General features: G+C 43.0%; 2 protein-coding genes and 1 long non-coding RNA gene across 11 annotated transcripts; all 3 read left to right on the forward strand.

The window, feature by feature from the left end:
* The first annotated feature begins 29,747 nt into the window (after positions 1-29,747).
* Positions 29,748-38,757, forward strand: LOC124706013. Of its 9 annotated transcripts, none has more exons than XR_007004222.1 (9): positions 29,748-30,234; positions 30,378-30,481; positions 30,640-30,775; positions 31,390-31,506; positions 35,142-35,669; positions 35,902-35,984; positions 36,064-36,220; positions 37,428-37,484; positions 38,350-38,757. It is a non-coding gene; the product is annotated as an uncharacterized LOC124706013 (long non-coding RNA). The 9 variants fall into 9 exon arrangements; XR_007004219.1 differs by having other exon boundaries at positions 35,142-35,333; positions 35,599-35,669; positions 35,902-36,220; XR_007004216.1 differs by having other exon boundaries at positions 35,142-35,333; positions 35,623-35,669; positions 35,902-36,220.
* A 1,725-nt stretch (positions 38,758-40,482) lies between these two features.
* Positions 40,483-41,687, forward strand: LOC124646758 (GDSL esterase/lipase At1g09390-like). Its single transcript, XM_047186827.1, has 2 exons — positions 40,483-40,714; positions 40,807-41,687. Exons 1-2 carry the CDS (start codon positions 40,483-40,485, stop codon positions 41,685-41,687), a joined length of 1,113 nt encoding a protein of 370 aa, XP_047042783.1.
* Positions 41,688-56,251: 14,564 nt separating this feature from the next.
* On the forward strand, positions 56,252-57,456 carry LOC124646759 (GDSL esterase/lipase At1g09390-like). Its single transcript, XM_047186828.1, has 2 exons — positions 56,252-56,483; positions 56,576-57,456. Exons 1-2 carry the CDS (start codon positions 56,252-56,254, stop codon positions 57,454-57,456), a joined length of 1,113 nt encoding a protein of 370 aa, XP_047042784.1.
* The last annotated feature ends 14,633 nt before the right edge of the window (positions 57,457-72,089 follow it).

The raw sequence follows: 72,089 nt of genomic DNA on the forward strand, positions 1-72,089 counted from the left end.
TGAGGTAGGCGACGTCACGGCGGTCCTTGGGGCATTAATGGCATGGTACGGTGAGGCGTACGACGGTCGGGCGATGGCGTGTACTGGCGCGGATGCGGCGGGATTCCGTCCTTGTCTCCGGCGGCGGCGGGCAAGGGCAGTGGTCGCGCGCGTGTCTGGCGCGTCCGCGGTGGCACGGTGATGCTCAAGGCGTCGAGAGGCGGTACAGGGCGTGACCGAGGTGGTGGCGCGGCGCGTGTCCAGTGGTGCCCGTACGTGCACTGCTGCGACGTCAGCGGCATGTCCTGGCCGTCCTGGGCGCGCGCGTTCCGGGGCGTGTCGGCGTCCTTGCGATCCCCAGCGAGTACCATCGTACTCAGGAGATCCAGGGGGACTTGGAGGACACGGTGGTCGTGGTTGGGGAAGAAGGGAGAGAGGGGAGGCTCGGCAAGGTGGTGACATGGCCGGCATGGCCATGTCCTTGCCTCCTTGGGGTTTCTCCTTGAGTCCTTATACATGCATGGGTTAGAGAGGGAACCAGGGGACAGGGTAGAGTAGCTTGGGACAGTTGGTTTGGCCAAAACATCAATTTAAGTAGAGTTTGCAATTATTCCCTATTTGCCCAAATCCATTTCTTGCAAATTTTGGTTGAGCTCATATGGTTACACAATTTGAAAGTGGTGAGTTTGGTTAAGTGGTAAATGACCAGAGACAATTATGTGTGGTGGTGGAATTTTAAAAATCAAAGAATTGCAAAATTTGACAAAGTGAGATTGTTGCACAAATTAAAAAGTCCTAACTTTACATGAGCCTAGATTTTTATCCAAAGTGAATTTGGCATGGTTGTCCTTACAAAAGTTGTTCAACTTGATGTCCTCTTGGATGACATGCAAAGAAGTGAGAAAGTTTAGTTTGAAAATCTTGAGATTCAAGGGCTCAAAGTAGTGACCAGATTATAAAAGACAGCTTTGACCATTATTCTATGTGTTCACAAATTGAGTTTAAAATTGATTTGATTTGTGTTTCTTTGATTCCAAAAGTTGTAATAAGTGTTTAGTAACATAATACAACTAATGGTGAAGACCAAAATAATCTAGGTCAAAGATTTAGAAAAATGGCATAAACCATATGTAAAGGTTTTGTGATTTTCTAACTTTTATTCTTTTATTTTTCTTTGCTTCATTTTGACAAGAGTGAGGTTTATTTGGTGTTAGAATAAGTTGGGTAAAGGTTTCAAACCATTTTAGGACAATGGGGGTGGCTAGGTCAAGATTTGATAATTTGGCTAAGTGCCACATATGCCTCTATGCATAAGATGGATTTTATTTTGATTCTCACTTAAATTGGTTGGTGAGTACCTGGTTGAGTGTGTTGAGGTATTTCCAATCATCTACACAAGGTAAGCAAACCAAGTTTTAGTTTTTACACAAAGTAGCCATGGGCTTGCATATGCCCCTTTTTCTTATTTAAGATCACCTCTTTTTATTTTGGTTTTTCAAAGATTTGTGACAAGAGAGATGAGGTCTAGGGTTTAGTGGGGTTCACAATGGTTCACCACCATTTAGCAAAAAAAATAATAAAGGTAGGGTTCAAGATTTACCTATTAGGGCTATATGCCTATATATGTCTTTATTTTGGTTTCTCAAAATAGATCCATTGGTATTTTGAGAAAACCAAGGTTTAGGGTTTTTCTTATTTGATTTCTTTCTCTTTTATTTTATTGGGTTTGTGATCTTCACTTGCTAACTTTAGGGTTTTAGGGTTTATCACATAGGCATAATAACACTCATCATGGCAAAAACACAAGTAATAGGTAGGAGCACTAAGCATAGCATCCAAAGTAAAAAAAAAATTGTTGGTTCTCATTTTTGGAAAAAAGGAAATTCATTTTCTCTTTGTTTTGAAATTTGGGGTGTTACAGCAAGAGTATTGGTGGGTACAACTTCATCTATACAAGGACGAAGAAGACGACCACAAGAAGATGGAACATTGGATGTTCACCAATCCTGAACTCCACACGTCCTTCTTCGATTCCGCAAGATGTGTTGCCTGGGCAGCTATCAATGAACTTGGAGAAAGACTCAAGTATAGGCTGCACAACACCCATAGGTACATCAATGGAGTAGAATAGAAACTCGAAACATCCAAAATAGAAATAGAAGAGACCACCATTAGTTATCTTTCATCGTACCAACGATATAGTAATAACACATTGATCATACCAAATTGTGGTATGACCATACTAGTTTGTCTGTGTTTGAACCTTGTTGCTTGATGCTTGTTAGAATTTTGTTTGTAAGATGATCTGGCTTGATCTGCTGTGTTGAGGGTAGGAATCTTCTTTAGAATCTTTCTATCCATTCTCATCTATATCCAGCACAGTCAGTGTCTTGTCGACAAACCGTCATGAGGACAACCTTAGCAAACCAACCCTGATGTTCCTTATCAAGATGAAGAAACAAAGAGTGCGAGATACAGTAAACCCTAGTTAAGGATCGCTAGAAATGTTTTCGAAAACAATTCAATAATGGGGATTGAAACATTGATTCAATTCTCCATGGAATTTTTTTTCAAACTGGTGAGGTTGACCAAGTGTTAGAATACGAGATTCAATAAATCAAATGCGGAGTAATAATCTGGGTGCAGGATGGATTGATCACCATTCCTACTACTCTTATTATTCGCTTTCGTAATATTGACTTTACGAATCTAGAGAGACATGCCTACAAAAGAGAAGTCGGCGAATAAGCCTGGACCTTAGGGTGAAGAAATATTATACCCTTATAGTATGGAAAGTGCTGCCAAGCGTAGGACTGCAACGAGATTGAAGATCCAATCACTAGTTGAAGAATAGAAGAAGATTGTCGAAGACACCAACAAGAAGTAGGATGAGGACTATTGTGAAATCCCCTCATCTTGGTCTCCTAAAAGGCCCAAAAGAGTGACCCCTTTCTATCAAAAGTAGTTCAACCACCAGCCCATATGAAGCCTAACTATGAGAAAACCTACTCAAGTTACCTTGAAGAGTTTTGTTATTCACTATATGTGAATAAACAACCCTATTGGAGGTCAGAAGCCATATATATTTCAAGAGACGACCAAAGTCATACCAAGGATGAACCTAGCACGAACCCAAGACCTAGTCTAGCTACAAAAGTTTCTTTTAAGAGTGGTAGCCCACCTTGACACATGCCAAACCTATTTTCTGTCTAGTCTCTTCAAATCTCGGGGACGAGATTTCTTTTAAGGGTGGTAGTTTGTCACATCCCAAAATTTCTAAATTTTGGAATGTGAAAATAAAATAAAGTAAGTGTTTATTTGTTTGTCATAGTTGGAAATTTCACAAGGATTTAAAACTTTTATGTTTAGTAAAAAGGTATTTCCAAACAAATAAAGTTTTCATAAACCTTGCATTCCAAAAGATTTTCCAACAATACCCTATTTTATTCGGAGGTTTTGAAAATTATAAAAATCATTATTTTGAGAAAACATTTAAACACTAAAAGGCACTATAGCCATATAGACGTGTATGTCAAATTTTGAATTTATAAAGTTTGTATTTTTGTCCCAAATTGGTCTCAATATTAAAGTATTTTTCATAACAAATCCAACGGTATCTCATTTGCATTTTTCTGATTTTGTTTTTCTCCAAAACTTTATTTTTAGTTTCTGGATTTTAAAAAAAAGTGGCCAGGCCGAAAAACCCAGCTCGCCCGGGCTCATTCCCACCCGGCCAAGCCACGGCCAGCCGCGCGCGCGTGCAGCGCCCCGCACGGCACCTCCCCAGCTCGCGCCTACGCCCGCGTAATTGTCGCCCGCGAATTAACTTCCGGCCTGTGCACTGCACCTAGACACTCCTAGCCCTATAAATACCTGCCCAGGCCTCCCCAGACGCACACAACACCACACCCTGCGCCCTCTCCATCTCATGCGCGCAGCACTACCGCTGCTCTCTATATCGCACGCAGCAGCGCTGCTCTCTTTTCTCTCTCTCGCGCTACACACATGCGCAGCAGCACGACGCCGCAGGGCCGATCGACGTCCTTCAGCATTGCCTCCGTGGTAATTCCATCTTCCCCTTCACGTTAAGTCTGAACCTGAAGTGTTAAGTTTTAGAATAGTTGTACGGTGATCCATCTTAGAAAACGTTACCTGCACATCTGCCCTCGATCCATTCGTGTTTAGTAGTTTGATCTATCTTATGAGAAACTTTGAAATTTCACAACTATAGATCTAGAGCTCCGTTTGAAATAATGGTTCTTGCGTTAAGTTTGTAAAATTATTCTCTACAACTTTCGTGTAGGAAATTTCTCCATCCGAACAACTTGTTTGGACAACTTTTCGGACATCATTAAAAACTAACCGCAAACTGTAAAATCAATATCTTTAGTTCTACCTGTCGGTTTTCGACAAACTTTATACCGTTGGAATCAGTAAAATGCGAAGATTATTCTGGACATTTTGCATGTCGGATTTACACACTTTGTTTCTGCGGTATTTTTATGGTCCGCAATATCGTTCTTCGACTGTGATAATAATTTATACACGTTCATGATGTTCCATGATCACATCTCCCCATAACATATTATCCTAGTCCATATTATTGAAATAACAATTGAGTTATTTGAGTAAAGTGTGACATGTCCTATTTTATACTTTTACCTTGGTCTAGTGGGATGAAGATACTTTACCTTAGATCGCATGTGTTGAACCGTTGTTATCCATTATGCTCCACGAACCAAATCTCAATACCATTTATGCATATCCAACCTCATGCCATTCAACTCTTCCACTTAGTTTGAACTATTCAAATTTCAAATGAGTTATTTGAGTAGTTCAAGGTATCTTTAGTTCATACCTAATGCTATGTGTGATCTTGTGCTACCTTGATAAGTGTTTTCACACTATATCAAGTTGCATTTTGACTTGCACTTGCGATGCTTGCGGGAATTTCTAAACACAATCATCATTCTAATTATCCATCCTTGTGTACCAAACAACCCTTAACCATATGCCCTTGTCAATCTTTTCCTTCTAAGCAATTGACTTGGATAATCTTTTCTTTCTAAAATTTTGACTTAGTAAAATTGATCTATACCAAATGTATCATGAGGGATATATTTTCTTTCCAAGTATTTGAACCATCCATTCCAAAGTCATCCCTTGCAATCCAAACCTCACGCCACACCTTAGTACCATAGAGCGTTTTCCAAATTGTTTGTATTATGTTGTTATGAATTGTGTGTTTATGTTGTGCTATCTTTCATCTTATAGTTCGTACGGAGAGCTACGTGTTTTGATTGAGAGAAGTGTATCCTCTTCGACTACCAAAAAGGCAAGTGACACACCCTCACAGTTATCCCAGTTTTTATCAATGCACCGTAGAAATTTTTGTAGTATGTCTAGGGTATGCTTTGCTTTTGTAATCCCAGTAGATAGCTACTTCCACCTGACTATATTTTGTCGCCATTGAATTTAGTTGATGCTTAGCTATGCAATGAAAATGTTTTAGTAGTGGTTATGGAAAAACAACTAAATTCAATGAACTACCTGGGTGGAATGTGGCTTGGATTGGATTATGTTGAGTGGTTACACCGGAGTCATATCTATGGCGGTCGTGTGTATCGCACTTGTGGACGGCCACCCAGGAACAAAGAGATAATAGACAACCTTGCTCATTAGCTTACCGTACAACCACATGCTATATGGGCTCTGGCTTGACGAGTATGTTGTGAGAACCCGGATCCTACGTGACAGATGATGTAGGGGATTGTAGGTTGGTACGGGTCCGTAGAGAAAGGTCTGGGGGATTACTTCGGAAAAGTCTCGTCCTAGTCAACATCTGTCCATTTGAGCAAAATGTGCATCATGGAAGAAGAGCAGACTAGGTCATGTGGGTAAATTGTACAACCTCTGCAGAGTGTTAAACCTAAGTACTTAGCCGTGTCCCCGGTTATGGACAATTTGAGCGAACTGACAAGGCACATATTCGAAAGTCTCCTCATCCCAACTTCTTAAATAAAACTTGATGGGTGAACAGGGAAATGACAATTGGTGTAAGTGACTATCGGCTAGTAGGTCCCGTGCCATGTCTATGGTCTGAGTCTACAGGGGTAGTTCACCCAAACCAAGTTGATCATGGGTAGGAGGATTCACCGGGGATTTACCGGTGGTTTCCAGGTTCATTGATTTCTATCAATAGTACCGCTTAATTAGTATGAAAGAAAAATGATTTGACAAATGATAGGAGAAAACTGGCTTTATGCAAATATGCCTGAGCTCTACCAGCCAAATGTACACTTAAGTGTTAGGTTGCCATTTGAGTCCACCATAGTGTCATCTTGCCAATACATTCAAAGTATTGACCATTCATGGCTGTAACTTTTCATGTTGCAAATGTTTTGAAAGACGAGTGAGTTACGATGGTTAGGGTTACGAGTCTATCCTCGACATGCTCGCCTGTGGCACATGAAGACGAAGGACTCCATGCTGTCTATGTTTATTCGTTGTGAAACTCTGATGATATGCTAGCCTTGTGCTATGCAATTTGTAATCCTTTATGTAAATTCTGGATCATACGATGTAATAAAGACCCTTGTTTCTTGGTATTACATCTTGTACTGTGTGTGCTAGCGATTGATCCAGGGACTAGCACGGATACGCACAGAGATCGGCACCTTGAAAGGTGAGGTCGCTACACCTTAGCTGTGAAGTTGGTACCGTTGTCTGTGACAATGCTATGAGGCACTCCGAACCGAAAAACGAGGCCTTTCACAAACTTTATTGCCGACGCTGCATCTGGTGAATTTATTGGCTTCGCTTCTACCCACTTGGTGAATTTGTCGACAGCAACCAACAGGTACTCATATCCTCCTGGCGAAGCTTTGTGCAACTTGCCCACCATATCAAGTCCCCATTGGGCAAAGGGCCACGACAATGGTATTGGCATCAGCTCTGCCGCCGGAGAGTGAGGTTTTGCGGCGAATCTCTGGCACGCGTCGCAGGTTCGTACTATCTCTTTTGCATCCTCGATTGCTGTCAACCAGTAAAATCCTGCCCGAAAAACCTTGGCTGCAATAGCTCGGCTGCTCGCGTGGTGACCACATATTCCTTCATGCACATCCTTTAGGATTATCCTTCCTTCTTCGGGTGTGACGCATCTTTGCAGGACGCCTGAAATACTTCGCTTGTATAACTCCCCTTTGACCACTGTGAAAGCTTTGGATCGTCGAATAATTCGCCTTGCCACAACTGGATCGTCGGGTATTTCTTTCCTAAGGATATATGATATGTACGCTTGCATCCGAGGAAATTCTACCATCATCACAAGCTCTTGGTCTTCTTCGTCCTCCACGGCCTCTTTGAGGGGCGCCGAAGTTTTTTCTTCCTTTGCTTTTTTCTGCGCCTTCTTCGGCTTTGTGGATCTCTCCGCTATTTCTTCCCAAAATACACCTGGCGGGATTGGAAGGCACTGCGACCCGATGTTTGCGAGAACGTCGGCTTCATCATTGCTCAACCTACTGATGTGATTTACCTCGCATCCATCAAACAGCTTCTCAAGCTCATTGTACACCTCCTTATATGCTATCATGCTATCATTGACTGCATCACATTGGTTCATAACTTGCTGAGCCACCAATTGTGAGTCGCCAAAGATTTTTAGTCGAGTTGCACCGTAAGCTTTCGCCATCTTCATCCCGTGTATGAGGGCTTCGTATTCTGCTTCATTGTTGGATGCGTTTGGGAACGTCATCCGTAGGACATACTTTAACTTGTCGCCTTCGGGTGATATAAGTATTACTCCTGCGCCAGCTCCTTCTACTCTCTTGGATCCATCAAAGTTCATGGTCCAAGTTCTCGACAAATCTGGGGGTCCTGTGTTTTGCAGCTCCATCCACTCTGCAATGAAATCTGGCAAAACTTGCGACTTGGTTGCCTTTCTTTTTTCATACGTGATGTCCCGAGGGGAAAGTTCTATTCCCCAAAGGGATACACGCCCTGTAGCTTCTGGATTGTTCAGTATATTTGAGAGAGGTGCTTCATTGACTACTATTATCGGGTGTGCCGAAAAATAGTGGCGCAAATTTCTTGCCGTTCTAATCACTCCATATGCTAGTTTCTGGTACTGTGGGTACCGCTGTTTGGAAGGCGATAAAACTTCACTAATGAAATATACCGGCCTTTGCACTCCATGGAGTTTTCCTTCTTCTTCTCTTTCGACGACTAGCACCGTGCTAACCACCTGGGGTGTGGCTGCAATGTACAGCAGGAGAGGTTCCTTTTCCTTCGGCGCCACCAAGATTGGTGGTGTCGAGATTGTGCGTTTCAAATCCTCGAAAGCTCTATCGGCTTCTTCGTTCCACTGGAATTTCTCCCCTTGCTTTATTAAAGCGTAGAACGGTAACGCTTTTTCTCCCAGCCTGGCGATGAATCTGCTTAAAGCTGCGACTCGCCCAGTTAATTGCTGTATTTCTTTCAACTTTGTTGGTTTCCTCATTGTTACGATAGCTTGTATTTTGTCGGGATTTGCTTCAATCCCTCTTGCTGAAACTAGAAACCCAAGAAGTTCTCCTGCTGGGACGCCGAAGGAGCACTTCGTCGGGTTCAGCTTGAGGCAGAATTTGTCGAGGTTGTCGAAGGTTTCCTTGAGATCCTCGATCAGCGTCGTCCCCTTTTTTGATGTTATGACGACATCGTCGATGTACACTTGCACATTTTTTCCAATCTGTGTCGCCAAACACTTCTGCATCATCCTCTGATATGTTGCTCCCGCGTTTTTCAAACCAAAGGGCATTGTTCTATAGCAAAACATACCGTAAGGTGTGATGAACGCTGTTTTTTACTTCATCTTCTTCTTTTAACCTGATCTGGTTATAACCAGAATATGCGTCCAAAAAGGAAAGACGTTCACATCCTGCCGTGGAGTTGATAATTTGGTCGATCCTCGGGAGGGGAAAATGATCCTTTGGACAATGTTTATTGAGACACGTAAAGTCGACGCACATGCGAAGGACCTTAGTGTTTTTCTTCGGCACCAACACTGGATTTGCTACCCATGTGGCCTCTGTGTGCAGCTCCTTGATAAAACCAGCTTCTCTTAGTCGATCAATTTCTGACAGCATAGCCTTGCGGTTTGGTTCCGAAAAACGTCGCAAAGGTTGTTTAATTGGTCTCGCTAATGGATCCAAGTTTAGGTGGTGCTCGGCAAGTTCCCTGGGTACTCCTAGCATGTCAGCTGGACACCATGCGAAGATTTTCCAGTTCTCACGGAGGAACTCGACGAGCACACTTTCCTATGCGAGGTCCATGTCATTTGCAATGGACGTCGTCTTTTTCGGGTCTGTCGGGTGAATCTGCACCTCCTTAGAATTTTTCTCAGTATTGAAAGTTGATTCTTTATTTGGCCTTCCAACGTCTGGCAGCACGTCGTAGTCAGTCATGAGCCTTGACGCCAAATACTCAGCTTGCATCTCGAAAGTTTCTGATATTCGATGAAAATCCTTATCACATTTATCGGCTAGGGCGAAGCTTCCTTTGACTGTGATTGGCCCCTTAGGTCCAGGCATCCTCCACAACAGGTACGTGTAATGTGGTACTGCCATAAATCTAGCATATGCTGGTCGTCCCAACAGAGCGTGGTACTGTGACGGGAAATCTACGACTTCAAACTCCAACTTCTCGATCCTATAATTTTCTCGGGTCCCAAACTGAACGTCGAGATTAATCTTCCCCAGCGGATAACTTGGCTTCTCCGGTGTGATACCGTGGAATCTCGTGTCAGTTGGCTTCAGGTTTGCTAGGGATATATTCATCTTCCTTAATGTATCTACGTACATAAGGTTTAAGCTGCTGCCGCCATCTATAAACACGCGAGATACGTCAAATTCTGCGATGACCGCTGGTAGTATGAGTGCTGACTGCCCTGGTCGAGGAACTTGCTGTGGATGATCCGCTATGGTGAAGCCAATGTCTTGCCCTGACCAGTTAAGGTACTCGACTGTTGGTGGAGGCATTTTTTCTGCCATGAACACCTGCCGCGAGATTACTTTCTGAGCTCTATTGGATGGCCTTCCCTTCTGAATCATCGAGACCGCTCCGTTGGAGTTAGGATCAATGTACGGCGGTGGTGCTGGTGCTGCCGCTATTCTGAGATGATGTCGATTGTCGTCCGTAATCGCGGGAGGAGGTGGCAAGTGAATCTCACTCCTAGGTTCTCGAGGATTTCTCTGTGCCGCCTAAGCATTAGCATGCCCTGCATACCTTAGCATTGCCTGGAAATTTCTACAATCCTTCTGCAGATGTCCTGACTGTCTTTTTCCGTTGCTGTCGAGGAAAAAATGCATCTGACACGGCCCGTTCATCATCTCTTCGGGAGACACGAAAGGTCTCTGAAACCTTGGGCCGCTATTTTGCCTATTGTTTCGGGAGTCATCTCTATTGTCGCCTCGTTGCTCATTGCTTCTCTGGTAATCATCTCTGTTGTTTCCTCCGGCGCTTGCTCGGAAGCCAGCCGAGATTTGACCTGGAGCGTCATAGCTCGAGTACTGCCGAGGAAATCGTCGCCTTGGTTGATAATTTCGACCGCGGTCTTTGATACGTCTCCAACGTATCTATAATTTCTGATGTTCCATGCTTGTTTTATGACAATACCAACATGTTTTGTTCACACTTTATGTCATATTTATGCGTTTTCTGGAACTAACCTATTGACGAGATGCCGAAAGGCCAGTTGCTATTTTCTGCTGTTTTTGGTTTCAGAAATCCCAGTAAGGAAATATTTTCGGAATCGGACGAAATCAACGCCGGAGATCTTATAATTTCTGGAAGCTTCCGGAACACGGAAGGAGAGTCGGAGGCGGGCAGCAGGGGGCCCACACCATAAGGCGGCGCGGGTGGCCCCCTGGCCGCGCCAGCCTATGGTGTGGGGGCCCCAGCCGCCTCCTTGCGCCGCCTCTCCGCCTATATATTCGTCCCTGACCTAAAAACATCGACGAGTTCGACGGAAACAGAGAAAACCATCCAGAGCCACCGCCATCGCGAAAGTCCAATTCGGGGGACAGAAGTCGCTGTTCCGGCACCCTGCCGGGACGGGAAATTGCCCCCGGAACCATCTCCACCGCCGTCTTCACCGCCATCTTCACCGCCATCGCTGCCTCCATGATGAGGAGGGAGTAATCCACCCCCGAGGATGAGGGCTCCGCTGTAGCTATGTGGTTCATCTCTCTCCCATGTACCTCAATACAATAATCTCATGAGCTGCTTTACATGATTGAGATTCATATGAGTTTTGTATCACTATTCATCTATGTGCTACTCTAGTGATGTTATTAAAGTAGTTTTATTCCTCCTGCACGGTGTAATGGTGACAGTGTGTGCATCCGTGTTAGTACTTGGCGTATGCTATGATTATGATCTCTTGTAGATTATGAAGTTAACTATTGCTATGATAGTATTGATATTATCTATGCCTCCTTTCTTAGCATGAAGGTGACGAGTGTGCATGCTATGTTAGTACTTGGTTTAGTCGTATTGATCTATCTTACACTCTAAGGTTATTTAAATATGAACATTGAATTGTGGAGCTTGTTAACTCCGGCATTGAGGGTTCGTGTAATCCTACGCAATGGTGTTCATCATCCAACAAAAGAGTGTAGAGTATGCATTTATCTATTCTGTTATGTGATCAATGTTGAGAGTGTCCACTAGTGAAAGTATGATCCCTAGGCCTTGTTCCTAAATACTGCTATCGCTGCTTGTTTACTATTTTACTGTGTTACTACTGCTGCGTTACTACTGCTTGTTTACTGTCCTGGGCAAAGCACTTTTCTAGTGCCGTTGCTACTTATTCATACCACCTGTATTTAACTATCTCTTCGCCGAACTAGTGCACCTATTTGGTGTGTTGGGGACACAAGAGACTTCTTGCTTTGTGGTTGCAGGGTTGCATGAGAGGGATATCTTTGACCTCTTCCTCCCTGAGTTCGATAAACCTTGGGTGATCCACTTAAGGGAAAACTTGCTGCTGTTCTACAAACCTCTGCTCTTGGAGGCCCAACACTGTCTACAAGAAAAGGAGGGGGTGTAGACATCAAGATATTTTCTGGCGCCGTTGCCGGGGAGGAAAGGTAAAAGGCACACATACTCCGGTTCCAGGTAACAGTACTTTTCTGGCGCCATTGTGTTTGTGCTCGAAGCTATTTCCTTTAAATCCTGCAATTGCAACTTTTTGTTTCTTGTTTACACTAGTTAGGCATAATGGAAAACAACAAAAAAATTGGTGAGCTTTTTAATCTTTTTCCTGATTTAGAATTGTTTGATGCGAAAATTAAAAAACCTATGGAACCTTATTTGCATGCTAGTAGCGATGTTATTAGTATGAACGCAATTACTGCTAATGCTATGGATAAGTCTAAGCTTGGGGAAGCTAGTTTATATAAAAATAATCTTTTTTGCTCCTCAGCTTTGGAAGAAATATTTTGCTCTGATAATGCTTTATCTCCCATATGCGATAACTCTAATGATGCTTCTGATATTTTAAATCCACCTGCTGAAAGTATTCCGTATAAAATACCTATGAAAATTATTGAACGTGTTATGGATAACCACTATAAAGGGGATGGAACTGTCCATCCTAAAGATCATTTACTGTTTTTGCATGAATTATGCGGGTTATTCAAGTGTGCAGGTATCTCTATGGATGAAGTGAGGAAGAAGCTATTCTCTCGTTTCATTGTCCGGTAAAGCGGCGCATTGGTATAAATTGTTGGAGAATAGTCATTCTCTTGGTTGGGAGGAAATTGCATCTCTCTTTTATTCTAAATTTTATCCTCCTCATGAAGTGCATATTGATAGGAATTATATTTATAACTTTTATCCTCGTGATGGAGAGAGTATTTCTCAAGCGTGGGGGAGATTGAAGTCACTAATGCTCAAATGTCCCATTCATGAGCTCCCCCGTAATGTTATTGTTAACAATTTTTATGCGAGACTTTCAGGGCAACACAAGGACTATCTGGATGCCTGTTCGGAAGGATCTTTCACAAGCAAGGAGATTGAAGCTAGATGGGATCTTCTTGATCGGATTGAGGACAACGCTGAAGGATGGGAGAACAATGAAGGTAAAGAGTCAGGTATAAATTATGATTATGAATGCATTGAAGCTTTTATGGATACCGATAAATTTCGAAATATGAGTGCTACTTATGGTCTTGACTCTCAAGTTGCTGTAAATCTTTATAAAGCCTTTGCTTCTCATTTTGAATTGCCTAAAAAGAATTTTGATAAGTATCATGAACCTTTTAAAGAGGCTTGCATGAAGAATGAAATTGTTGTTAATTATTGCAATAAGCATGCTCAAACTCCTAAGAATGCTATTTCCTATAAGCATGTTAATTTTTGTGGAATGCATAGACCTTGTGGAATTAATCAAGTCAAAGATGAATATTGCATCCATCATATTAATGAAAAAACTAGAAAGTGGCTTAGGGCTCTAGATGATCTTGGTAAAAAAGTCTGTGCCCTCTATCCTTTTATTTGTGAAGTTTACCATGAAGTGGGTCATTTTAATTTTCAATGCTCCTCCAATGATAATTTGAACCCAATGAGTGCTGCAAATTTGTATTGTGATGATGAAATTACTCCTAATCAGCATGATGAACTTACCTTATTTTTGGGGTGTGAAGAACTGTCGAGAAAAATCTCTTTGTTACATATGAGTGATCTTGATATTGATGATGTCCTGCATGGGTGTTTTTCTTATTGCATTGATAATAGCCATACAAATACTTACATACAAAATATTTTAGAAGATGACACCTTGCCAAAATATGATAGGACCGCCATGTGTTTTGAACTAATTAATGAAAAGGAGGAATCCTCCCAAGTTTCTTCTATTGTTTCTAAAAGTAAATCAGGTTATGCGGACAAGCCACCCTTCAAGCCTCTTCCTCCTAAAGAAGGAAATGAGGAGAAGGAAGAGAAGAAGAAGAAGAAGAAGAAGAAGAAGGGAGCGAAGAAGAAGAAGAGGAAGAAGAAGGAGAATAAAAAGAAAGAGGTAACGGCGTATCCCCGCGTGAATGAGATAACGCTAAGTAACCGTAAGTATGTTGCTCCTAATGATTATTGTGATAATGAATCTAAATATGATGATCTTCCTATGCCCTTTACATACATTAGAGATCATGATTTGAATGAGCACACTACTTTTGATATTGCAAATCTCTGGGAAACTAATTCCGAAAATGATGATGATAATAATTGCCATAGTGTCGAGTGCTATCCATGCTTCCTCCCATAATGATATAGAAAGCTCTAAGCTTGGGGAAGAGGTGTTTGAAAATCCTTTTGCTACTGATCATTATGTGTTTGATACATCTCCTTCTAATAACAACGATGGTATGGTCATAGATAAACCGAATGTGAAAGATAACTATTCTATTTCTTATGATGATACTGTGCCTCCGATCTTTGATGATTATTATAAAGAATGCTATGATATAGGTTATAACCACCCTTATGAAACTTGTCATAGTCATGCTTGGATTACCAAAAACAATTCTTTTAATATGCAACTTGTTTACCATGTTCAAATTCTTGATAATAATCTTGCTCCAATTACTATTAATGAGAATAACTCTTCTTATGCCAAAATTAATGATACTTCTATGCATATGAACCATGATAAGAATGTTTTAAGTGATGGGTATATTGTGGATTTCATCAATGATGCTACTGAAAGTTATTATGAGAGAGGGAAATATGGTTGTATGCATCTTAATAATATTAAATTTCCCCTCTTTATGTTGAGAATCTTGAAGTTACTCGTGTTTTATCCTCTTATGCTTGTCACTTTGTTCTTCATGAATTCATTTGTGTATAAGATTCCTCTTCACAGGAAGCATGCTAGACTTAAATTTGTTTTGAATTTGCCTCTTGAAGCTTTCTTTTGCTTCGAATACTATTTCTTGTGAGTGGATCATTAAAACTGCTGAGCCCATCTTAATGGCTATAAAGAAAGAACTTCTTGGGAGATAACCCATGTGTTATTTTGCTACAGTATTTTGTTTTATATTTGTGTCTTGGAAGTTGTTTACTACTGTAGCAACCTATTCTTATCTTAGTTTTGTGTTTTGTTGTGCCAAGTGAAGCCTCTAATCGAAGGTTGGTACTAGATTTGGATTTCTGCGCAGAAACAGATTTCTATCTGTCACGAATCTGGGCTGTTTTATCTGTAAAAAAATCAGAAAAATATGCCAATTTACGTGCGTGTTCCTCAGATATGTACGCAACTTTCATTAGTTTTGAGTTTTCTGATCTGAGCAACGGAAGTATTTATTAAAAATTCGTCTTTACAGACTGTTCTGTTTTGACAGATTCTGCCTTTTATTTCGCATTGCTTCTTTCGCTGTGTTGGGTGGATTTCTTTGTTCCATTACCTTCCAGTAGCTTTGAGCAATGTCCAGAAGTGTTAAGAATGATTGTGTCACCTCTGAACATGTGAGTTTTTGATTATGTACTAACCCCTCTAATGAAGTTTATGAGAAGTTTGGTGTGAAGGAAGTTTTCAAGGGTCAAGAGAGGAGGATGATATACTACGATCAAGAAGAGTGAAAATTCTAAGCTTGGGGATGCCCCGGTGGTTCATCCCTGCATATTTCAAGAAGACTCAAGCGTCTAAGCTTGGGGATGCCCAAGGCATCCCCTTCTTCATCGACAAATTATCAGGTTCCTTCTCTTGAAACTATATTTTTATTCGGTCACATCTTATGCACTTTACTTGGAGCGTCTGTATGTTTCTTGTTTTTGTTTTTGTTTGAATAAATGATTGTGTGGGAGAGAGACACGCTCCGCTGGTTCATATGAACACATGTGTTCTTAGTTTTTAATTTTCATGGCGAAGGTTGAAACTGCTTCGTTAATTGTTATATGGTTGGAAACGGAAAATGCTACATGTAGAAATTGGTGTGATGTCTTGAATAATGTGATACTTGGCAATTGTTGTGCTCATGTTTAAGCTCTTGCATCATATACCTTGCACCTATTAGTGAAGAAATACATAGAGCTTGTTAAAATTTGGTTTGCATGAGTGGTTTCTCTAGAGTCTAGATATTTTCTAGTGAGGTGTCTGAACAACAAGGAAGACGATGTATAGTCTTATAATGTTTACAATATGTCTTTTATGTGAGTTTTGCTGCACCGGTTCATCCTTGTGTTTGTTTCAAATAACCTTGCTAGCCTAAACCTTGTATCGAGAGGGAATACTTCTCATGCATCCAAATCCTTGAGCCAAACAACACTATGCCATTTGTGTCCACCATACCTACCTACTACATGGTATTTCCTGCCATTCCAAAGTAAATTGCTTGAGTGCTACCTTTAAACAATTCAAAATTTATCACCTCTGATTTGTGTCAATGTTTTATAGCTCATGAGGAAGTATGTGGTGTTTATCTTTCAATCTTGTTGGGCAACTTTCACCAATGGACTAGTGGCTTCATCCGCTTATCCAATAATTTTGCAAAAAGAGCTGGCAATGGGATTCCCAGTCCCGAATTAATTAACAAAAATAGACACTCCTCCATGGTATGTGATTGTTGGACGGCACCCGAAGGATTCGGTTAGCCATGGCTTGTGTAAGCAAAGGTTGGGAGGAGTGTCATCATAATAAAACTAAAATAAAAAGGCACTCCTTCATGGTATGAGATTGTTGGCAGGCACCCGAGGATTCGGTTAGCCATGGTTTGTGAAAGAAAAGTTGGAAGGAGTGCCACCCAAAAATAAATAAAATGGGAGCCGCTCTTTGAAGGTTTGCCTGGCAAGGGGGTTAGAGTACCCGCTACCATTCGTTGACAATAACATACACCTCTCAAAACTTTATTTTTATGCTCTCTTTATGTTTTCAAAATAAAAGTTCTAGCACAAATATAGCAATCGATGCTTTCCTCTTTGAAGGACCATTCTTTTACTTTTTATGTTGAGTCAGTTCACCTATTTCTCTCCATCTCAAGAAGCGAACACTTGTGTGAACTGTGCATTGATTCCTACATATTTGCATATTGCATTTGTTATGTTGCTTTGCATTGACAATTATCCATGAGATATACATGTTACAAGTTGAAAGCAACAGCTGGAACTTAATCTTCCATTGTGTTGCTTCAATACCTTTACTAAGAATTTATTGCTTTATGAGTAACTCTTATGCAAGACTTATTGATGCTTGTCTTGAAAGAACTATTCATGAAAAGTCTTTGCTATATGATTCAATTGTTTACTCATTACATTTACATTGTTTCGAATCGCTGCATTCATCTCATATGCTTTACAATGGTATGATTATGTTGGTAGCATGTCACCTCAGAAATTATCTTTTATCATTTACCTACTCGAGGACGAGTAGGAACTAAGCTTGGGGATGCTGATATGTCTCCAACGTATCTATAATTTCTGATGTTCCATGCTTGTTTTATGACAATACCAACATGTTTTGTTCACACTTTATGTCATATTTATGCGTTTTCCGGAACTAACCTATTGACGAGATGCCAAAAGGCCAGTTGCTGTTTTCTGCTGTTTTTGGTTTCAGAAATCCTAGTAAGGAAATATTTTCGGAATCGGACGAAATCAACGCCGGAGATCTTATAATTTCGGGAAGCTTCCGGAACACCGAAGGAGAGTCGGAGGCGGGCAGCAGGGGGCCCACACCATAAGGCGGCGCGGGTGGCCCCCTGGCCGCGCCAGCCTATGGTGTGGGGGCCCCAGCCGCCTCCTTGCGCCGCCTCTCCGCCTATATATTCGTCCCTGACCTAAAAACATCGACGAGTTCGACGGAAACAGAGAAAACCATCCAGAGCCGCCGCCATCGTGAAAGTCCAATTCGGGGGACAGAAGTCGCTGTTCCGGCACCCTGCCGGGACGGGGAATTGCCCCCGGAACCATCTCCACCGCCATCTTCACCGCCATCGCTGCCTCCATGATGAGGAGGGAGTAATCCACCCCCGAGGCTGAGGGCTCCGCTGTAGCTATGTGGTTCATCTCTCTCCCATGTACCTCAATACAATAATCTCATGAGCTGCTTTACATGATTGAGATTCATATGAGTTTTGTATCACTATTCATCTATGTGCTACTCTAGTGATGTTATTAAAGTAGTTTTATTCCTCCCGCACGGTGTAATGGTGACGAGTGTGTGCATCCGTGTTAGTACTTGGCGTATGCTATGATTATGATCTCTTGTAGATTATGAAGTTAACTATTGCTATGATAGTATTGATATTATCTATGCCTCCTTTCTTAGCATGAAGGTGACAGTGTGCATGCTATGTTAGTACTTGGTTTAGTCGTATTGATCTATCTTACACTCTAAGGTTATTTAAATATGAACATTGAATTGTGGAGCTTGTTAACTCCGGCATTGAGGGTTCGTGTAATCCTACGCAATGGTGTTCATCATCCAACAAAAGAGTGTAGAGTATGCATTTATCTATTCTGTTATGTGATCAATGTTGAGAGTGTCCACTAGTGAAAGTATGATCCCTAGGCCTTGTTCCTAAATACTGCTATTGCTGCTTGTTTACTGTTTTACTGTGTTACTACTGCTGCGTTACTACTGCTTGTTTACTCGTCCCGGGCAAAGCACTTTTCTCGGTGCCGTTGCTACTTATTCATACCACCTCGTATTTAACTATCTCTTCGCCGAACTAGTGCACCTATTTGGTGTGTTGGGGACACAAGAGACTTCTTGCTTTGTGGTTGCAGGGTTGCATGAGAGGGATATCTTTGACCTCTTCCTCCCCGAGTTCGATAAACCTTGGGTGATCCACTTAAGGGAAAACTTGCTGCTGTTCTACAAACCTCTGCTCTTGGAGGCCCAACACTGTCTACAGGAAAAGGAGGGGGCGTAGACATCAGTCTTCCTCTGGCGACCTATGCCGTTTGTTGTGAACAACATCTTCTCCATCTGCCCATCTGTTTGCTATTTCCATTAACGCGGATACTGTCTTTGGATTGGTCCTCCCCAAATCCTCGACAAAGTCTCCACGCCTGATCCCTGCAACAAACACATCTATTGCTCTCTCGTCAGATATATTTGCTGCCGAGTTTTTGATGATATTCCACCTTTGGATATATTTTCTCATTGGCTCGTCTAGCTTTTGTCGGCACGCTCTCAGCTCTTCTAATGACGCAGGTTTTTTACATGTGGACCGGAAGTTCTTGACAAACACGTCCACGAAGCTATCCCAGCTGTCGATAGATCCTGGAGGAAGTTTCTTTATCCAAGATCGTGCGGCTCCACTCAGATGCACCTGGATGCTTTGCATAGCTGTTGCTCTGGTTCCTCCTGTGAGCTTCACTGTCTCGAGATAATCAACTAGCCAATCCTCTGGATCTTGAAGGCCGTCGAATTTTTTGAAGTTATCAGGTAACTTGAATCCCGAAGGGACTCGAGTTTTTCGAACTCTCCTTGTGAAGCATGGCAAACCACACATATCCTCGTCGTTTAACTCTGGGGACTACCGATGTTCCCTTCTGCTTTGTCGTGCTCTGTCGACCCTTGCTTGTGCTGCCGTGTCCCTTGCTCCACTTGGTCCTTCGGGAACTGCTGTTGTTGCTGCCGCAGGTCATGGACTATTTTGCCTTGCTGTTCCTTCGGGAGGTGTTGATACAAACGCCATCCCCATGGCTCCAACTCCTGCCATTGCCATGTTATACAATGCCTCCCTTGGATCTCCTGGGGGTGGTCTGGATGCAAGGATGAAAGCTTGTGTCGCCATATACCCAGCTTCTGGTGTCTTGGGGATGATGTTTCCTCTCGTGTCTATCGACATAAAAGATATGTCGAGGTTTTGAACCAAGTGCTCTCTTTCTCCTTCAGGTACGTTTTGTAACCTTGATCTTGCTCTGTTCCGAGCTTCCCTGTGGCTATCACCCGAAGTTCTAGATTGTCGACTTAGCTCTGCCCTGCGCCTACTTGATGCAGAGGCTGCCTCCTTTCTTCTGTTTAGCTCAGCTGTCTGTTTTTCCAATTCCCGTGCAGCTCGTGCGAGCCTATATTGATATGCTTGTAACTCTTCTGGCGTGGCTGTGGTGGCCATTGGTTCTGAGCCATCCATAGCTCTTGTGGCTCTATCCCATGCTGCTTGCGGAAGTTGGACTCTGTCTCGCGGCTGTGGCCCGATATATTTATTGCCTAGGCCTCATCGCAAATCAGAGAGATCGATGTATGGATTTCCCAAATCGTCGAAAGCCTCAGATGTTTCCACCTGATCACGACTTGGCTCTCCGATGACATAAATCTGATGATACTTTGTATTCAGATCTATGTTGGGTTTGGTGACACCATCATGAAGATTGGCGAAGACCTTGCCCACTGTAGTAGATTTGTCCATGAAGTCGTAGCTGTCGACACTGCTTGAGCCATCGCTTATATAGGAGTCCGCAGATGACTCAAACGACATGTCGCTGAAGATCTTGGCAAGTTTTTCTCTTGCCCTGGTGCTGATGAAGCGTGACGACGAAGTTTCTTCCTCTCCTGATTTGGTTGACGATGTATAGCTTGAAAAATCGGAATCGACCGTCGACGATCCCGACGAAATCGGAATTTCGACACGATACGATCCCTCTTTCTCAACGCGAAAGTGAAATCTTCCGAACGTCATCTCCATAGGCTCCTCCAGATACGCATATGCATCCAAACGGGAGGGCGGGTGAGGAACAAAATCGACAAGACCAGTTGCGATCTGTTTACCTCGATCCATCGCGTTGCTTGCGGTTGATGAAGTCGACGATCTTGAACGTGCCATCGAGATCGGATCCTTGACGCCTCTAGTCCCCACAGACGGCGCCAATTGACAAGGTATTAACTTTTCAATGCCTACGGGTTGTAGACTAGGGTTTAGTTGGAAGTAGAGGGCAAGTAGATCTCGAAGGTTTCAGCCGAAAAGTACTCGACGATTATGAAAACTAGGGTTTGAGAGACAATGATTCGATGATTTCTTTGTCCCTCGACTCCTCCTTATATAGGAGGCAGAGCCGAGGGATTCGTATTGTACAAGTTACAGAGTCCGGAAAGGTTTCTAACTCATCCCGCAAGATTACAAATAATGCTTCCTATTACAACTCTAGCTTTCCTTAATAATATCTTGGGCTTCCGAATCTTCTTATTCTTCGGGTAGTGGGCCTTCAGTAAACCCCGGGTACTATCTTCGGCAGACCCATTGGGGATGCCTATGTCACACGCTCTTGCATAGATATTGGATCAAAACAAATACTTAAGAATGTGGTACATAATATGCATCTATCAATACATCTTACACATAATATGATCAGATCTCATAGCATAATATCATAGAATAAGGATCCACCATATAGGTATTACAAATATGGCCATAATCATGTGAGGCGGCTCATATAGCACTAAGAACTATGAAGAGCATGAGAGAAATAGATCAGGCTGCTGCCGCAAACCTGAGTCCAGAGGTGGACTACTCTCCCTTGATCATGGTGATGATGATGAAGACGTTGGAGAAGGTGAAGATCCCTCCGACGGTGATCCCGACGGAGTTTCTCCCTCCAATCTTCTTTGCTGCAACCTTCATTTTCGTGTTTTTGTGTTTGTGCGACGCTCTCATCCTGAGAACTCTCTTCGGGGTCATACATATATAGTAATTTTTAGGTAAAAATACGTCTGTGGGCGAAATAATCAAGTCGATTGGATGATCGACGGCCGAAAGAGCACATTTTTTAGGGTAAACTGGCCTCCACTTTATTCATCAATCAAATACATAGGGATACAAAATTCATTCATTGTATGAACTAGCCAGACGTGGCAACCTGCATCACGAGAAATAGAAGAGCGCTCTAAACTATGTGCCTCGACATTTGAGGACCTTCGCTCATGCACAAAGGCAACCTCTGCGAAGTCTGAAGCTCTTGACTTGATCTACCTTGCTACTGAACTGAATCTACCCAAATAGCCATCATCAAGATTGTTTATTATCTCCAGAAAATTTGAGGCAATCTTTATGCGCGAGAGATTAAGATCGGTTGCTAGAACCAGAGCCTCTCTGCAAGCTATTGACTCCAGGGTACGTAGAAGGATCAGAAATACCTGGAATAACCAATACCGATGCTCCGAGAAATCTTCCCTCCGTCGATCAGCAGACTGCAGCTATCGCGCCCAGGTTTGAAGTCTTTTTCACTGCTGCATCCACATTTATTTTCGCTACTCCGGGAGGAGGAGCAATCCATCGTCTCAACCTTGCTTGCTGAGGAGAAGGTCGGGGATTCGCAGTATCTTTGCTTACTGGTGTTGAAGCTAGGTCGCGAAGGAAATTTTCCACAAAAAGATGAGTGGAAAGTGGGCTCTGAAACACTTCCTCATGCATCGCCTTTCCGCGAGCTGCCCAAACATCCCATAAAGTGACTAGACATTGAATCAGATCATCATGTTGCAGGGAGTTCATCATAGCAAATATCCAAATCTTGCATTTGGTTATGTTGTCTTCATCATATGCTTTGTGATATGTTCAGGAACAAGGGCCTAAATACTTCTACTCATATTGCACTCCAGAAGTGAGTGGCGCCATGAGTCAGCCATTCCGCACAATGTACATGCATTCGTCGTTGCCATGTTCCGCCTATGTCGTACATCTCCTGTGGGGATAGATTGTTTGGCGAGCCGCCAAAGAAAAACACGAATTTTAGATGGTACTTGAATTTTCCACATGGATGTCCAATTTTTCTCCTCCTGCTTATGATCCGATCCCGACGCCGTTCCCTCCAGCCACGCTTCACGTCGTATCCTGGAGTTCACCAACATCCGATATGCGCACCTTACAGAGAAGACCCCTGTACGTTCACCATGCCAAGCCCAAAAGTCATCAAACCGTGCATTTCCAATTGGTATAGCCATGATGACCTCAATATCCATGGGCAAGAAATATTCTTGTAACTTCTGCAAGTTCCAGCTCGCAGTTTCAGCAATGATGAAATCTGATACTGCACTCGGTGGCTCAGCTTTCTTGCAAAACAATGGTCTAAGCATTGTATCTCTCGGTAGCCAGTTGTCATTCCATGCGTGAGTTTTTTCACCTGTCCCAATACGACGAATGAGACCCTGTCGCAGGACCTCTTTATCATTATCTGGATAGTAGACTGCCTTGAGGATCTTAGCACTCAAAGTTTCGGGATTTTGGAGAATCCGCCATGCCTGTCTTGCTAATAAGGATAGATTAAAGTGATCTATATCTCGAAAGCCCATACCTCCCGCATATTTGGGAGTTGTCATGTCTTCCCATGACACCCAACACGTTTTCCTCTTGCCATCGCGACATCTCCACCGAAAGTTACGCAGAAGGCCATTGATGTGTTGGCACAAACCTACAGGTAGCCTGAAACAGGACATAGAATATGTGGGAATTGCTTGGGAAACCGACTTAATAAGGATCTCTTTACCTCCCATTGATAGGAGTAGTTCAAGCCAGCCTTGTACTTGCTTCCATACTCGGTCTCCCAAATATTTGAACGCCCCATTGATTCAGGGTCCAACATCAGAAGGCATACCGAGGTATTTCTCACTTAGTGACTCATTCAACCTATTCTTCATTGCATTTCGTGTCACCTCTGGACATCCCTTGCTAAAGAAGAATGATGATTTATCAAGGTTTATCCTTTGTCCCGATGCTTGGCAGTAGGTATCCAAGACTTCAACAACCTCCCCAGCTCCCTCCTCACTCGCTTTCACAAACAACAGGCTATCATCCGCGAAAAGAAGATGGTTGACTGCCGGGGCAGTACCAGGGCCGTCGAGGAGGGCGTGCGAGCTGTGCGATGGCTCAGGGCCCTAAAATTTTGGGGGGCCCAAATCACCGGACATAGCGTAGGGGTGGCCGTCCTAGGTTACCGGCGGTGGAAAAGGGTTCTCCGCCCCCACTCTCTACCTTGCCTCCAGGCTCCAACGGCCTAGCATAACACAGCCGTTTCTGGTCATTTTTCTTGAGTGGAGCCGCCATGGATGGTACTCCCGAAGCTTTCCGCTTTCCGTCCAGCTTAAGTGAGAAGAACATACTATAAGTGGGTCTGGAGTCTTTGTATGGGCTTAAATTGTAAGGCCCATCAAAGAACGTCTAGCTGTGAGCTGGCACAGTATTTCACTTGTTTCTTTTGCTAGCATGGCCCGCACCGTACACGATAATGTTGCTCAGGAAATACCTCATCGAACGTACTTCTCATCTATCTATCTCTAAAAAAACCTCTTGTTCTGTTCGATATCGATGACATCTCAAAATAAAAGTTAGAGATTCACGTCAGCAAGGTTTTGACCTAGCTAGTCGGCAAGCAACAAAAAGATTTTCGTTTATTTTTTCTAGTGGGTTTCATATCGTATATCTCTTGGAATTTCATGGTAGTTTCTAAGTTAAAATAGGACCTCATTTTACATCTCGCACTGGGGCCCCAAATTTCTGGAGACGACCCTGGGCAGTACTAGCCACATGTAATCCTTGTAAGTTTGATGATGGAAGAACTCTTCTAAATTATAAGAGGCACAAGAGGCCCTCTGCTGCAAGTAAAAACAAATAAGGAGAAATAGAGTCTCCTTGACGGATACCTCTTGTGGGTTTGAAACTTTCAGTTGGTGATCCGTTGAAAAGAACTGAGAATGTGACTGAAGACACCATCCTCATCACAAGCGCAACCCATCCAGGGTTGAAACCCATGCGCAACACATGAGCACAGGTGGCGCGCCCTAAGTGTTTGGGTGTGCCACCTGAACTCTTTTGGGCCTTAGGCCCAACCAGGTGTCCTCCCAAGCTCTAGGGTGCTTCTCCCTACGAAAAAGTGACGCTCCAAAAATCTCATGTCAATTTGACTCTGTATAGGTCTCTGGAAGTAAAAAATATACAAAACATGGTTTTCTTGTTCTGCAGAGTTATAAACCAAATAAAGGGGATCATTGGTAAATCCCCATAAATCAATGTAAAACATGGTATTATCATCATATATGTTGCAAATATGTAGGAATTCAATATGATAAAGAACAAAGTCGTTCATGTATGCATTTTACATGCATCAGGTGGTAGTAATGAGTTATGAGAGCAAGCCTCATATCTACTATGGTCTTTACGAATTCTTTTGTTACCTCACTATGGATAAAGTGAATGCATGTGCTATATAATTCTAGGTGACACCTAAGCAGTCATGTTTAATCTATGGATCATATGCTTGATCTATTGTGATGTGTTTAATTCAAGGTAGCATATTTGTTGTTCAAACATCATGTCGAAGTACTTAAAACTACCCTCTGTTAATTCTTAAATCTAGATTTCTTGGAGTGTATCCCTTTCTAGTGGAGTATAAGCAAGATATGTAGTATCGTCTTTGTGTTAGGATGTGATGGACATATGAATGCTAATCAAGACACATAATAAAATATCATCAATATTTAGTTATCAATCGTGTTCTTAATGCCACCACACCTTTATGAGAGAGTAGACAAGTGAACCCATGAACCCCGGTACACTTTTTATCATAAGAAACAACTTTTAATTTTCTGTGCCTTTACATTTTTATCATTAATTAATTTTGAAAATACAAAATATCTTTACTTCTTGCAACTACAACAAAAAATCCAAAAAAAATAATCTTTATTTACTTGTTTATTTTACTTTCTAGTATTTTATTTATTGTTATTTTACTTTACTAATACCAAAGCCTTGTGCTTGACAACTGATGCATGTAAAATGCATGCATGAACTTTGTAGTTTGTTGACACATATTCCCATATATTTGCAACATATCTGATGGTATATCTATTTTGATTTTTGGGGGTTTACCAATGATCCCCTTTATTTTGGTTATAATCATGTAGGACAGGAAAACCCTATTTTGTGTATTTTTAGCTTTGAGGGACCTAAATGAAGTCAAATGGAGCTAGAATTCTAGGGATGTCAATATTTCGTCAAGAGAAGCACCTGAAACACTTGGATCTCACGAGAAGGTCTAGGAGGCATAAAAGATCCTAGGTGGCGCACCCAGTTGGGGTGGGCGCGCCGCCTTCCCTCTTTCCTAGGACATCTTCGTCGACTTGTTCTTTTTTTAATAATCTCAACTAATCCATTGAACAATTGGACCTGGATCTGATCCATCTAGATGCATGGGTTTTTTCCTAGGTATTTTTTTTCTTACCACTAACATGAGCTCTTAATTCCTCATCTCAGAATCCACATTATCACCGGCTCACCGCCTCTCGCTCGGTGTTTCCGCTCCTATGTTGAATCTTCGCACATTTATAAAATTCACTAAGTTGATTGCATAAATTTAGGTTAGTTTCATAAAGGTGTCAAGATTGAAGATTCTACATTGTTACACGGAGGTTCTATGAAGGTTTAACATTCTTGTCTCAACAGTATCGCCATATTCGCCTACTAAGCATGAGAAAATTACAGGGATAGCCCCAAAAGTAATTAAGCCAACCCAAACAGCTTGCATGCCTCTCGACGTCATATTTTTGAGGGAGTGGTGGTTCAGCATGAAACCAAATGGAGATATCTTTAAAATCGTTTTTTAAAAGGCATATGATAAATCAAATTGCCTTTTCTTCATCAAACTTTGCGTACGAAAGGCTTTGCACGACAATGGTGCGAATTAATTGTGTGGTATATCCATGGTGGATCGGTTCGAGTAAAGGTTAATAACAATATTGGTCATTATTTTCAAACAAAAAATGGGTTAAGGAGGCGATCCCCTATCCCTCATTTTACTTAACATAGTGGTTGATATGTTGGCTGTCCTTGTTACAAGGGAAAAAGAGGATGGGCATGAGGGAGGACTTGTACCCCGTCTAGTGGATGGTGGAGTATCCATTCTCCGGTATGTTGATGATACGATTCTTTTTATGAAACATGATTTAGAGAAGGTCGTGAACATGAAATTAATTCTATGTATCTTCGAGCAGCTATCAAGAGAGATGGAGAACCAGTATAAGAAAATCTTCTGACGCAAAGTTGGAGTTCTGCCTTTTCGATGTCTAGGGATACCTATATACACAATAGAAGATTACTAAACAAAGAATGGAATTCAATGTAAACCCTCTTTGTGAAATAGTTGGGATGTTGGCAAAGCAAGCTCCTCTCATACCGAGACATGCTTGTTCTTATTAGTTCCGTTATGACGAGTTTAGCCATGTTCATGCTTTGTTTTCTAGAAAAACCAAAAGTGGTAAAGGAAAAGACTAGGCTATTCCTGGTCTTGCTTCTTTTTTGGTTAGACAATGAGCACAAAAGAAGATATATACTAACAAGATGGAACATCATTTCTCGATCCAAATACCAAGGGGGTCTAGGGGTCGAAGTACTAGATATAAAAAATAAATGTTAGCTTAGCAAATGGATTTTAAAATTGTTGATTGAAGATGGGGTGTGGCAAGAGTTGCTGCATAAGAAATACATCAGCCACAAAATGTTGTCATAAGTGACCGCTAAACAAACCGATTCTCAATTAAGGTAAGGTTTAATGAGATTCAAGGAAGATTTCTGTAGTAGAGGATCTTTCCAAGTAGGATACGAGTAGATGACTCGTCTTTGGGAAGATACTTGATTAGGCGATGTTGCACTTTCAAGCCAACCTCCATATCCATATATAATACCGTGCAACAGAAAAGAAATTTAGTGGCTCATGTACTTTCGGAAGCTCCTCTAAATATAGAATTTAGAAGAACTCTAACCGAAAATAAATGGAAGAGTCAGCTGCAGCTAGTCCATAGCTATGAGAGTCAACTTATCGGACGAAAATGATAAATCTGTGTCGAACCTCACAACCTTTCGGCTTTCACTAGTTAAGTCTACGTATGTTGATATAATGAACTGACACGCAATGTTCTTGAGAAAATATATCTCATAAAAGTATCATTAAAGATAAAGATCATTATATGGTTTCTTGACCAGAAAGTAATACTCACAAAAGATAACCTTGCAAAAAAATTGTAATAATTGTAAAACAGTATGCCTTTTGTGACTCGGAGGAGTCTATTATCCATTTATTTTGCGTGTGTCCCTTCGCTCCTCTAGTTTGGAAAGTAGTCCATTTTACCTTTGATATTCCTCCACCTGCTAATGTTACGAATATGGTCAGCAATTAGCTAAATAGAGTTGATAAAAACTCTAAATATCGAATTTTTCTAGGCGTATCTGCTTTAGTTTGGGCCCTCTAGAACTATAGAATTGGCGACATAGTTTTTAATAATTTTAAAATTACTCACTTTTTACATGTTACCCGTATGGCTATCCACTGAACCCAGGAGTGCTCTTATCTTCTTCTGAAAGAACAAAGAGCGCATATGGATTTTGGATGCACCCATCTAGTTAAATACGGTTGCTCAGGCTATCTAAAACTAGGGTGGCCGGCTAGCAGCTTTCTAGAAGAATAGATGATGCTTAAGTGCACTTTCTTTTTATTCCACTGTTAATCTTCATGTACACTTTGTGTGACCCATGGATTGTAAAATTGAACCTGTAAAATTATGAATAATGCAATAAATTCATGTGTGCATCGTTCCAATGCAGAGCCAGGTGTCGCTCCCTTTTTTTTTCTAAAGAATTCTTGTTTCTGGTATAAACATAAAAAAAACTTTTCACAAACATACTTCCTCTATATTTCATTTATATTTTCATGAACGCAAATGCGCCTATATTTCATACATGTTTTCGTGAACACAAATGTATGCATAGTTTTCTATATGTTTCACTTCCGGTGATTTTGAAAATCTCCCTATGATAGAATGTTGGTTGATTTCCATTAAATATGATGGTTCATGGGTTCACTTGATCTCTCTCAACGGTGGCATGGTTATGAGAACCGAGTTACATGAGTGTTATGCAAAATATTCTTATGGGAAATATGTCATAAAACATGAAGTTGAGAAGAGAAGTACTATATAGGTGTATTGTTACTTAGCATGCCAATTTTTTCACTTGGCCCCAAGATTTTGTTCTCAATTATCCCTAGATGTGTGTGTACCACGAGTGTAGTGCTACTGTTATTTTGTGGTACATATTTTCTCACTGGGATACATTTCTCAATATTATTACAACCTAATACATGGTGTGCTCGATATTCTATTGGACTTAACATCAATGAATATATACTATACTTATTTGGCAACAAACTTCTTTTTTCTCAGAATTTTGAGACTCTTTGGAAGCTAACCTCATGGTGACACGTACTCTATTTTGATAGTCTGCTTTCGCTGATTTTTTCTGGTGTGTGATTCCGGTGCCCCGTGCGATCTTTAGGATTGTGTTTACTACCTGCCTTCCTTTCTTTCCTTCTGTTTTCCGGGTGACTTTAGCTGGAACAGCCCACCGCTTTGACCAAGTTTAGTCTATTCGCGAGCTGCGTCTGATATTTCTGGAAGAGTCTGTTCCGTGCTTCTCTCCCCAACGTGCTTCTCTCTTCAAGCGTGCGGCGGCGAGGATACAGAGGCATACAGACGGAGCAGCAGCCGTGGCCGGCGCATCCTCGGCTCCACGGTGGCCTGCATCCCCTCCGCTCCCCGACGGCCGGCGCCTCCTCGGCTCCCCCGCCGCCGGCGCCTCCTCTGATGTGCGGTGGCCAGCGCGTCCGCGGTGGCCGGCATGTCCTCGGCCCTCCGGCGGCCTACGCCCCCTCGGCTCCCCGGAGGACGGTTCGTCCGCGGCGGTTGGCGCCTCCTCGGCTCCCTGGCCGCCGGGCGTCCTCTGATGTGCGGCGGCCAGCGCGTCCGCGATAGCCAGCGTCTCCTCTGATGCGCGCCGTTCGGCGCATTCTTGGCTCCCCGACGGCCAGAGCTTCCTCTGATGCCCGAGGGCCGACGCCTCCTTGGCTTTCCGGCGGCCGGTTACTTCTTCATGGCGAGCGGCAGCTACACTGGCTTCCGCAGCAAGCGGTAGCGGAAGATGGCGCCAGGTCAGCGATGATGAGTGGCGTGCGGTTGACGGCCGTGACAGAGTGGACGACATGACCGTGTGCTCACCAGTGACGCAGGTAGCGGGAAGAGCCATGGTGGCGGCGGCGCTTCGACGCTTTGATCGAGGGAGATGCGGGAACATAGCTGCCGTCGGAGGAGCACAAGTATTTTCTCGACCACATCTCTCTCGTATGCACTCTTTCTCAGCCGCTGGCACCAAGAGGCAAGAGCTCAAAGGCAGAAGCCCGTGAACTTTGATCTCAAGTTCTTGGATATTCTTGAACTGAGCCACGGTAAAATGTTCCCTTGCTCTCTAGGTATGTTCACTCAATCCTCTTCCAAGAGTTTTGTTTGATTGGACTAAGGCAAGCTTAGATCTACATTTTGAATGAGAATTATTTTTCCTAGCTCCTTTTGCTGCTCAAGCCTATAATCCCATTTTGTGTACGTCAATTTGTAGGGATGTTGCAATAGTCGACTCATAGTGCAGCAAAGGGTGTGCGTCAGTTCACGTTGGAGAGGAAGATATGGACCAAGTTGTGAGAGTTGCACAACCTGGAAAAGGTCAGATTTCCTCCTGATATATGGATTATATAAATGTACCATGGCAGTTCAATCCAGCAAGCTAGGTCGCTTTCTACCTTTTCTGTTTTCTCTTCGTATGCTGATTTTCGTGTCTCGAACAAAAGCTGCATATCTCTATTAATCGAGCATATATGCAGATGAGGAGGCAAATGAACATCATCACCAGCTAGGAGACGGTGAGCGCCACAGCCACGGGGCACGTACTTCATGTCCTCTGATCAGGAGAGCACCCTCGCTGTCATCCATCCATGGCTCCGCTCGCCGATAAAAAAGGTACCATTCTCATCTGTCTCTGCCTTCTCCTGCTTATGTTCTCTTATACAACATATGCATTCAGTAATTTTGTTGCATGTATTAGTTTCCTCGCTTTATGTTGATTATTTCTACCACACGAGTTTGCTAATTCTCCATACATATTTCTCCTGATATGAGTAGTTAGTGAAAGTTGAAGATTAAAATTATGTTGTTAATATTTGCATTTTTGAAACATTCTTCAAATGATCAGATAATGTGTTAATGCCAATCATGTTACTATGCCCACATAAGCTTTACCAAATTCTCATTTTGAATACCCCTGAAAATGGGTAGTCAGTGCAAATTTCAAGCTTTACCAAATTCTCATTTTGAATACTGATATATTTGAAAACATGCCTAAAATGATCACACAGTGTGTTTTTCTTTCTGGGTGATATGTTCTTTGGTATGTCTAAATTTATGATTTAAGGTGTATGAGTCGATTCTTGCGTCTTCTTTGACTTAGCATTTATGGGACAGAGTATTGAAGATAATTTATGCGTCATTTGTGTTACCACAAAATCATTTGCATGAGAGCCTGATTATCACCAAGCTAGGCTGATATGAGCTTTTGGTGAACTGTTGGTGTCAAGAGCGACGAGGGGGGACAGAGGGTCGCAATGCCAGGCGTACCTCCTTGACGGTGTACTGAAGCACTCTTCTTGCGGTGTACGCTCGCAGGTGGACAAGGAGCACACACAAATAAAAAGGTGTGAACCTCATAGTGTATAATTCCTTTTGTGTTTCTGAAGATACTGTGTCACTTAGTCTTAATTGTGGAATCTGACATTGATTCCTACTTACTTCCATGGATACTCTCATGGATATCTATTACCATGTGTTTTTTATATGCTACTTTTTCCTTTGAGACATTTTTTTGTCGATGAATGAATATTTGTTAACAAGTTAGATGCTCTCTTAGGATTTCCATCCATATAAATGTATATACACTTATCAATACTGCGCATATTATGGTCTTCGGCTTTGGATGGAGATCACAGAGGAGACAAGCAGAGAAGTCACTGCTATTCCCATATTGATGTGGCTTCACATAATGTTATTTGAGTCTATTTACGATAGTGGATGAGAGAGGAGAAGAAAACACCTGAGAAAACCAAACATTCTCCCTTCCATCAGCTCATCTTTGACCAGCAGCTTAATAGAAAAATTGAAGTAAGTGGCAAGGTTTTTTGGTGCGCAAATGAAAAATTGATTAACTTAGCAATAATTTCTGTGTTTATAATTTCTGACCATACATTCTTCTTAGTTTCTGTAATTGCAGTCGATCTGCACTGCTTTTTCCCTTGATTCAGACATGTGAGGATGGCGCTGATTGGCTTTAGATTTTAATTTTCATTGGCTGGTTTCATTCTGATTGGTTGCGCATACCTACAAGTATGCACGGTGGTAAGAAGTAAATATTTTCTTCTATCTGCAACGTAATTGACGGGTTAGACCTTAACAGTACATAAGCATCATCTTTCGTATGTGTATATATACCTACTGAGCTGCGTATATCACATGGTGTAGGGAATGGGGGAGCTTGTTTTATTCAGAATCTTTATTTGTTATTTTTTTTCCTTACAATAGAAAACTAGAGTTAGATGCTTTTCCAAAGTGTCTACGCGATCTACATCATATTGTATCCTTGCTTGAGAGTTCAGACTGCAAATCGGATAAGACATTGGTTAATATTACATGCCAATTATATCAATAAGACACGTGTTTATCTATAGTTGACTTTTTATGTACTGCAGGATTTTTTAATACGGATTTGCTAGTCATCAGGCGACTGAGAACTTCTTAAGTCTCAGTCGACCTAAGGGCCGTCAGATTTTCGTGGAGATTCGTGGTGCTGGCCAGGAGAAAAGAAAGAAAAAAAGTGAGCTGCTGCTGTGATTTGAACCAGAGACCACGGTGGTTAGCGCGGATCTTTCCAACAGTTCAAGACCAGTGGGACAGAAGACAGAATATGCCACTAGCCAATACAGTGCCTATATATAATTAGAACAGAAACTTTGTTTATTTTCTTTGTTTTTTAAAACATCGATTTTATTTTTTCCCCAGTCTGCCATCTTTCTTTCTTATTTATTTTCCTATATATTTTTTGTATGGTTTCAATATTCTCATGAGATGTGTAATTACTGGTTTTTAAAACAACTTGACTTTCCCTAACATATTTGCAGCTACAATCATTTTGACATGAGCAACTAGATTACGTGCAACTAGCAACAAAGTTTCGACACGAGTTTCACTTTTCTCTAGAAAATGGGCAACTCCGTTTGAGCTTTAACATGAGATGCATTTTTTTCTCAAGAAATATGCAACTCCGTCCGATTTTTAACACGAATTGCACTTTTCTCTAGAAATGCGCAACTCCGTTTGAGCTTTAACACGAGTTGCACTTTTTTCCATAAATGTGCAATTCGGTTTGAGCTTTAACACGGGTTACACTTTTCTTCAGAAATGTGCAATTCCGTTTGAGCTTTAACACGGGTTGCACTTTTTCTCAAGAAATGTGCAATTCGTTCGGTTTTTTTAACATGAATTGCACTTTTTCTTAAGAAATGTGCAACTAGCAATAGATTTTTCGATACAAGTTGCACTTTTAACATGAAATGTGCAAGTAGCAACCGATGTCCGACATGAGTTGCGCTTTTCTCAAAGCATGTGCAACTCTCACCGATTTTAGTATGAGTTGCACTTTTCTTCAAAAAATATGCAACAAGCAACCTGTGGTCGATATAAGTTGCATTTTTCTCATGAAATGTGCAACTATCAATCGGTGTTTGATATGAGCCGCACTTTTCACTAAAAATGTGCAACTCCAACCGGTTTTTAATACTAGTTGCACTTTTCCTCTAGAATGCAATTACCCTCCGATTTTTCATACAAGTTGCACTTTTCATGCAAAATATGCAACTCCAACAAATTTTCGTATTATTCTAAAAAAGTGCAACTAACAACTTACTACATTCCATCGTTTTTTCTGGCATAACTCTCGTTCGCTACACAGGCCACACACCGGTCAAAGCCTGCTGGCTGACCGTGTCTTCCACAAAGCAATCTAACGTGGACAGGAAATAGCTGGCTCAAGAAACAAGAAAGAAAACAAGTGGGGTGGTGTACGTACGTACCGGTGCGTACGCTAAAACAAACGAGGCAATGGTGTTCTTGCTAGCTTGGGAGTTGGGACGTAGACTGAGACGTAGCATTTTCTCAGTCGCCTGATACCTAGGCAATCCCTTTTTAATATGAAGTCTAGAGGTTTTATGGTGAATCTTTGATAAATAGATTGGGAAATTATTACTTATTAGGTGTACAAGTTCTTTTTATATAGATTGCAGGATTTTTCTATATAAAGTCTACAGGCGTTGTGGTGAATCTTTGATAAATAGATTGGCCAATTATTAATTATTAGGCATACAATGTTCATTCCATTACATTTCCTTGAATTGCCTCTGCAAATAAGCTATATATGTTCGAAAAATGGTTTTCACAGTTACTTAAACATGAGAACATACGTAAATCCTATTGTAGTTCCCTCTTTTCCTTTGCATTTGGAGAACATATACAGGTTGAGATATATGCACTCACAGAAAGTAGATTAATTGGGATGAGTCGATGACGCATACATATCTTTTGGACTAAGTTAGCTTCTAGGATGTTGCAACCAGTTGACAAAAATTTTAGGCACTGCTGTTATCACCATGTGTTGTCAACATTTAAATACTCAGTACATTCTGGCCATCTAAAATCATATCTACATTTCAATTGACAGTACTTGAAAATTTTAAATCTTAATAAGTGATGATATGCATAAGGGATATGGATGAGCGAGTTCGAACAGGTGAGGTAATCTCTAAATTGTATTCATCCTTAAAATGAATGAGTGGACCTTCTTCTGCCCATTTCGAAAAAAATGGCATGGTAGAAGCAACGAGAGAATAGAACTCTCTACATTCGAATGAATAAGACTTATAATTTTTTGAGAAGTGTTTCATGCACGAAAACAAACATCATTACTCATTATGCTGCGCGTGCCAGTGTGTTCGGTGTTGTTGGCCTATATGCAACTATTGAAGTACTTCAGAATAAACTTGGTACTCATTTTGCAATCTTAAGATTGCATTGCCATTGTTATTTATCTTTCAACAGCAAGAACATCGGCCTGTAACTTAGACTGGCATCTCTCTCATCTATGCATGTAAATGGCGTGTTCTTTCTTTCTTTCTATTTTACTCTTGCCTACAACTTCAGACGCCATGTGCTCTCAGGTCCTTTTCCATGTCTGATGTAATTGGATTGTGCATCTGCTAAATGGCCTTACTTTACTGTTTGCCAGGAATGATAGACAATGAGTAGTGAAGATATGGTTGACATGTTCATTGGTTACTGCAATCAGGGTCACATCAAATCTTCCTAGCTAGCAAGCTAAAAGTACAGCGATGAAGGAGCCTATGTCAGCTAGCTGTATTTCTGTGCATGTATGGAATATAGCGACAAAGTAGCTTCTGTTAGCTAGCCGTACTTCTGGGTATGTAATCTAATAAATGGAGTTTTAATTATGAAACAATTATTCGTATTTTTGTGTGTTGAGGGGTGGTAACAGTCATATTAATTAAATGGATCTCGGTTAGGTAAACAGTCATACTATCTAAATTGAGTCCTACTTTCGTACTTCACCATCTCTGTTAAATTTTAATCACCAGAAATGTGTCCTCTTATCTAATGTAATCTTATAAACTCTGTAATCATGCCCAAATATGAATTAGCACCACCAGCTAATCCTAATTTTATAGTTGAATTTGTGTTGGCACCACTAGGTCATGTGGATTGGATCTGACGCATGCAATAGCAACAAGGGAAGCAAGTAAGTTGCTGCCCCATCTTTCTCTGATGTGCAAGGATCACTGTAATTTGTAACTTTTGATATAGTCCAAGGATGTTTCATATAATCCAAGTTGTGGCATTCTGACTGAGTAGTGTGAACTGGCTGTTGTAGTTTCTGAATGTGTATTGAGGCAAAATTTCTGAAAACAGTCCATACTTTCTGAATAAGGTGACTTGTATCTGAACTTTTATACACTTTAAATCTCTTTCAGGGCGAATCCAGGGTCACACACACATGGGGCACTAGCGTGGCAGCGAGTCCGGCGACCACCGGCGCGGGAACTCTGGCTTTCAGGTGAACCATTCCTCTCCCTGCCTTTTTTTACTTCCCTTGATCGTATAATTTATCACATATTTTCTTTTCTTTTTTTCAGTTCAGTCAAGTCAAGCTATCACTGGTTTACCACATTGCATGGGCAACATGCTCCTTGCTATTGGAGTCCATGGTGCAGGTCTCCTATGGTGCATATCCGTTCAGTGACAGACTTATTCAACTTTCTCAAGCTATTCCCACACTTTGATTTCATTCAGGTACCTAGCCTACCAAATTTCAGGTTTTTGTAGTGTATATACACTTATGGGAAATATTGGTAGCTGAATGCAACCAATTGTTTTGGTCCAGTTGTGCATATTCTGTATTCATCTACTACCTATGTGTACTTAAGGCCTTCTCATCTTAAATCCCAGACTACAAATTTTCTGCAAATAAAGATTTAATGACTATGTAGGTATGACAGAGAATATACCCATATAATTTTGATAGATTAGCCAAGTAGGGATTAACTGGTTTATAACAAAGTTTGCAAAAGGCTACTATTTCAGCAATCAAGCATTAAAATTTATTGATGTAATTTATATTCCAATTGTGTAATTTATATTCCAATTGTTTGCAATATTTCCGAGTAAACTGAACTTATATACAATTGAAGCACATGGAGCTACTACTGTGATTTAGATTTCGATTCCAACTGCTTGCAGTACCATGATAAATATTCCATACTTCTCAATTCTAGCTGCTTGCAATATTCTAAGATATGTTTCCTCACTACCAGGTCAATGCTCTCATATGAATCTCTCATATCAGCCAATTCGCAACAGTTTGAGATATTTTAATGACCAATTGATCAAGAAAGAAATAATTTCTATCACGTTGCTAACTGATGGAAAATCCAGTGCTAATATTAGAGAGGAAATCTTGCCGGCACTAGGGTATGAGCAAACCATGTAGTGCATCTGCCACCAGTTAGTTGGTCCTCTTTAATGGGGATGCAAAATAAACTTAGTAAGAACAGTAAGAAGTTACCTACTGCATTCTGAGTTTTACAGGATAGTCCTTCTTTTGTATTAGTATCTTTCAATGTGTGCCTCTGATTGTTTCATTTTTTAATGTTTTAAAAATTGTAGATACATTATTGACCTATTTAGCTAACTTATCTCAGATAGAGTAAGCATACAACTTTCTAATTGTCGTTATTAATTATAAGTAAACACGCCTTACCTTTTGCTGTCAGTTTTTGGCGTCATTGATTATGTTCGGAAATATTTTCAACATAGTTGGTGTTGTATAAGTTTATTATAGCAAGCCGATAACCCTTACATAATTATGTGGAGGTTATGTGGATTGCCTACTGTTATCTTCTTTATGAATTATTAGTTGAGAGTACATATTCTTCATTTTATATTTGTACATGCATACATCCTGCTAGGCTTATGATCTTAAGTCATGTGTTCTTTGCAGAAATGGAATTTTGACACAGATAGATCAAAGGAAATATTCTGAATTTTGGGCGATCAGGTAAATATATTTATCATAAATGCCCCGCCTTATCGCTAATTGCAGATCTGTTCTCCTATTTTCGGAGGGTCATATCTCTATTCTAACAAAAGTGCATATCCGATTCGAAATATAACATGTTCACTAATATGTCAGATTTGAAATGCTAATCCTTTGATTTTTTAGGGAACCCCCTCTTTTCAACTATTAGTTAGCCGAATTTTATCACCTTTCAAAGATAGAAGGCTAAGTTTTTTTTCCTTTAAAATGATCTCGCTAGGTATGCGGAAATAAGCGAAATTTTGTTTTGCCTTAATTTTCATGCAATGGTCTTATTATTCTTTTCCATGATTACCTTGTTGATACCAAATTTATAGAAAGTTATCATGTTCAAAGATACTTAAGGCTTTTGGACAAAATGGATACACATCAGCATCAGCTTTCCATCCAGATGGCATTATCCTTGGAATATACAAACTTGAAGCTGTTATTAAAATTTGGGATGTAAAATGTTAGGTGAGAAAACAAAAATATCACTCAGATTTGCATCGATGCCATGCTCTTCTAATGCCTCTACTATTAAACCAAATTAAATCTTTCTATAATATTTGGGAAGTGCATTATAAATGGATTGGCTGCAGGGCGTTCCTATTTAGTGTTTTACAGTTAATTAGATTCCTTCTCTAAATTAGTAATTAATTAAGTGGGGTTGTTTAACTTTCATAAGTCTTGGCCTCTTTGAAATCTGATCAGGTGGATATATAGTTTATAAATGGATTGGCTGCAGGCCGTTCCTAATGATGTTTGCATATAAAATTTTATAAAATTGCTACCTATCTGAATCAGTAACCATTTCTATGGTTCCTAAAATGCAACTTTCATACAGTAAAGGAGGTGATCGAAGATTTAGTTAAGTCAGAGAATGAGATCACGGAGGCTAGGCCCACAAAGAGTAGGAGCTCGACTGGTCGGACCAAGATGACACCACCAAAGAAGAACCTGAGGAACCTGAGGGTACAGCCAGTGATGTCGTCATCCTCTCCTCCGAGGATGAAGACAACGCCAACGAGCGATGGCAAGAGGCTGGAATAATCAGAGCACTTGCGTGGGCATAGTGATCTACCCTACTGCTTAAGTTCAGCTTACTGAATGTATGACATAATCTAGCGTTGCATGCTATTAGTGTTTAGTGCCTAATGAGGTATGCAATGCAAGTTTCACTTCTAAATGTTTTTACACCGTTGTAACTTAAAATAGGAGCATATTTCACTATTCAACTTGCTGCTTCCTTTAAGGCGCGGCGTGCCGCCGCGCCAGTCTTTGCTAGTCACATATAGGATGCAACCATAAATAGGTGTCTCTATTTTACACGTGCAAACACACCCCAAGTGATTATTCCTATAGCCATGGTTGTGCAAACAAGGGATGATTATGAAAAAAATCCGACCACTGCATAAAATTTTGAGGTTCCCATGAATCCCCTACAACATGCTGATGACAGTACAACAAGTGTGTCAATTAGTTGGGACTCAAAGTTCAGAGTGATGCTGCAAGAGAAATTTTCACCACAAGGGTGACTCGGGGTTTATATCGAGCTCTCGGGGAACAAAGGCAAAGCAAAGTCTTTGTCTTGTCCCCCAACTCCACTATGTGGTTGTTGATGGAAACAACTCCGTGTGTACCAACTCGTTGGGACTCCAAGTGCAGAATATTGTAGCAAGCTTCTTTTCCCCACAAGAGTGACTCGAGGTTTTATATCGAACTCTCGGAAAATTGGTAAGGGGTTGATTCTTCTTCTCCTCTTCTAGCAACCTGCAAAGCAAAGTTTTTGTCTTGTGTTCCCAACTCCACCGTGTGGTTGTCAAGCACAAGGTTTGTATTAGTAATATGAAATATAAATATAAATAAAGTAAAGTGAAGAAAGTAAACTAGGAAAACAAGATAAAAGCAATGAAAGGATGATTGTTTTTGGGTTTTGTATGTGTTTGCAAGTGAAGAAAGTATTTTTTTTTTGGATTTTCGAAATAATAAATGGCAGAAAATGTAAAGTGTGATAGTTGTGTTGGAAAGGTGTTTGGGCCGGGGTTTATGGGTTCACTTTTTGGTTACAGTGGACACAAACAATTCATCAAAGATATAATATTGGTGGAACTTCAACATGTTTTTGATAAGCATTCATATGGGCATCACGTCCTAACATAGAGATGATGCAACACGTCTCTCTTATACTCCTCACTAAAGGGAAAACTCCAAGCAATTTTGAATTAATAATCAACAAAGTATATCCTTAGGTAATTTGACAGAATGTTTGAATCACAAATATGTTACCTTGACCAAACAAGATTATCAAGCTGCCACAAGATAATTATAGATCATGAATTCACTTTATTCCTAGTGAGGCAGCAAAAGAAAGGTAAATACCATAGTAGATCTTGAATCCGATGTCACGGTCCAATCACTACCACCATGCTACTCCATCTAATACACACTTGTCCCCACACATGCTCTCGCATACAAGTTGGATTAGAACAAGTACTTAAGAACGGGGTACATGATATGCATATATCAATACATCTTACACATAATAGGTTCGAATCTCATATATCAAATCATAGAATAAAGATCCACCACATAGGAAGTACATATATGGGTATATGACCATAATCATGTTGGAAGCTCATATGGTACTAGATCTATGAAGGACAAAAGAGAAATATATCAAGCTACTGCCACAAACCCATAGTCCAGAGATGAACTACTTCCTCTTCATCATGGTGATGATGGTGGAGACGTTGGAGGAAGATAGACATCCGTCCGACGGTGGCTCGATCCGGCGGAGTTTCCCCATCTAATATGCGCTGGTTTTGGATCTGTTTTGATGTTTATGCGGTGCTCCCCTCGAGGAAACCTCGGGTTCCTTTACACACGCTCTAATTAGTCAACTTCACACCAGTATAAGGAAACCGATGGAGTTGAGAAGTTGAGATCAAAGCAAATTAATCGAGGGGATCTGATAAGAATGCTTCGCGGGCTTGCGATCCTCGCGGTCGTCGTTGTCGTGCTGCAGTGCTGTGAACTCCCACGCAGGTCGGACGGCAGGTGCGTCCTGTTCAACTTTGGGGACTCCAACTCCGACACGGGCTCACTCCCCGCCGCCTATGGCTTCTACCTCGGCCCGCCCGCCGGCCGCCGCTTCTTCCACCGGACTACCGGCCGCTGGTCCGACGGCCGCCTCTACATCGACTTCATCGGTACGTACCTCTAGTATAAAACATCACTCGGTCCATTCCACCTGCAAATCATAGCTCAACTCCGACGTGCTGTCGATCGCCTGTTTGTGCAGCCGAGAGCCTCGGGATCAGTTACCTGAGCCCGTACCTGGAGTCGTCGGGCTCCAACTTCACAGATGGCGTGAATTTCGCAGTAGCCGGAGCGGCGGCGGCGAGCAACCAGAGCGCCATTCCTTTCCCCATGGCCACGCAGGTCAACCAGTTCCTGCACTTCAAGAACCGGACCCGGGACCTCCGGCCGCTGGAGCTGGGCTCCATGCTCAAGGAGGAGGACTTCCGGGGAGCCGTTTACTCCATCGACGTCGGCCAGAACGACATCACGCTCGCCTTCCTCGCCAACCTCACGCTTCCGGAGATTGTCGCCGACGGCGGCCCGCTCGCTGCCGCTGCCGCCAAGGTAGAAGACGCCGTCCGGGCGCTGTACGGCGCCGGCGGGCGCAAGTTCTGGGTGTACAACACGGGGCCCCTAGGGTGCCTGCCGCAGACACTAGCACTGCGGCAGAAGCCCGGCGACGAGGTCGACCCCGTCGGATGCCTCGCTGCCTACAACACCGCCGCCAGGGCGCTCAACGCCGGCCTGGCCGCTGCGTGCCGCCGGCTCGCGGACGTGTACGGGACGGGCGAGCGCGCGGACCGCGCCACCGTGGTGTGCACCGACATGTATGCCATCAAGTACGACCTGTTCGCTAACCACTCCCAGTACGGCTTCGAGCGGCCGCTGATGGCGTGCTGCGGCAACGGCGGGCCGCCGTACAACTACGTGAACCTCAAGACGTGCGGGCAGCCAACGGCGACGGCGTGCCCAGAGGGGGAGAGGTACGTCAGCTGGGACGGCGTGCACTATACCGAGGACGCCAACACCATTGTTGCCTCCAAGATACTCTCTGGCGACTTCTCCGAGCCGTGCGCCAAGCTCGATGCGCTCTGCACATGAGATGATGAGAACGACCTATTTTATAAGAATATATTTAGTTTCAAACCTTGTATGAATGTGAGTGCGTATTTACGGTTGAACTTATTGGTTGTTGATTTTAGGTCATCTCGAATGGTCACCCGTTTAGGATGTGTTTGGTTCCAGAACGAGGTGGAATGAAATGGTTCCGAGGTCATGAGACGGTTCCGACCCGTGTTCTGTTCAGAAAAAAAACGAGGAATGGAATGGTTCCATATTTTGTTCGGTTGGAGGAATTGGGAACGGAACGGAATAGGCACAATCGTGCTTAAAATGCTAATACTTGTAATTAACGGGCTGTTTTGGCTCAAAATATTTGCACATTTTTTTCCAAAATCAAATTACAGAGGTCAAATCTAAATTAGTTAGGCAAAATCCCCGCCCCGGCGCCTGCAGCTTCCCACCCCGCCCCGCCGCCTGTAGCTTCCCAGCGCCGCCGCGCCTGCTGCCCACCCCGCCCCGGCGCCTGCAGCTTCCCAGCGCCGTCGCCTGCAGCTTCCCACCCCGCCCCGCCGCCTGTAGCTTCCCAGCGCTGCCGCACCTGCTGCCCACCCGCCCTGGCGCCTACAGTCCCCAAAATTGGGGCCAAATCAGAGCCAGCCGCCGGAGGGCCCGTGGATGGAGGCGAGGAGCCAGCCGGAGGCGTGGTGGATCCAACAGAGGTCCTGCACGCCGCCGCTGGTGCCCGGGGCCACGCTGCGGGACTCGTCGAGGCTGAGCAGGTGCAGCACGGCGCGCGCGCGTCCCAGACGGTGATGCGGCCGTGGCGGTCGCCGGCGGCGAGGCGGAGCGGGCGGTGGTCGTCGGCGTCTGTTGACGTCAGAAACCCCCTGGCGGGCAGAGACGGGCAACACAGTAGAGCCGGGAACAACTAGGGCTGCGGCTGGCCCCAGTCCCTCAGAGCGACGGCCCGCAAAGCCTCCTGGTCGCACGTCCGATGCTATCGCAAGGGCGTGCCACCTGACCTATACCTGGTCAGGAATGTGTGGATGATGCCTCGCTTAGTTTCCTGCATGGCATACACGTAAACATTAAATACGAGCCTCGATCGGCTCTCGAGTTATCCCGTGAATCGGCTCAAAGAGCCGATCCACCCATGATTCGAACGAGGTGTCCGAATATATGGTGGTCCTGCTTGATCAAGATAAAGCTAATTAGATCTACGACGATTTAGGGTTTTTACCGCATAATCGGATCATCCTACTCACGATTGGGCCTCGCGCTCGCGCACGGTGACCGTAAGTCCGATCCTAGACAGGGCCTAAAAACCAACACGAGGTTGATCCCCGGAACATCCTTTCTAGGGCTAGCAAACGTCACCCTACACGCCGCTGGATCCTCCAACCCTTTGTAAGGCCTAACTATTGCGGATGTTAAACTAATCCTTGATGAACAAGGAGCAACCGTAACGGATCAGATCTACTAAACTATGATCAAGCGGGTGCCGCCCTACACCTGAGATAGGTGTAAGGGCGGCTAGATGTGCAAGGGTCGCATAACGAAAGCATGTAATTCGAAGAACAATGCTAACCCTAACACATCTAAGATAACTATGTTGCTCGCCATCAAAAAGGCTTCAACACGAGCAACGCATGAACAACGTGGGCAGGCTTGTGCTGCCTAGATCGCAAGATGCGATCTAGGCAGCATGGTGCTTACCGGAGAAACCCTCGAGACGAAGGAGTTGGCGATGCGCCGAGATTTGTTTGTGTTGAACGTTGGTTGTTGTTTATTCCATAAACCCTAGATACATATTTATAGTCCTAGGGACTTTCTAATTCAGGCGTGCACCTAACCGTGCACGGGTAAAACTCTAACTAACCGACACGCAATCTAATACGTTACAGATACAAGGGCAAACTTGCCCAAACTTTGCATGTAAGGCCGATTCACGTATTTCTTCTATCTATATATCCTTCAAGTCCATCTTGATCGCGGCCCACCTCTGACTCGGTCAAATTCTGGTGATAACACATGCCCCCTGGTTTTGGAAATGACATTTCCAAAATCATTATGCTCTTCTTTCGTCGGGTCATGTCGTGGCAGAGCAGAAACTGCCGCAGAATCCTCATCATGACGCCTTGCCCCTTCCACTTCTCCACGTGGCCGCAAAACTTTCCTGTTGGGCAACATCTCCTCGGAAACTGCTGTGGCATTGAATCTCTCTCATATCCCCTTTATTTAACCGTTCTAAACAGTTTGCGCCTCCTTCGTCCTCCTCGCATTAGTACCATAAAAACCCCATGGGAATGTCACCTTATAAAATGGTTTACGGAAAAGCTTGTCATTTACCTTTAGAGCTAGAACACAAAGCTTATAGGGCTGTTAGAGAATTAAATAAAGATCTTAAACTTGCCGGTGATAAGAGGTTGCTACAATTAAGTTCTCTAGATGAATGGAGAAGTGAAGCTTATGAAAATGCTAAACTCTTTAAAGAAAAAGTTAAAAAATGGCATGATAGGAGGATCATCAAAAGAGAGTTTAATATTGGGGATAAAGTCCTATTGTATCGGTCTCGTCTCGGATTCTTTGCAGGGAAATTACTCTCGAAATGGGAAGGACCATATGTTGTCGAGGAGGTGTATCGCTCAGGAGCAATCAAGATTAGCTCTCTCCAAGGCAATGCTACGCAAGTGGTGAATGGACAAAGACTCAAGCATTATATCTCGGGTGATTCTTATAATGTTGATATTGATATTATTTAAGTGGAAACACCGGAAGCTTTCATCAAAGGACAAATTGACAGTCCGCCAGAACTCGACTTTGAATAGGTAACAGTACTGGTAATGAAAAGTACGCAATTTACTTTCCGAACAATATTTTTGCTGTTTTTGGAAAATATGAGAAATTACGAGTTCGAAACGGAGTGGAAAGGACGCACGAGGGCGTGGCACCATAGGCCGGCGCGGCCTAGCCAGGGCCCGCGCCGACCTATGGTTTGGCCGCCCCGTCGCCCCTTTCCGACTCTGGTTCGATCTGGTACTTTCCGTTTGTCGTGAAAAATTTTGCTATATAATCCCCCGGACCCCTGGAGGTCCGTATATCGTTTTCTCGACGTGTTTTGTTTCGAGTTGTTTCTGCCAGGATCTGTTTTTAGTCTAGAAGCACCATGGTCTCCAAGAACAAGGGCAAGGAGTTTCCAGATGAAGAAGATCGAGATCTTGGGTGGAAAGAGGAAGACAAGGACGTCAAGGAAGAGGATGAAGAAGAGGTGGAGGAAGATTCGCGTGCACACCCGCGTGCCACCATTGCAAGCATCAAGGTGGTGGACAACACTTTTAGTGCAAACAAGAGCGCAAGAATTCGCACTGGAGGGGCGGTACCACGTCATTATCTAGCTCCGAAAACATCTCCATCAGGCATTCATCGCCCCTTCCACAATCTAATTTTCAATAATCAAATTGAAGGGACTCCCAAGGCAGCATTGCCTAGCCGATGGGATATAGATCGCTCTAACACCGCAGGAGAAAAGGAGCCTGAGGCTGAAGAGCGGGGAAATAACTCCAAGAGCTGGGACTCGCCATTAGACAGACTCTCTAACCGCGTCGAGCACAATTCCGAGATGATTCGCAATCTCATATACAGGATTGACGAGCTTCGGGAGCTTATTGAGAAGCTTGTCGGGAATTCATCACCACCATCGCCGAAGGAGTAATTCATCATCGGTATTGGCATCCCCTTGGTTTGTTCCAAGCTTGGGGAGTGCCGCGGTATCACATTATCACTACCTTTTACTTTTATTGTTAAGTAGTGTCATATCATGAGTAGGGAAGTTATCGTATGAGATGGGTTGCAGTGTGGAGTATCTCTCCTTTAGTTTGTCTATGTATCCCTTGGTGTGAGTTATCGTTATGGAATATTAATGAGAAGTCTTATCATTTACATATTGCACATCTTATTTTAGTTTGCAATCTCTATGATTCATCTTGTTGTTAGTATTGGTATCACTTTGGGAGCATTGAATAAATCTATTTGGTTTTGGCAAACTTAGCATTGGTCAATAGCAACAACACTTTGAGGTTTAAATAGAAAAGAGAAATACATGTAGATGTTTCATTGTCTTTCTTGTTAGCTTATAGTTCATTTGAAGTTAAAATTGTTTGTGCTTACAAGGAAGATACATGATTGTTTCTATCATATGTATATTTGTTTGTTTCCCTCGACTCTTATGCTTGCTAATTAACCTTGCTAGCCAAAGACCCGTACTGAGAGGGAATACTTCTCGTGCATCCAAACCTTCAACCAAACCTATGTTATCTGTGTCCACCATACCTACCTATTACATGGTATTTTCTGCCATTCCAAGTAAATACTTCATGTGCTACCTTTAAACAATTCAAAACTTAGTATCTCTTATTTGTGTCAATGTTTCATAGCTCATGAGGAAGTATGTGGTGTTTTATCTTTCAATCTTGTTGGGCAATTTCCACCAATGGACTAGTGGCTTCATCCGCTTATCCAATAATTTTGCAAAAAGAGCTGGCAATGGGATTCCTGGTCCCAAATTAATTAAACTAAATAGACACTCCTCCATGGTATGTGATTGATGGACGGCACCCGAAGGATTCGGTTAGCCATGGCTTGTGTAAGCAAAGGTTGGGGGGAGTGTCATCATCATCATAAAGCTAAAATAAAAAGGCACTCCTTCTTGGTATGAGATTGTTGGCAGGCACCCGAGGATTCGGTTAGCCATGGTTTGTGAAAGAAAGGTTGGAAGGAGTGCCACACAAAAGGAAAATATTATGGGAGCCGCTCTTAGGAGGTTGTCTGGCAAGGGGGTTAGAGTACCCGCTACCAGTCGTTGACAACAATAAACACCTCTCAAAATGTTACTTTTATTATCTCTGTATGATTTCAAAACCGAAAGAGCTCTAGCACATGATTTAATCCCTGCTTCCCTCTGCGAAGGGCCTGTCTTTTACTTTATGTTGAGTCAGTAAACCTATTTCTCTCCATCTCAAGCAAGCATTTGAGTAGTTGTGATCAAACCATTATATTGTGATTTGCTACATCATGTCTTTTATTCTTCCTTGTTTAGTATAAGTTTTATCTCGAATGAATATAGCTTTGCAAGTTATCAATGATTATGAAGAGACCATTATGATTGAGTATGCAAGTTGTGCCTTATAAACTTTAACATGAGAGCGCTGCTCAATGAGATAAATATAATCTCGTTAATTGTTCTCTGACCAAGAACGAAGTTTGCCATCACCAATGATGATTTCTTATGCACCTTTACTTGTGATTACCTTATACTTGTTTCAATATGAGTTATAAGAGGTTGTTTACTATAATGTCCTGTGTGAATGAATATGATGCTTCTTGTCCGTATTTTATTTATCGACTCTTCACTCCATAAACATGTGGTCATGTCTATCGAGTTCAGTTTCGCTTGGGGACAAGCGAAGTCTAAGCTTGGGGGGAGTTGATACGTCCAATTTGCATCACTATTTTATATCATAATTTTCTGTTATTCATTGATATATTTCATATTGGGACACAATACTTATGTTATTTCATCTATTTTGCATGTTTCATCATTATTGGAGGATCGAACACCGGAGCCAGGATTCTGCTGGAAAAAGCACCGTCGAACGCAATATTTCGGAAGATCAACTCGTGGAAGGAAATTATACCAAAAATCCTATTTTTCAAGATAACGAAGGAAGCCGAAGGAGGAGCCGGGAGGAGCCGGGGTGGGCCCACACCCTAGGGCGGCGCGGCCCGAGCCCTGGCCGCGCCGCCATGTGGTGTGAGGGGCCCACGACCCCTTTCGCCTCCTTTTCTTCGCCAAACCCTTCGTCCCGAAGACCTAAGCCACAGGGGGTACCTCACGAAGAGTTACGGCCGCCTCGCGGGGCGGAGAACACCCGAGAGAGAAAAGAGCTCTCCGGCGGGCGAGGAATCCGGCGGGAAATTCCCTCCGGGAGGGGGAAATCGACGCCATCGTCACCGACATCGAGCTGGACATCATCTCCATCACCATCATCATCATCTCCACCATCATCACCGCCATCTCCTCCGCAGCACCTCGTCACCGCCGTAGCAATTTGGGTTTGATCTTGATTGTTTGATAGGGGAAACTCTCCCGGTATCTATTCATACTTGTTGTTGATGCTATTGAGTGAAACCATTGAACCAAGTTCATGTTCAGATTGTTATTCATCATCATATCACCTCTGATCATGTTCCATATGATGTCTCGTGAGTAGTTCGTTTAGTTCTTGAGGACATGGGTGAAGTCTAAATGTTAGTAGTGAACTATGGTTGAGTAATATTCAATGGTGTGATATTTAAGTTGTGGTGTTATTCTTCTAGTGGTGTCATGTGAACGTCGACTACATGACACTTCACCATTTATGGGCCTAGGGGAATGCATCTTGTATTCGTTTGCTAATTGCGGGGTTGCCGGAGTGACAAGAAACCTAAACCCCCGTTGGTATATCGATGCAGGAGGGATCGCGAGGATCTCGAGTTTAAGGCTGTGGTTAGATTTATTCTTAATTACTTTCTTGTAGTTGCGGATGCTTGCAAGGGGTATAATCACAAGTATGTATTTAGTCCTAGGAAGGGCGGTACATTAGCATAGGTTCACCCACACAACACTTATCATAACAATGAAGATTATTTAGCCGTATGTAGCGAAAGCACTAGACTAAAATCCCGTGTGTCCTCGAGAACGTTTGGTCATTATAAGTAAACAAACCGGCTTGTCCTTTGTGCTAAAAAGGATTGGGCCACTCGCTGCAATTATTTCTCTCGCATTTTACTTACTCGTACTTTATTCAATCTGTTACATCAAAACCCCCGAATACTTGTCCGTGAGCATTTACAGTGAATCCTTCATCGAAACTGCTTGTCAACACCTTCTGCTCCTCGTTGGGATCGACATTCTTACTTATCGAAGATACTACGATACACCCCCTATACTTGTGGGTCATCAAGGTACTGCGGGTTAGTTTTGAAGAGATGAAGGGGGTTTTGTTGAAAACTGTTTGATGCAGGGACTGCGGGTTAGCAAAACAAACAGGCGGGGGCTTCTTTGCAAAAAGGTCAGATCCAGATCTGAGAGGGTTTTCTCACCCAGAGAGGAGCTAGTCGCAGACGATGACAGGTGGGGCCCAGGCGTCGACGTGGACGAAGACGTGGCAAACCATCCGCGGCTTGCACGCATGGTGTTCGACGCCGTGCGCGTTCCAGGGGAGGCGGTCACCGCGGCGAGGCGAGGCTGCGCACGGGCGATGCAGGGCGAGCCAAGAAGCGAGGCCGGGCGCGTTGGGTGCGCCTCGTCGGCGCGGACGAAGAGGAGGCGGCGCCGCTTGCGGGAGGTCGTCGGAGCTCTGCCGGCGGCGACGATCTGCGCGGAAGGTTTCGGTACCCACGATGAAAAGGAGAGACGGGATGCGCAGAAGAAGAAGAGGAGGTCTCAGAGGTGCGCGTGGTTACCAGGGGGCTCGTCGTGTGGTCACCGGCGCCGGAGGAGGTCGTCGTTCGTCGGAATTGAAGAATTTCGCCGACGGGTCTGAGAGGGGAACGGCGAAAACGGCGGAGATTGAGGGGGCCCTACGGCGATTCCTTGCACGAGGAGAACGAGTGCATCGAGGCGGTTCTGGAGGTGGTATCGGCTTGGCGCGGGGTGGCCTAAAACGCCGGCGAGGTGGAGCTTCCGCCGCGGTTGTGCTCGGTGGTGGAAGCAAAAAGAGGGGAAGAGGGTTGGCGGCGCTGAGGGAGGGAGAAGAGAGGGGGTTGGTGGATGCTAGGGTTTCGGATGAAGCCTTAAGGAGGAGAGACGGAGTAGGTGGGCACCGCGGTGGTGGTGGAGGATGACGTGAGCCAGTGAAGGTTCACGCATCGAGCATGAGGAAGAAAACGACAGGAGCTCTTCTCCTCGCCCGCGAAGGGGTACGGGCCAGGTGCGGTGGGCTGATAGGAGATGGTTGCTGGGCTTAGGCTGCTGGTAGGATGGAAGGGAAAAACAGAGAGGGGTGAGATGGGCCAGAGAAGAAGCAAGGGGCCCAAGGAGGTTAGAGTTTTATTTCAAAAATCTTTTCTCTTTTCTTTTTCAAAACTGTTTTGGCCATATGATTTGAACTTGCTCAAATAAAAATGGAATTTGAATACAAGATGGATAGAGTGAGAGAAAGAACAACTTTGTAGGCATTGCCAAAATATTTTATACCCAAAAATAAAATAGGTTTGTTGGTTAGGTTTTGTTAAAGAAAGAGAAGAGGAGGTTATTATATAAACCATATGAGAGGGAAAAGAAAATACTTAGGGTTTATAAAATAAATTTTATTTGTTAAAAAGATGGATGGTATGATGCATGATGGCGAGATGATGCACAAAAGAAAAGAGCAAACAAAATCTATTAGGGGTACTACCCGGGGCCGTTACAATCGACACCACTAACAAGGAACCTCGCCCCGAGGTTCCACCTCAAGGTACGGGGGAGAGAGGTGAACTATCGGATCTTCAGACGACGAGTCGATCTCCTCGACACCACTAACAAGAAGTCTTGCTCCAGCTTGGATGGTCGACACCACCAACAAGAAGTCGTTGTTCCGATGACGATGATGACTCCGGAGAAACAAAGGAAGGAGTAACAGTCACACGGATCCACCAATTCAGGTAACAAGAGCGAATAATAAGAGTAGTCGGTATGGTCATGACTCCATCCCGCACTCAAAGTATTACTCTGCACATGAATAGGAGAGTCGTGTAACAGCTCCCAGAATTCTGATTGACGATATTGACAAGCATTGTCAGCGAAGATTCGACGGATTCAAAGAACAAAGAATTGTAGAAAGATTAGAGAGGCATATATGACATCAATGGAGAAGACAAAGGTTAGACGTCGGTGATGTTCTTCTGTCGGAAAGGTCTTCAAATATCGGTCCTATTAGGTTAAGGCAGAGATCGTCCAACCCACGATGAAACCTAATACTCGGAGAAGCAGATAAGAGAGAAGACTCAAAACTCGCAAGGATAAGAGGAGCAAGAATATAGATAAGGAGAAAATCAGAGCTAATCAGATCTATCCAACGAATTTTAGAAAATAGTTTTGACACTAGACACAACAACGTCCGTTGGCAAAGTTATCCTACAGGCTGGACTAGTGGGGTACCGTCAACCTGGCTCTGATACCAACTTGTGACGCCCCGGAACCGGTACCATGAGGATCCCAGCGAACCCGCCGAAATCCGCACGATATCGATTCGGAGACGCCCTCCGACACGACGTGCGCGACGAATCACACACGTGATGCCAGAGGAATTAACACGAGCGGTAACATTACAACAGGATTACAATAGAGCCCACAAGATACATATATTACAACAACGACTCCAACGAGTCAAGATACAAATAGATACATACAAAGATCCAAATCATACAGAAGAGCGAATACATCCGAGTACGGACAAGATACGAATTGGACTAAGAGTCCTGAAGATAACCAGTGGCGTCCATAACCCTGCCCAGGCCAAGCCGGAAGGGTAACCTTGCTAACGTCGTCATCTCGTTCCTGTCAAAGTCGGGCCATCGGTTGCCGACAAAAGGGAGGAAGCAAAAGAGAAAGAGGAAAGGCGAGAGTAAGTACCAAGGAACGAACTCCGGCACGTACTTAGCGAGACTAGAAATGGCTATGCTCGCCGAGCGAGTATAAATATATATCGCCTGGGGCTATATGGTAGGTTTAGCGGCAGCAAAACTATACCCAATAGAGACACGCTACAACATCCGTCTACTCAGAGAAGATAAGAGAGCGCATAAGGTAACAGATAATACTACACAAACATAACCCGGCCAAATACACATATCCCCTTCAACAATTGCGAAGAGGCAATGTAAAAGGCGCTCAACGGTGGACAAGTTTTATTAGGTATCGGTTGTAGTAATGCTATATTACTACCAAGTTATTAGCAGATTATTAGCAACAAGATAACGGTGTAAGTTGTTCTATGATCAAGCTATACAATTCCAAGTCGTCCATAACCGCGGACACGACTTATCGATAAGATGTACACCCTGCAGGGGTTGCCCAAATGTAACCATACGCATGCTCGACCCACTTACGACAGGTGGATGTCTCACAACAAGACCGTTCCCAGTTCAACAAGAAAGTCTAGGGGGGCACCCGACTAAGCTACCCGTAACGAAGTCCGGCCGTACTCCGAAGCGGACTCGGGGTTTGCGACGGCGGCTAGGCGTGCGAACCACACGCTTTCTCTAAACGTCCCGCGGGGTACAAGTACGTAATATAAACACCCGAAGGCAACAGAAGTAAACACCCGAAGGCAACAGGAAGTAAAGCATGTCATACATGGCATAGGCAAATAAAACCAAGGTTGTGGCCCCTTTTCAACTGACTTGAGAAAAGGTAATGGGTGAGGGGGGGTCCCAATAATCGTCCCCACGCATGGGTAGAGCGCTCAATCTCGGAACAGATAACAAGAACTCGGGTCCTAGGGGACATTAGCGAGTCAAAGTTCCGATGCTTTCGCAAAGGGGCTCACGAGATGCCTCTGCTTACAATTTTAGTTGTTAACAAATAAGTAAAGCATGTGTATCTCCAACAACTGATATAGCATGTGATAACCTCCCAACAACCCAACATATCCCGATAACAGATCGAGATAAACAACAGAGTCTAAACATGCCTACGACTCGCAAGGCTCAAACATCAAGCAACGGCTATGGTTAAGGAATGATACATATAGGTTTGTTATGGTAAACAAGTGGAATAGGACACGTGACTCGATAAAGAAGCGCGACATAAGGATAGAAATGCGAGGGAGAGAGTAAAATAGGTGAAGAGAGAGGGCTCGCCTGTGAAAAGCTGCAGAAGAACTTGTCGAAGAACTCGTCGTATCTCACATCAACACTTCGTGATCCTATCCGGGAAGAAGAAAATGCTGGACAAACAACGTATGCAAGTTTTACAACTACGGAATAAGAACCGGCATGATCAAGATGCTATGCATGACATGGCAAAGATGATGCAATGCAACTATCCAATTTAATCGGAGTCGGAACCCCGGACAAACAAATTAGAGTTGGAGTTGCATTTCTACCGGCAAAGTTAAGTGTTGATTAACATGGCATATCATGGCATGAGTGCGCTACTTCAATATTAAACGGAGCGGGGAAACCTTAGGTGGATATCCGAAATACTCCGCATATATGTGAGGTGAATATGCGAAACTATCAACGCGTGATATGATGCAAGATGTAAACAGATGAATGGATGGCATATTCATGTTCAATGCATTTTTCTGATCAATTTTCATATATAAAACATTTCTATTTGATTTACCAGTTAAAAGATATTAACAGATTAGGGTTTTGTTATTTTAAAATAGATAAACAGATTTTATTTAATTCGAAAAGGACCTGAAAACAGAAGTGTAACCGGGGGAGGTACTGCGGGTTAGTTTTGAAGAGATGAAGGGGGTTTTGTTGAAAACTGTTTGATGCAGGGACTGCGGGTTAGCAAAACAAACAGGCGGGGGCTTCTTTGCAAAAAGGTCAGATCCAGATCTGAGAGGGTTTTCTCACCCAGAGAGGAGCTAGTCGCGGACGATGACAGGTGGGGCCCAGGCGTCGACGTGGACAAAGACGTGGCAAACCATCCGCGGCTTGCACGCATGGTGTTCGACGCCGTGCGCGTTCCAGGGGAGGCGGTCACCGCGGCGAGGCGAGGCTGCGCACGGGCGATGCAGGGCGAGCCAAGAAGCGAGGCCGGGCACGTTGGGTGCGCCTCGTCGGCGCGGACGAAGAGGAGGCGGCGCCGCTTGCGGGAGGTCGTCGGAGCTCTGCCGGCGGCGACGATCTGCGCGGAAGGTTTCGGTACCCACGATGAAAAGGAGAGACGGGATGCGCGGAAGAAGAAGAGGAGGTCTCAGAGGTGCGCGTGGTTACCAGGGGGCTCGTCGTGTGGTCACCGGCGCCGGAGGAGGTCGTCGTTCGTCGGAATGGAAGAATTTCGCCGACGGGTCTGAGAGGGGAACGGCGAAAACGGCGGAGATTGAGGGGGCCCTACGGCGATTCCTTGCACGAGGAGAACGAGTGCATCGAGGCGGTTCTGGAGGTGGTATCGGCTTGGCGCGGGGTGGCCTAAAACGCCGGCGAGGTGGAGCTTCCGCCGCGGTTGTGCTCGGTGGTGGAAGCAAAAAGAGGGGAAGAGGGTTGGCGGCGCTGAGGGAGGGAGAAGAGAGGGGGTTGGTGGATGCTAGGGTTTCGGATGAAGCCTTAAGGAGGAGAGACGGAGTAGGTGGGCACCGCGGTGGTGGTGGAGGATGACGTGAGCCAGTGAAGGTTCACGCATCGAGCATGAGGAAGAAAACGACAGGAGCTCTTCTCCTCGCCCGCGAAGGGGTACGGGCCAGGTGCGGTGGGCTGATAGGAGATGGTTGTCTGGGCTTAGGCTGCTGGTAGGATGGAAGGGAAAAACAGAGAGGGGTGAGATGGGCCAGAGAAGAAGCAAGGGGCCCAAGGAGGTTAGAGTTTTATTTCAAAAATCTTTTCTCTTTTCTTTTTCAAAACTGTTTTGGCCATATGATTTGAACTTGCTCAAATAAAAATGGAATTTGAATACAAGATGGATAGAGTGAGAGAAAGAACAACTTTGTAGGCATTGCCAAAATATTTTATACCCAAAAATAAAATAGGTTTGTTGGTTAGGTTTTGTTAAAGAAAGCGAAGAGGAGGTTATTATATAAACCATATGAGAGGGAAAAGAAAATACTTAGGGTTTATAAAATAAATTTTATTTGTTAAAAAGATGGATGGTATGATGCATGATGGCGAGATGATGCACAAAAGAAAAGAGCAAACAAAATCTATTAGGGGTACTACCCGGGGCCGTTACAATGAACTAGCTGCAGCTGACTCGGTTAGAGTTCTTCTAAATTCTATATTTAGAGGAGCTTCCGAAAGTACATGAGCCACTAAATTTCTATTATGTTGCACGGTATTATATATAGATATGGAGGTTGGCTTGAAAGTGCAAAATCGCCTAACCAAGTATCTTCCCAAAGACGAGTCATCTACTCGTATCCTACTTGGAAAGATCCTCTACTACACAAAAATCTTTCTTGAATCTCATTAAACCTTAACTGAATTGAGAATCGGTTTGTTTAGCGGTCACTTGTGACAACATTTTGTGGCTGAGGTATTTCTTATGAAGCAACTCTTGCCTCACCCCGTCTTCAATCAACAATTTTAAAATCCATTTGCTAAGCAAACATCTGTTTTTTATATCTAGTACTTTGACCCCCTAGACCCCCTTGGTATTTGGATCGAGAAATGATGTTCCATCTTGTTAGTATATATCTTCTTTTGTGCTCATTGTCTAACCAAAAAAAGAAGCAAGACCAGGAATAGCCTAATCTTTTCCTTACCACTTTTGGTATTTCTAGAAAACAAAGTATGAACATGGCTAAACTCGTCATAACGGAACTAATAAGAACAAGCATGTCTCAGTATGAGAGGAGCTTGATTTGCCAACATCCCAACTATTTCACAAAGAGGGTTTACATTGAATTCCATTCTTTGTTTAGTAATCTTCTATTGTGTATATAGGTATCCCTAGACATCGAAAAGGTAGAACTCCAGCTTTGCGTCAGAAGATTTTCTTATACTGGTTCTCCATCTCTTTTGATAGCTGCTCGAAAATTTCATGTTCACGACCTTCTCTAAATCATGTTTCATAAAAAGAATCGTATCATCAACATACCGGAGAATTGATACTCCACCATCCACTAGACGGGGTACAAGTCCTCCCTCATGCACATCCTCTTTTTCCCTTGTAATAAGGACAGCCAACATATCAACCACTATGTTAAGTAAAATGAGGGATAGGGGATCGCCTCCTTAACCCATTTTTTGTTTGAAAATAATGGCCAATATTGTTACAGTATTAACCTTTACTCCAACCGATCCACCATGGATATACCACGCAATTAATTCGCACCATTGTCGTGCAAAGCCTTTCGTATGCAAAGTTTGATGAAGAAAAGGCAATTTGATTTTATCATATGCCTTTTTAAAAACGTTTTTAAAGATATCTCCATTTGGTTTCATGCCGAACCACCACTTCCTCAAAAATATGACGTCGAGAGGCATGCAAGCTGTTTGAGTTGGCTTAATTACTTTTGGGACTATCCCTGTAATTTTCTCACGCTTAGTAGGCGAATATGTCGATACTTTTGGGACTATCCGTGTAACTATGTAGAATCTTCAATCTTGACACCTTTATGAAACTAAACTAATTGTATGCAATCAACTTAGTGACAATGTGGATTCTGAGATGAGGAATTAAGAGCTCATGTTAGTGGTATGAGAAACGAGACTTAGGAAGAAACCCATGCATCAAGATGGATCAGATCCAAGTCCAATTGTACCAGTTGAGATTATTAAAAGAAAAGGTCGACCAAGACGTCCTACACTTCACACGCTCTAATTAGTCAACTTCACACCAGTATAAGGAAACCGATGGAGATGAGAAGTTGAGATCAAAGCAAATTAATCGAGGGGATCTGATAAGAATGCTTCGCGGGCTTGCGATCCTCGCGGTCGTCGTTGTCGTGCTGCAGGGCTGTGAACTCCCACGCAGGACGGACGGCAGGTGCGTCCTGTTCAACTTTGGGGACTCCAACTCCGACACGGGCTCACTCCCCGCCGCCTATGGCTTCTACCTCGGCCCGCCCGCCGGCCGCCGCTTCTTCCACCGGACTACCGGCCGCTGGTCCGACGGCCGCCTCTACATCGACTTCATCGGTACGTACCTCCAGCCCAAAACATCACTCGGTCCATTCCACCTGCAAAGCATAGCTCAACTCCGACGTGCTGTCGATCGCCTGTTTGTGCAGCCGAGAGCCTCGGGATCAGTTACCTGAGCCCGTACCTGGAGTCGTCGGGCTCCAACTTCACAGATGGCGTGAATTTCGCGGTAGCCGGAGCGGCGGCGGCGAGCAACCAGAGCGCCATTCCGTTCCCCATGGCCACGCAGGTGAACCAGTTCCTGCACTTCAAGAACCGGACCCGGGACCTCCGGCCGCTGGAGCTGGGCTCCATGCTCCAGGAGGAGGACTTCCGGGGAGCCGTGTACTCCATCGACGTCGGCCAGAACGACATCGCGCTCGCCTTCCTCGCGAACCTCACGCTGCCGGAGATTGTCGCCGACGGCGGCCCGCTCACTGCCGCTGCCGCCAAGGTAGAAGACGCCGTCCGGGCGCTGTACGGCGCCGGCGGGCGCAAGTTCTGGGTGTACAACACGGGGCCCCTAGGGTGCCTGCCGCAGACACTAGCACTGCGGCAGAAGCCCGGCGACGAGGTCGACCCCGTCGGATGCCTCGCTGCCTACAACACCGCCGCCAGGGCGCTCAACGCCGGCCTGGCCGCTGCGTGCCGCCGGCTCGCGGACGAGTACGGGAGGGGCGAGCGCGCGGACCGCGCCACCGTGGTGTGCACCGACATGTATGCCATCAAGTACGACCTGTTCGCCAACCACTCCCAGTACGGCTTCGAGCGGCCGCTGATGGCGTGCTGCGGCAACGGCGGGCCGCCGTACAACTACGTGAACCTCAAGACGTGCGGGCAGCCAACGGCGACGGCGTGCCCAGAGGGGGAGAGGTACGTCAGCTGGGACGGCGTGCACTATACCGAGGACGCCAACACCATTGTTGCCTCCAAGATACTCTCTGGCGACTTCTCCGAGCCGTGCGCCAAGCTCGACGCGCTCTGCACATGAGATGACGAGAACGACCTATTTTATAAGAATATTTAGTTTCAAACCTTGTATGAATGTGAGTGCGGTATTTACGGTTGAACTTGGTTGTTGATTTTAGGTCATCTCCAATGGTCACCCATTTAATCTGCATGTCTGAATGTGATGTGTTGCGGATAAAACCGCGGCCCAACACGGTGATCCATATGAGCGGCTGTCCACGTGGTTGTCTAGCTATAAATTTAGACCGGCTTTCGGTGGGCGCGGACATAGCATGAACACCGCTCGTGTCCTCACTTGTCCCCCCTCTAGGCCGCTAGTCGGCGTCCCATCCTTTTTAATTCCACCCTCCGCTCTCGCTGCCAGCCCGCGACAACCCATTTGGCTATGTATCCGACACCCACCGCAAGCATGGCCGAGTCCAGTGCTTTTTGCTGGGCGAGGTCGGGTGGTCTTGCCATCGCTGGAGTACCTCCACTGCAGCCTCTGCCGTTCCTATCATATTTATTCGTGGCTCCGCCCCAACACCACCGCCGTCAGGGCTACCTTCCCCGGCACCGGAAGAGGTGTGTTTCGCTTGCCTGCTTCTTTTTTTTGGCCAGGGAGTCGTCGCGTAGGCCTCCTCCACGGCCGGGGCTAGAGCCGATTGCGCCGGCTGAATCGAGCCGTGGCCGGAGGAGCTCCACGCCACCTGGGAGGCGGCGGCCCTCGCGATTCCGCCGAACCAAGGGCGGCAAACGATAGCTACCAGGATGACGCGCACTGCCGTTAAGCTCTTCCACGGGTCGATTTTGACAAAACTAACCTAAATCTGGAAAAATCTCACAAAATAACCTGGTTCTGAAAAGATTTCACAAAATAACCTTTTGCTTGGCTCCGCACCAGATGGAGCCAAACTCAATAGCACGGCTCCGTTCTAGGTGGAGTCAAACTCAATAGCACGGCTCCGTTCCGAATGGAGCCAAGGTCAGAAGCACAACGCCATCCCTAGCGGAGCCAAGCTCAGTAGCACGGCTCCGTCCCAGGCGGAGCCAAACTTAGTAGCACGGCTCCATCCCAGGTGGAGCCAAGGTCCTTAGCCGTTTTCAAAAAATAATTGGGAGTACATGGTTCATGCAACTAACAAGGACAAAGGTTATCAAGCCCAACGGAGAGGTTTGCATCATCTCAGACCGCCACAAAAAGATACTCAACACAATTATTTTTTATTATATGTTTATTTTAATTTAGGTGGTTATGTGTGCAAAATTAGAAATGTACCATAGCAAGTCTCTATTCTTCTCAATTTGTTATTAATTGTTCCTTGACATTACTCTTTTGAACTGCGGTGACACGTCAACATAGAGTGCGATCTCGGTGTGGTCCGTACCTCCGGCGTCGTTGCCATACATGTCTGATGACCCACAAGAATAGGGGGTGTATCATATTACATCCGATAAATAAGAGTGTCGAACCCAACAAGGAGCAGAAGATGTTGACAAGCAGTTTTGATCAAGGATTCACTGTAAATACTAGCAAACAGATTTTCAGGGGGTTTTGATATTGTAAATAAATAAAATACGAGTAAATAAAAGACAGTAATAATAATTACAACGAGTGGTCCAATCCTTTCTAGAGCAAAGGACAAGCCGATTGTTTTACTTATGAAGTCTAAACGTTCCTAAGAACACACGGGAATTTCCGCAAGTGCTTTCGCTTCACGCGGCTGAATAATCTTTATCGGTTTGGTAGGTGTTGTGTGGGCGAACCTATGCTAATGCACTACAGTCTTAAACTTTGAGATCCTACACTCCCTCATGCACTGGTTTCCTAACGGGGGTTTAGGTTTTTGTCATTCCAGCAACCGCACAATTAGTAGCCAAATACACGATACAGGCCCATAAAGGTGAATATCATGTAGTCGACGTTCACATAACACCACTAGAATAATATCACCACAATTTAAATATCAAACAATTAAATATTACTCAACATAATTCCACTACTAACATCTTGACTTCTCCTATGTCCTCAAGAACTAAACGAACTACTCACAAGCATCATATGAATCATAATCATAGGTAATAAAATAATGAATAACAATCTGGACATAAACCTTAATCCAATGGTTTCACTCAATAGCATCAACTATGCGGTGACCCAGCATACCACTGTTCATTGGTAGTACGCAAGTCGTTGACATAACACAAGTGAAAGGACATGGAAAATATAAGTAAAGAATATTTTCTGAATTATTTCTGTTCGTTGGTTTATAGTTGAATAAATGTGCATGTGTTGTTGTAAGGAATACCATGTTGAGATCTTTTATAAGATCTAGTATTTGATCCTCACTTAAGGTGTTGTTATACACTAGTAGGAAAGCCTCATCAGTGGCGCACGAAAACTTGATTCTGTGGCGCACGGGTGGTGCGCCACAGAAACGTCGCCACAAAAATAGTGTTTCTGTGGCGCACCTGACCATGCGCCATAGAATTAAGGTGTTCTGTGGCGCACTCGGGCCAGCTGCGCCACAGAAATAGGTGCACCACTGAATTCTATTTTGGTGCGCCACAGAAGAATGAACAGGTATACTCGATTTTGTGCTCCCTGGTGTATTATACAAGTTTTATACAGGTTTTGTACACAGTATACAGGTATAATATAGACAGATAGATAGATATAATATGGACACATATAACATAGCAACATTTTACATCATCATCACAGTACTTAGAGCCCGATCGAGATACATATATAGTGGCAAGTGTCAAATGTTTTGCATACAACTCTTAATTCATGCAAAATTCACAATTTCGAGATACAAAGTAGTCTTCATCCGGCCGGTTCCTCCTTTGCTCCCTCCTCTCTACCCACCAGACTCGCTTGCATCGGGGTCTTCATCCGGTTCCTACTATGATTAAAATGGAAGAAAGTGAGACCAACAAGTCCGATGCATAAGAGAAATGGAATAAATGCCTCATACATTGTTGGTGAACACAAATATTAACATTCCGGGATGGCGTCAGTGAGACCAAGTCCGATGCACAAGAGATTGATATTTGTGCTATCTTACCAGGCTCACTTACGCCACCCCAGAGTGTACGGTGACCAAACATTTTAATCATCGGCATTTTGAAAATACCAAAGTAAATGGAATGACAAAATGAAATAAGTGCCTCATACATTGTAGTAACCAAGTGATGCTGGCAAGAGAGAGGCCAAGCCCGAGCTAGTCAATCCAGTAGAGATGGATATGCATAAGTAAGCAAGAACACATAGCCTATCCAAGTTAACCAGATAAAACCAACCTTGACAGCCAACTTAATTACCTAGCATCACCGTACCTAGTATTTTAAACCATCAGAAACTTCCCATTTTCTTCAAAGGATAACACAATGGCATTTATTTACATGATCCCCTAGTGTGTATATCTCTATTTTCATCAAAGCCAACAAGAAATAGAAATTTATCATTACCCAGTTGAGTTCAAAACAAAGCTGGGGTACCATAAGGGATTACTCATCACTTGGTAGTAACCAAGTGATACTGGCAAGAGAGAGGCCAAGCCTGAGCTAGTCAATCCAGTAGAGATGGATATGCATAAGTAAGCAAGAACACATAGCCTATCCAAGTTAACCAGATAAAACCAACCTTGACAGCCAACTTAATTACCTAGCATCACCTAGTCTTTTAAACCATCAGAAACTTCCCATTTTCTTCAAAGGATAACACAGTAGCATTCATTTACATGATCCCCTAGTGTGTATATCTCTATTTTCATCAAAGCCAACAAGAAATAGAAATTTATCATTACTCAGTTGAGTTCAAAACAAAGTTGGGGTACCATAAGGGATTACTCATCACTTGGTAGTAACCAAGTGATGCTGGCAAGAGAGAGGCCAAGCCTGAGCTAGTCAATCCAGTAGAGATGGATATGCATAAGTAAGCAACTTAATAACCTAGCATCACCTAGTCTTTTAAACCATCAGAAACATCCCATTTTCTTCAAAGGATACCACAGTGGCATTCATTTACATGATTCCCTAATGTGAATATCTCCATTTTCACCAATTATCCAACTATGAGATGCAACCAGTGGCAGTAGCAAGAGCTAATGAGGTCACAGCACAGCACATCACAAGCAATCACACCAGTGAACCACTACTGAGTTGAGTTCAAAACAAAGCTAGGGTACCCAACTCTAGTTGGCTTCCATCCAAGCTTCAATAACACATCATAAGCAACAACAACAGCACATCAACATCAGCACAATGAGCCAACATCAAGCATAGCACAGCAACATCAGCACAACAGCAGCTGGAGCTTCATGCTGCAAGGGTTACAAGCACAGCAACAACACAACAACATCATTTCGTCGAGCACAACAACAACACAACAACAACATTTCGTCGAGCACCTTGTGGTCGCGCGGGAGAGGAATTAAGAGGGAGGGGAGGGGAGGGGAGGGGAGGGGAGGGGAGAGAGATCAGCGACGACAGGGGTGGAGGAGGAGGTTGACGATGACGGCAGGGGTGGAGGAGGAGGAGGACACGGCGGCTCCTCCACCTTCATGCGACGCCGGCCCCTCCTCGCGGCGGCCCCTCCTCGCCGTAGCGGCAGCTTGTGCTGCAGGTGGCGGGGATGGGAGGAGCGTGGCGGCATGCGGCCCTGATACGCATAGATGCACACGTCCGTTGGGAACCCCAAGTGGAAGGTATGATGCGTATAGAAGCAAGTTTCCCTTAGTATGAAACCAAGGTTATCGAACCAGTAGGAGCCAAGAAGCACGTGAAGGTTGTTGGTGGAGGAGTGTAGTGCGCGCAACACCGATGAAACCGGCGCCAACGTGGAACCTGCACAACACAATCAAGATACTTTGCCCCAACGTAACAGTGAGGTTGTCAATCTCACCGGCTTGCTGAAAACAAAGGATTAAACGTATCGAGTGGAAAATGGTGTTTGTTTGCAAAAAACAGTAAGAACAGTAGAATGTATTCAGATGTAAAAGAATGGACCGGGGTCCACAGTTCACTAGTGGTGTCTCTCCAATAAGATAACTAACATGCTTGGGTGAACAAATTACAGGCGGGCAATTGACAAATAAAGATTCAATACATACCAATGATGATTACTATGTGATTTAATCAGGGCATTACGACAAAGTACATAGACCGCTATCCGGCATGCATCTATGCCTAAATAATCCACCTTCGGGTTATCATCCGAACCCCTTCCAGTATTAAGTTGTAAACAACAGATAATTGCATTAAGTATGGTGCGTAATGTAATCAACACAAATATCCTTAGACAAAGCATCAATGTTTTATCCCTAGTAGCAACAGCACATCCACAACCTACATCCACAACCTTAGAACTTTCTGTTACTGTCCCAGATTCAATGGAGGCATGAACCCACTATCGAGCAAAATTACTCCCTCTTGGAGTTACAAGTATCAACTTGGCCAGAGCCTCTACTAGCAACGGAGAGCATGCAAGAACATAAACAACACATATATGATAGATTGATAATCAACTTGACATAGTATTCTATATTCATCGGATCCCACCAAACACAACATGTAGCATTACAAATAGATGATCTTGATCATGTTAGGCAGCTCACAAGATCTAAACATGATAGCACAAGTGTAGAAGACAACCATCTAGCTACTGCTATGGACCCATAGTCCAAGGATGAACTACTCACGCATCAATCCGGAGGCGGGCATGATGATGTAGAGCCCCTCCGGTGATGATTCCCCTCTCCGGCATATGAGATGAATGGAGTGATCTGAACAAAAGATTGCTAACAAAGATAATGACTAAACAAATGAATCATATAGCAAAACTTTTCATGAATAGTACTTTCAAGACAAGCATCAATAAGAGTTGCATAAGAGCTAACTCATAAGCAATAAATTCTAAGTAGAATGCATTGAAGCAACACAAAGGATGATTAAGTTTCAGCAATTGCTTTCAACTTGTAACATGTATATCTCATGGATATTTGTCAACATAGAGTAATATAACAAGTGCAATAAGTAAACATGTAAGAATCAATGCACACGAGTTAACACAAGTGTTTGCTTCTAAGATAGAAAGAAGTGGGTAAACTGACTCAACAATAAAGTAAAAGAATGGCCCTTCGCAGAGGAAGCATGGATTACTATTTTTGTGCTAGAGCTTTTGTTTTGAAAACATAGAAACAATTTTGTCAACGATAGTAATAATTCATATGTGCTATGCATAATACTTCCTACAAGTTGCATGTCTCATGCATAGAGCACTAATAGTGCTCGCACCTTGTCCTAATCAGCTCGGAAAACACGGATTATCATCGCATAACATATGTTTCAACCAAGTGTCACAAAGGGGTACCTCTATGCCGCTTGTACAAAGGTCTAAGGAGAAAGCATGCATTGGATTTCTCGCTTTTGATTATTCTCAACTTAGACATCTATACCGGGACAACATAGACAACAGATAATGGACTCCTCTTTTAATGCTTAAGCATTCAACAACAACTAGTATTCTCATAAGAGATTGAGGTTGTATGTCCAAAACTGAAACTTCCACCATGATACATGGCTTTAGTTGGCTTCCCAATGTTCTTCTCTAACATATGCATACTCAAACCATTTGATCATGAAATCGCACTTACTTCAGACAAGACGAACATGCATAGCATCTCACATGATATCCAAAACGAAGGTAAAGTTGATGGCGTCCCCAGAAACATGGTTACCGCTCAACAAGCAACTTATAAGAATTAAGACACATAACTACATATTCATCACCACAATAGTTTTTAAGCTATTTGTACCATGAGCTATATATTGCAAAGATAAAGGAATGAAATTTTAAAGGTAGCACTCAAGTAATTTACTTTGGAATGGCAGAAAAATACCACATAATAGGTAGATATGGTGGACACAAATGGCATGGGGTTTTGGCTCAAGGTGTTTGGATGCACGAGAAGCATTTCCTCTCATTACAAGGTTTGGGCTAGCAAGATTGTTTGAAGCAAACACAAGTATGAATAGGTACAGCAAAATTTACACAAGAACATATTGCAAGCATTATAAGGCTCTACACTGTCTTCCTTGTTGTTCAAACACTTTACCCGAAAATATCTAAACTTAGAGAGACCAATCATGCAAACCGAATTAAAAAATCTCTACGGTAGTTCTTCATTAATAGATTAAACTACATGATGCAAGAGCTTAAACATGATCTATGAGAGCTCAAACAATTGCCAAGTTATTCCAAACCATATGCAGCATTTTCTGATTCAAACCAAATAGCAATTTAACGAAGCAATTTCAGTCTTCGCCATGAACATTAAAGCACAATTAAGAACACAAGTGTTCCATATGAAAAAGCGGAGCGTAATATCTCCAATATAAGAATGGTGGGATCCAACTTTATTCAAACCAAAACGAAAATAAAAGCAAACCGACGCTCCAAGTAAAGAACATAAGATGTGATGGAATAAAAATATAGTTTCACTAGAAGTGACCTGATAATGTTGTCGATGAAGAAGGGGATGCCTTGGGCATCCCCAAGCTTAGATGCTTGAGTCTTCTTAAAATATGCAGGGATGAACGACCGGGGCATCCCCAAGCTTAGACCTTTCACTCTTCTTGATCATAGTATATCATCATCTTCTCTTGACCCTTGAAAACTTCCTCCACACCAAACTTCAAGCAAACTCATTAGAGGGTTAGTGCATAATCAAAAACTCACATATTCAGAGGTGACACAATCATTCTTAACACTTCTGGACATTGCACAAAGCTTCTGAAAGTTAATGGAACAAAGAAACTCATTCAACATAGCAAAAGCGGCAATGCGAAATAAAAGACAGAATCTGTCAAAAACAGAACAGTCCGTAAAGACGAATCTGGCAGGGGCACTTAACTTGCTCAAATGGAAAAACTCAAAACTAATGAAAGTTGCGTACATATATGAGGATCACACTCGTAAATTTGCAGATTTTTTTTTGATTTTTGTACAGGGAAATCTGTACGAATTCGTGACAGACAGCAATGCTGTTTCTGCGCAGCGATCCAAATCTAGCATCAACTTTAGCATAGAAACTTTACTTGGCACAAAAACATGATAAGGAGAGGTTGCTACAGTAGTAAACAGCTTCCAAGACTCAACAATACAGTAAATAAAATAAAACATGGGTTATCTCCCAAGAAGTGCTTTTCTTTAACGCCTTTCAGCTAGGCGCATAAAGTGCAAATCAAGTAACATCAAGAGAAGAAGCATCAACATCATAACTTGTTCTAATAATAGAATAAAAAGGCAACTTCATTCTCTTTCTAGGGAAGTGTTCCATACCTTTCTTGAGAGGAAATTGATATTTAATATTACCTTCCTTTATATCAATAACAGCACCAACGGTTCGAAGAAAAGGTCTTCCCAACACAACAGGACAAGATGCATTGCATTCGATATCCAAGACAACAAAATCAACGGGGACAAGGTTATTGTTAACCGTAATGCGAACATTATCAATCCTCCCCAAAGGTTTTTTTAACATTATCAGCGAGATTAACATCTAAATAACAATTCTTCAATGGTGGCAAGTCAAGCATATCATAAATTTTCTTAGGCATAACAGAAATACTTGCACCAAGATCACACAGAGCATTACATTCAAAATCATTGAATTTCATCTTAATGATGGGCTCCCAACCATCTTCTAACTTTCTAGAAATAGAAGCTTCAAGTTTTACTTTCTCTTCCCTAGCTTTAATGAGAGCATTTGTAATATGTTTTGTAAAGGCTAAATTTATAGCACTAGCATTGGGACTTCTAGCAAGTTTTTGTAAGAACTTTATAACTTCAGTAATATGAAAATCATCAAAATCTAAACCATTATGTTCTACATCAATGGAATCATTGTTACCAATATTTTGAAAAATTTCAGCAGTTTTATCACAAGCAGTTTCAGGCAATTTTGCGTGCTTTGTACTAGGAGTAGAAACATTGCCAACACCAATTATTTTACCATTGATAGTAGAAGGTGTAGCAACATGTGTAGAATCAACATTACTAGTGGTGGTAATACTCCATAGTTTAGCTACATTATTCTCTTTAGCAAGTTTTTCTTTTTCTTCTCTATCCCACCTAGCATGCAATTCAGCCAACATTCTAATATTATCATTAATTCAAACTTGGATGGCATTTGTTTTAGCAAACCTAGCATCTTTAACTTCCTCAGGCATAACTTTCAATTTTAAAATATTAACATCAAGAGCAAGATTATCAACCTTAGAAGCAAGAACATCAATTTTACTAAGCTTTTCTTCAACAGTTTTATTGGAAGCAGTTTGTGTGCTAATAAATTCTTTAAGCATCACTTCAAGACCAGAGGGTACACTCTTATTATTGTTGTAAGAATTACCATAAGAATTACCATAACCATTACCATTATTAGAAGGATATGGCCTATAGTTGTTGTTACCATAATTATTCCTATAAGCATTGTTGTTGAAATTGTTACTCTTTATGAAATTCACATCAACATTTTCTTCTTGAGCAACCAATGAAGCTAAAGGAACATTATTAGGATCAATATGAGATCTACCATTTGCAAGCATAGACATAATAGCATCAATCTTATCACCCAAAGAAGAGGTTTCTTCGACAGAATTTACCTTCTTACCTTGAGGAGTTCTTTCAGTGTGCCATTCAGAGTAATTGATAATCATATCATCAAGAATTTTAGTCGCGGCGCCCAGGGTGATGGACATAAAAGTACCTCCAGCAGCTGAATCCAATAGGTTTCTCGAGGAAAAATTCAATCCTGCATAAAAGGTTTGGATGATCATCCAAGTAGTCAGTCCATGGGTTGGGCAATTCTTTACCAAAGATTTCATTCTCTCCCATGCTTGAGCAACATGTTCATTATCAAATTGTTTAAAGTTCATGATGCTACTTCTCAAAGATATAATCTTAGCAGGAGGATAATATTTACTAATAAAAGCATCTTTACATTTAGTCCATGAATCAATACTATTTTTAGGCAAAGAAAGCAACCAATCTTTAGCTCTTCCTCTTAGTGAGAAAGGAAACAATTTCAGTTTTATAATATCACCATCTATATCCTTATACTTTTGCATTTCACAAAGTTCAACAAAATTATTAAGATGGGCAGCAGCATCATCAGTACTAACACCAGAAAATTGCTCTCTCATAACAAGATTCAGTAAAGCGGGTTTAATTTCATAGAATTCTGATGTACTAGCAGGTGGAGCAATAGGAGTACTTATAAAATCATTATTATTTGTGCTAGTGAAATCACACAACTTAGTATTTTCAGGAGTACGTACCCATTATAACAGTAATAAAGTAAACTAAACAAGTAGAATAAAATAAAGACAAGTAACTAATTTTTTTGTGTTTTGATATAGAACTAATAAATAAGACAGAAAGTAAAGTAACTAATTTTTTGTGTGTTTTTAATATGTAGCAAACAAGACAGTAAATAAAATAAATTAAAGCAAGATAAAAACAAAGTAAAGAGATTGGAAGTGGAGACTCCCCTTGCAGCGTGTCTTGATGTCCCCGGCAACGGCGCCAGAAATTTAGCTTGATACGCGTAGATGCACACGTCCGTTGGGAACACCAAGTGGAAGGTATGATGCATATAGAAGCAAGTTTCCCTCAGTATGAAACCAAGGTTATCGAACCAGTAGGAGCCAAGAAGCACGTGAAGGTTGTTGGTGGAGGAGTGTAGTGCGGCGCAACACCAGTGAAACCGGCGCCAACGTGGAACCTGCACAACACAATCAAGATACTTTGCCCCAACGTAACAGTGAGGTTGTCAATCTCACCGGCTTGCTGAAAACAAAGGATTAAACGTATCGAGTGGAAAATGGTGTTTGTTTGCAAAAAACAGTAAGAACAGTAGAATGTATTCAGATGTAAAAGAATGGACCGGGGTCCACAGTTCATTAGTGGTGTCTCTCCAATAAGATAACTAACATGCTGGGTGACCAAATTACAGGCGGACAATTGACAAATAAAGATTCAATACATACCAATGATGATTACTATGTGATTTAATCAGGGCATTACGACAAAGTACATAGACCGCTATCCAGCATGCATCTATGCCTAAATAATCCACCTTCGAGGTTATCATCCGAACCCCTTCCAATATTAAGTTGTAAACAACAGATAATTGCATTAAGTATGGTGCGTAATGTAATCAACACAAATATCCTTAGACAAAGCATCAATGTTTTATCCCTAGTAGCAACAGCACATCCACAACCTTAGAACTTTCCGTCACTGTCCCAGATTCAATGGAGGCATGAACCCACTATCGAGCAAAATTACTCCCTCTTGGAGTTACAAGTATCAACTTGGCCAGAGCCTGTACTAGCAACGGAGAGCATGCAAGAACATAAACAACACATATGTAATAGATTGATAATAAACTTGACATAATATTCTATATTCATCGGATCCCGCCAAACACAACATGTAGCATTACAAATAGATGATCTTGATCATGTTAGGCAGCTCACAAGATCTATTCAATGATAGCACAAGCGGAGAAGACAACCATCTAGCTACTGCTATGGACCCATAGTCCAAGGATGAACTACTCACGCATCAATCCGGAGGCGGGCATGATGATGTAGAGCCCTCCGGTGATGATTGATACGTCCAAAACGTATCTACTTTCCCGAACACTTTTGCTATTGTTTTGCCTCTAATTTGTGTATTTTGGATACAACTAACACGGACTAACGCTGTTTTCAGCAGAATTGCTCTGGTGTCTCGTTTTTGTGCAGAAATCCAACTTTCAGGAAAAACCTCGGAATTTATACAGAAGGCCCTATTTTCCCAGAAGACTCACGGAGCCAGAAGGGCAAGCCAGGTGGGGGCACGAGGGCCCCACACACTAGGCCGGCGCGGCCCAGGAGGGGCCCGCGCGGCCCTAGTGTGTGGCCCCCTCGGCTGGCCCCCGACGCCCTCCTTCGGACTACTTATCGCCCTCGACCTAAAAACGCACGGAGAGAAGTCGAAGTCGCCAGAAACCCTCCAGAGAGCCGCCACATCGCGAAACTCCGTCTCGGGAGCCAGAAGTCTCCGTTCTGGCACTCCGCCGGGACGGGGAATTGGAGGAGATCTTCACCGCCATCACCACCAACGCCTCTCCATCGACCAGCCATGTTTCCCCCATCCATGTGTGAGTAATTCCCCCGCTGTAGGCTGAAGGGGATGGTAGGGATTGGATGAGATTGGTCATGTAATAGTCATAAGATTGTTAGGGCATAGTGCCTAGTATCCGTAGATGTCACTTTTATGATATTGTTGCAACTTGTTATGCTTAATGCTTGTCACTAGGGCCCGAGTGCCATGATCTCAGATCTGAACATGTTATTGATTCATGAAGATATTCATTGTTTATGATCTTACCTGCAAGTTGTATACACATGTCGCTGTCCGGAACCAATGGCCCCGAAGTGACAGAAATCGGGACAACCGGAGGGAATGGTAGTGATGTGAGGATCACATGTGTTCACGGAGTGTTAATGCTTTGCTCCGGTACTCTATTAAAAGGAGTACCTTAATTTTCAGTAGTTTCCCTAGAGGCCCGGCTGCCACCGGCTGGTAGGACAAAAGATGTTGTGCAAGTTTCTCATTGCGAGCACGTACGACTATATATGGAACACATGCCTATTGATTGATTAGTACTTGGATACCGTTTTATTATTATCTGCAAATGCCCCTGCTTTGATTGTTATATGAGTTTCTCTCATCCATGCAACGCCCGTTAATCCGTCCATGTGCCTACAGTATTTTAATCCTGCTTGTTTACTATAATCACTACTTGTTGTCTTTATTTCACCGCTGTTGTTATTTCACTAATCCTACTTGCTATAAAACTGTTACTACTGATAAACTCTTGCGAGCAAGTCTCGTTTCCAGTGCAGCTGAATTGACAACTCCGCTGTTAAGGCTTACAAGTATTCTTTGTCTCCCCTTGTGTCGAATCAATAAATTGGGTAATACTTCCCTCGAAGACCATTGCGATCCCCTATACTTGTGGGTCATCAAGACTATTTTACGGCGCCGTTGCCGGGGAGCATAGCTTTATTTGGAAGTTCACTTGGATTGATATTGTTCGCTGCAATTCTCCATCATGGGTAAACCTCGCGATACTAAGATCGCCATATTACCATCCACTACAAGAAAAGGTACAACTCTTAGTACCTCTGCTGCTCTTGATTCACCATCTGTGATAAGTAAACTTGTTTCACCACCACAAGCTTCAAATCGCTGGTACTTCGCTGAATCTGAAAATTCCTCTTATAATTGTGATGATGCTTCTGCTGTGCTTGATAATGATGGTTCGTTAGGATCATTTCTAGATGCTACAATTGCTAGGTCTAGGCAAACTGAAAATACTGAAACTCCTAATGAAAATGCTGCTACACCTGTTAATTCACACGAGTCACGTTGAATATTCTAGTGATGATCTTGATGAAGATTATGTAGAGCTTGATGATGATTTTATTGAAAAATGCAATGCTACTACTGATGCAAGAAAAATTAAAAAGTTGCTTGCGAGAACATGCTTTGTTAGATATAAACTATCTCCCGATCCTAAATTTGCCACATCTCCTATAAACATTAAGGATAAAGATTATGATTTTTCTCTTGATCTATCTCATATAGCTATTGTTGAGAAAACACCCTTTTGTGGTACTGAAAAAGAAAGTGCTGTTGAACACATGATTGAGTTATCTACTCTTAGTGGCTTGTTTTCTGATGATGTCAAGATGCGTACTTATTTTGTCGCTAAAATTTTTCCTTTCTCATTAAAGGATGATGCTAAAACTTGGTATAATAATTTGCCTCCTGGTTCTATTAAAAGTCCAAAAGAATTGCTTGATGTTTTCTTCCGGAAATACTTTCCTGCTAGTGCTCAACATATTGCTTTGCAGAGAATTTATAATTTTGACCAGGGAAGATGGAGAGAAATTGCACGAGGCTTGGGCGAGATTTTGTTCTCTTATTAGAGCTTGGCCTGACCATGATTTGGAAAAGCATGATTTACTTGATATATTTTATAGTGGACTAACCATTGAGTCTAGGGCATACCTAGATAGTTGTGCTGGTTGTGTTTTCAGGAAAAGAACTCCAGACGACCTGAAGAATTATTGGCTAAAATAGGCCGGAATCATGATGATTGGTCTACACCTGAACCAACCCCGACACCGATAGTGAAGAAGAGGGGTATGATTAAATTAAATGATGAAGACATGAGGGAAGCCAAGAAGTCTCTTAAAGAGAAGGGTATTAAACACTGAAGATGTGAAGAATTTACCTCCTATAGAAGATTTATGTGAGATAACTCCCCCTTCATCCATGATTGAGGTACACTCTCTTCAACACTTTACTAGGGAAGATATTCAGTATTCAAAACCTCCTGCTCAATGCTTAGATGAGTTTGATAATTATATTGTTAAGCAAGAAAACTTTAATATGAGAGTAGAGAATCATTTAATGGAAAATTCTCGAGCTATTAGTGAATTGCATGATATTGTGGAGAGAACCTCCAATGATGTTAAGATACTTGTTAAACATTTTCATATGGTTCAAACTCAAATTGATCAACTTACTAAAGTGCAAAATGACTTGTT

This window comes from Lolium rigidum, chromosome 4 (genome assembly GCF_022539505.1).
Source record: "Lolium rigidum isolate FL_2022 chromosome 4, APGP_CSIRO_Lrig_0.1, whole genome shotgun sequence".
Lineage (NCBI taxonomy): Eukaryota > Viridiplantae > Streptophyta > Magnoliopsida > Poales > Poaceae > Lolium > Lolium rigidum.

Coding starts and splice junctions, on each gene's coding strand:
- LOC124646758 (XM_047186827.1), top strand. CDS start 40,483: ATGCTTCGCGGGCTTGCGATCCTCGCGGTCGTCGTTGTCGTGCTGCAG. Junction 40,715..40,806: donor CCTCTACATCGACTTCATCG/GTACGTACCTCT, acceptor CTGTTTGTGCAG/CCGAGAGCCTCGGGATCAGT.
- LOC124646759 (XM_047186828.1), top strand. CDS start 56,252: ATGCTTCGCGGGCTTGCGATCCTCGCGGTCGTCGTTGTCGTGCTGCAG. Junction 56,484..56,575: donor CCTCTACATCGACTTCATCG/GTACGTACCTCC, acceptor CTGTTTGTGCAG/CCGAGAGCCTCGGGATCAGT.